The sequence below is a fragment of the Capra hircus genome, chromosome 20 (genome assembly GCF_001704415.2).
Source record: "Capra hircus breed San Clemente chromosome 20, ASM170441v1, whole genome shotgun sequence".
In the NCBI taxonomy this organism is placed as follows: Eukaryota; Metazoa; Chordata; class Mammalia; order Artiodactyla; family Bovidae; genus Capra; species Capra hircus.
Window position 1 is genome coordinate 31271962 of NC_030827.1, and position 59673 is coordinate 31331634.

The 59673-nt window shown below is 39.0% G+C and overlaps 2 protein-coding genes and 1 long non-coding RNA gene across 7 annotated transcripts; 2 read left to right on the forward strand and 1 right to left on the reverse strand.

The window, feature by feature from the left end:
* Positions 4315-4906, reverse strand: LOC106503313. Its single transcript, XR_001296967.2, has 3 exons — positions 4846-4906; positions 4458-4630; positions 4315-4360 (listed from the first exon to the last, which is right to left on the reverse strand). It is a non-coding gene; the product is annotated as an uncharacterized LOC106503313 (long non-coding RNA).
* Positions 5008-37436, forward strand: C20H5orf34 (chromosome 20 C5orf34 homolog). Of its 4 annotated transcripts, none has more exons than XM_018065515.1 (13): positions 5008-5464; positions 8868-9156; positions 9310-9399; positions 12546-13189; positions 16698-16799; positions 21030-21153; positions 26687-26778; positions 27655-27724; positions 28370-28540; positions 28978-29072; positions 30595-30693; positions 33725-33765; positions 37023-37436. In XM_018065515.1, exons 1-13 carry the CDS (start codon positions 5403-5405, stop codon positions 37214-37216), a joined length of 2073 nt encoding a protein of 690 aa, XP_017921004.1. In that variant the 5' UTR covers positions 5008-5402; the 3' UTR covers positions 37217-37436. The 4 variants fall into 4 exon arrangements, with proteins under 4 accessions (XP_017921004.1, XP_017921006.1, XP_017921005.1 ...); XM_018065517.1 differs by having other exon boundaries at positions 8923-9156; XM_018065516.1 differs by having other exon boundaries at positions 5008-5352.
* Positions 38976-59461, forward strand: TMEM267 (transmembrane protein 267). 2 transcript variants are annotated; one of them, XM_005694736.3, is made up of 4 exons: positions 38976-40208; positions 41738-41858; positions 53792-54179; positions 57558-59461. In XM_005694736.3, exons 3-4 carry the CDS (start codon positions 53868-53870, stop codon positions 57891-57893), a joined length of 648 nt encoding a protein of 215 aa, XP_005694793.1. In that variant the 5' UTR covers positions 38976-40208; positions 41738-41858; positions 53792-53867; the 3' UTR covers positions 57894-59461. The 2 variants fall into 2 exon arrangements, with proteins under 2 accessions (XP_005694793.1, XP_013828253.1); XM_013972799.2 differs by lacking the exons at positions 38976-40208; positions 41738-41858 and adding an exon at positions 47159-47184.

Here is a 59673-nt window from a genome sequence, read left to right on the forward strand (position 1 = left end):
TATCATGCTCATGTTTCTGTGGCTTAGGAATTTGGACAGGGTACAAGAGAGGGTACTATTCTTCTAGTCTGCAACATTTGGGAAAAGTAAGGACTGGGGTGGCTGGAACAGCTGGCTGCTGTCATCTTCTAGAGTTGTCTTCATGCACATGGCTGATGACTGGGCTGAGGTGACTTGAAGCCATCCTTGACCTGAAGCACCTACACCTGGCCTGTCCACGTGGCTTAGACTTCTCACAACATGGCAGCTGGTTAAGAGGGGGCATTGCAAAGACCCAGGTAGAAGCTGCATTCAGAAGCTGCAAGCAGCACTGCTTCTGCTACAGTCTCTTTGGGTTCTGAGTAGCTCGCTAAAAAGCCATATCAGATAGGAGGCCTGCAGGGAACGTGTGGACATGTTTTAAATACTGAAAGGAAGAGTTGGCCTTTAGGATTGCCATGTCTTCCACAGAAACACAGATCCGTTCATCTTTTGTAACAGGGATTATTAGTACAAATCTTTAATGAGCAAGGACACAAGGGTGCCAGTGAATGTTAGTCTTGTAACAAAGTGCAAATATTAGTCTTGGAAGTTGTGTCATTAACTCAGACCCTCTGTCTGTATTGTCAGTGCCCTGCAGCCAGAGACTACCAGGGCCACACCTGTACCTGAATATGTTGGTTTAGTACTTGTCGAGAGGCAGAGTATCCACCATCTAAGTCACTTCAGTCGTGTCGACTCTGTGACCCCATAGACAGCAGACCACCAAGCTCCCCGTCCCTGGGCTTCTCCAGGCAAGAACACTAGAGTGGGTTGCAATTATGTCAATAAGAGTGTTCACAAGAACCTATTATAGGATTGGGGCTTTGGATAATTTGGGAGAGGGCCTAAGAAACGAGATTTGCTCTAGCATGGATGCTGTCAGAAAGCAGGGGAATTCTTTTTTTTTTTTTTAGGGGAATTCTATGATTAGGTATTTTATTCAGTCTTATCTGTCATGAGGATAGTAGGGTATGGATTAAGTTGTCTTTTTTTTTTTTTAATTGTCACATTTATTAAGAGGATGCTTGGTGTAGAGTAAAAAACTGTTGGGCTGAAGGATTGAAAATCAGCTTAAACTGAAAAAGCAGCAGCCCTGCCTGTTAATCAAGCTGGGAGGTCAGACACAGATAAAGCCAGCTGCAGCTTAATAGACAACGTTTTTCCCAAGGTCATGACCCCCAGTGTGTGTGTGTGAGACCAGGGCTTTGTTATCACTGATGCTTTCAGACCTGCTTTGCAGTTCTCATCCATCTTTTAGGGGATACCCAGTTGCTAAACTGCCCTCACCTCAGGATAGCAGCCAGTCCCTTAGTTAAACCCTGTTTCTAATCCTGCTACAGAAAGAGCATTCAACCAGGAACTGGTCTCTCTCCCCTTAGAGCTTCCTCAGAATTCCTCAGCAGGAACCTAGACCTTACAACGAAGATGCGCTCCTTCCCCTGTGGAGAGCCTCATTTGAAGTGTACTTTCTTGCTTACACATCAAATATTTTGTCAGACTACAGGCTTGAGCCCAGTGGTCTTTAGCTGACTAGACCTTAGCAGATAGAAATCATTTAAGGGCATGTACACCACAGCTGGATTGGGTCAGCCTAGCAAAACGCCAGCCCGGGGTGAACTGGACACTGCTGCTGCATCCGGGCTGTGGGAGGTCACTTCTTTTAGGCTTGTACTACTGTCAATCCATAGTCACCTTCATTTAGGCTGCCAGTGATCTGTGTTTCTTCATTCTCTTGCTCAATTCAAACCCTGTGTACTCTGTCTGCCTCTTTATTCCCTGATGATTTCCTTCACAGAAAAAAAAAAAAATCACTGGAGAGATGTTCACAAATGCATCTGAATACACTTCATCTCTCCTCTTCCTCTATAGGAAGTATCCCTCCTATTATTAAAGAACAATTTTCAACATGTGCTTGGACTCCATGCCCTCTCACTCTCACAAACTCTGTTGTTACTTGGTCTGTTTTTTTTTTTTTTTTTTTTTAATATTTTTCCATTGGCCCTTTGCATGAGTTTGAATATGCCATTCCTCTCATCAAAAGAAATCTGGCCCTCACATTTCTCCCTAATAACAGTCCTGTCCCTGCTTCCTCATCAGACTTCCCAAGTATTCTCTCTTTTTTTTCCATTTTCTTACCTATTTGCTCTTCAAACCCACTGTATATTCTGCCACTAGCGTATACAACAGCCCTTATTACAGTCAATGATGACATCCATGCCATTTAATTGAATAAACACTTAATTGTTTAGCTTGTTCTCTAGGCAATATCTGACACTGTCAACACCAAAATTGAAAACATCCCAAGTGGCGTTAGTGGTAAAGAACCTGCCTGCCAATGCAGGAGACCCAGGAGATGGGAGTTCAATCCCTGGGTCGGGAAGATCCCCTGGAGGAAGGCACGGGTAACTCCAGTATTCTTCCCTGGAGAATTCCATGGATAGACAGCCTGATGGGCTCTGGTCTGTGTGGGTTGCAAAGACAACTTGAGCAACTAATACACACACACAGGCATCTAGAATACAACGGCTTGCTTCCTCCATAGCTTTGTGCTGTTTCTCAGGGTTTGGTACTGGTGTTCCTCAAAGCTCAATCCTAAGCATTCTTTTCTCATGTCAGCCCAAAGCTTCAATTAGCAGCTATCACTTTCAAATAAATATGGAGGGAGGTCAATATCACTGCTGACCTCCATATTTATTTCTAATATCCTGATTCTAGACCTTTATTGTTTCCACTGGGCGGTCTCACAAAATTTATGTTATACTGTACCCTGAACTTATTCTAAACACTCACCTCTCATTGAGGGCACTGACACCTATTCACTTTCTCCATCCAGAAACCCCTGGAATTGTTTGAACTCTCACTGTTAGGTCATCTCCAAGATTTAAGAGTTGATCTCCTAAATATTGGAACTGTGTTCTCCATTGTCACTGTCTAGTCTTGAGTCTGAACTGCTCTCGTCTCTGCTGTTGCTCTTTCAAAAGCCTTTTGAAAGAGCCACACGTTCTCATATCCTTCAATTCACTCTCCATTCAGCACTTGCAGGAATTTTTCTAAAGTATTGGATTGGCAAAAAAAAAATCCAATGCAAAAAGCACCACAAAACCCCTCTGTAGTAGACAAAATTTATATATAGGAGGTTCTTACACAGTGGAAGGGGAAAAGATGGGGGTTTGATAGGGCCTAAGTTAGCAGTGTGTAATAAAACTGAGGTTACAGATCATGGTTATCTGAGGTTATTTCACCTGACAAAAGACTGAAGTCAATTTGCATATCAGACTTTTTAAAATGGAGATGAATTTAAGGAGTTATATTTCTCAGTCCCTTAGTGCTGCCACCTTTGTTTAAAGCCCTTGTAGTAGTTTACCACTGCTTTTAAGATAAAGTCCATAATTCATAAACCTGCACTGCCTATTTCTATAATCCAGTTTCAAGCTTCTCTTCCCCAAGAAGAGCCTTTTTATCCTCTTTAAGCATACTTAGAACAAACTGGCTTTCTTTCAATACTTTTAAGAGAGAGGCCAGATTTTTCCTTTGGGCCTCAGGGCCTTAACATATGCCATAATCTCACCTTGAAACACTTTCCCCCTCTACTGTATTTAGCTGCTTCCCTGGTGGTGCAGAGGTTAAAGCGTCTGCCTGCAATGTGGGAGACCTGGGTTCGATCCCTGGGTGGAGAAGATCCCCTGGAGAAGGAAATGGCAACCCACTCCAGTATTCTTGCCTGGAGAATCCCATGGACGGAGGAGCTTAGTGGGCTACAGTCCACGGGTCGCAGAGTCGGACTTCACTTTTACTTTTTGGATTTCAGTGGAAATATTTCCTCAGCCTGGATTAAAGTGAAAGTTGCTCAGTGGTTTCCAGCCCTGCGACGTCACAGATTATATACATTCCCTGGAATTCTCCAGACCAGAATACCTGAGTGGGTAGCCATTCCCTTCTCCAGGGGATCTTCCCAACCCAGGAAGATTCTCGAATTGCAGGCAGATTCTTTACCAGCTGAGCCACCAGGGAACCGCGGTTTAGGTTGCCCACTATAAACTCTCACCAGGGAGAAGGAAATGGCAACCCACTCCAGTGTTCTTGCCTGGAGAATCCCAGGGACGGCAGAGCCTGGTGGGCTGCCGTCTATGGGGTCACACCGAGTCGGACACGACTGAAGTGACTTAGCAGCAGCAGCAGCAGCAGCAGGGCTTCCCTGGTGCCTCAGACGGTAAAGAATCCACCGGCAATGCAGAGACTCTGGCTCGATCCCTGGGTGGGGAAGATCCTCTGGTGAAGGCAATGGCAACCCACTTCAGTATTCTTGCCTGGAGAATTTCACTGACAGGAGCCTGGAGCCCTACAGTCCACGGGGTCACAAAGAGTGGGACACGACTGAGTGACTCGCACACATAAAACTCTCACAGACCTCTGTATTTTATTTTAGGAACACTTACCAAACTTGTGATTAAATTATTGTCTAGTTGTTTCTTTCCAGTTGATCTCCAGCCCCCATCCTCGACCCTGGATCTCATCCCCTGCTTTATCCACGGCGCACGCCTAGTACATAGTAGACTCTCCACAAATGTTTGTTTCAGTGGCAATAAAATATAGCAGACGCGTCCATTTGCTGTTGTAAACAGAAATTTTAAAGGTGCAAAGAAACAGTTGAGCGACATTTTCTGACATCAAACTAGGAAAGCAGACGTCTCTACGGTCAAGTTTTTTTTTTTTTTTAAACCGCTTTACTGACGTATAATTGTTTAGATCATTTAAAGAGTATCACTCCACTAAATTCCAAATCTGTAGCTATCTCGGCTAGAGCATCCAAATGCTCGTCCTCACCAGCTTTATCACAACCAGGTCTGGCCGATTCCTTGGGCGGGTGCCGGAAGTAAAAACTGGAGAGTAGACGACTAACTTCCGTACTGAGAGCCCCTGCCTCCCCTACTTCCGATCCCGCCCTGCTTTGCGAGAGGAGGGCTCAGTTAGGTCTGGACTTCCGGTCTTCCTTTGTAAAACTGGCGAGTTTCCTAGGGTGCGGGAAGGTTTGAATTTCGACCGTTTGCCTCCGGTTTGTCTTCGCGGTCGCAGCTGCCGCTGTCCCTGGCTACTCGGACTTGACGAGAGACCGCCAGACCTCTTCCCTGTAGCCTTAACTCCTCTCGGTTATGACTTTTCTTTCATCGAGAAACATCACTTGCTGGTAACTTGTCAAATTCAAGAAATACTCCACGAGAAGCGTCGTAGGCAGGAGCACAAGCTGCTACTCCGAGTATTTGGCAAACTAAAGCACAAGGGCCATTGACTGGTCTCGTTTCCACGACTTTAAAGCTCAGAACTGCTTGCTGTGTGAGTCGAAGACGTTGATTGTATGAGGTTTTTCTGTAGATAGGCGTTTGATGAAGTTCCTGTTAATGTCGAGAACAAAATTTTTGATCAAAGTAGACAAGACGCTGGAAATGTAGGTTGGAGCCAGATTATTATTATCATTAATGATGGCAAGAACTTAAGATATTCTCACTGTTTCTTGTGTCTGCTTGATTATTTAAATAATCTAAGTAACAATTATACCAGAATAAGCTGTTGGAAAAAATTCTTGGCTTAAGATAGAGGCCTTTTTCCAGTTGGTATGAGAAAAATATATTTTTCGACTGTGTATCTGCACCTGTTTTTTCTGAAATAGCAAGTGGACCTCGTATGTATATAGGATACATATAGCCGCAATTTAAATATGTTTAATGCTATGAGTATTTATTGCCAGTTAACAAGTATGTAAACAAGTGATGTAAAGTGGTTGGTATGGTCTGGGTTGTGGAAGATTACCAATGAGGGGAATACTGGAAATGGATTGGAGAGGCGGAAAACTGGGAAAAGGTCCCAGACAGTTTACAGGAGTGGAGGGAAAAGTTGACCAGAAGTAGAAAAGTAAGAGCCAGATTTATGGGAGAGACATACAAAATCAACAGGGCTTGTCACAAGGATGTGAAGGGAAACACTAAGAAGTCAAATTGAGATGCCATTGACTCAAATTGCAAATTCAGGAGAAGCAAGAATTTTAAAATTTACTTATATATTCTTATATATTGCTTATATATTTATGATTAAATAGTTATTGTGCCCTTATTATTATTGGCCAAATATTGTTTTAGATGCCAGGGATACGGTGAGTAAGAAAGATGAAGTCCCTGCTCTCCTTGAGTTTTTGTCCATGACCCTGGGATCGAACCCGGTTCTCCTTTATCATTCTTTATCATCTGAGCCACCAGGGAGGTCCCATGAAAAAAGACAAAAAGCAAGTACATAAATAGAACCCATTTTTTTAGTAATAGATGTTATGAAGAAAAATGATGAAATGGATAAAATGTCATGGTTGGGAACAACTTTTAACTGGTCAGGTTAGGCCTTTGAGGAAGTTAGATATTTGTGCTGAGATATTAATGGTGCCAAAGATGTGATGAGTTGGGGAAAGTGCATGGTAGGCAAAAAGAACAGTGCAAAGGTTCTGAGATGTGTTACAACTTCCTAAAAAAACATTTAAAAAGCCAGTGTAGCTAAAGTGTCCTGAAGAAGGAGAGAGTTAGGAGAAGACATTGAAGAAGTAGATAGGTGCAGATTGTATGGCTTTTATAGGCTGTGGTTAAGAATCTGGATTTTATTCTAAGTGCAAATGTTGGCTTTAAGTCAGAAGAGGTTAAATCTCATTTTTATGTTACAAGGTCCTTCTAGCTACTGTTTGTAGATTGGCCTTAAGAATGAAAGTGAATTCGAGGGTATTAACAGAAGTCTTCCTTGAGTGGAAGTGATGTTGAGTTTGATTTATCTGTGGAACCAGGACATGGAGAGAGCTCCTGGAGGCAGCTGGATGCTCTGAAGAGAGGTCAGGTAGATTTGGAAGTTCTCCAGAGAAAGAGAATGATTAAAGTTGTGTGAACTTCCTCAGGAGAGACCATGTGGTTTAATATTTATATATTGACATACTCTGCCAAAGATTGTAGGCTATATCATATGTAGCTAATTACATACAGTGAAATGGGTAAGATTTTTTTTAAAGGCATAAAAGTCTTTTAAGGGTGGGCATAAAAACAACATAAGTGTATCTAGTAAGAAGAGAGAAAATGGGACTAACTAAGGTCAGGTGTTAATGAATCCCTTGATTTAAGAGAATGGTGAAGAAGAGCAATGGTTAAACTATTAAGAAGAACAGATATAGAGGCGGGGATGGGGGCGAACCATGGCACCCCCACCCCTTTTACATAAAAGGCAGAAGAAGAGAGTTTGGTGCAAAGACAGACCGAAAACACCGTCACATATTGGCTAGTTAAGTAGGATGAAGACTGAAGTCATTGGGTGTAGGAAGATACTGGTGACCATTGTGAAACAATTTCGGTAGTGAGGTGACAGAGAAAGCTGGATTGCAATGCACTGAAGATTGTTGGGAGAGAAAGTGGACGCTGGGACTTGCCTGGCAGTCCAGTGATTAAGACACATGTTCCCAATGCAGGGGGCTTAGGTTGGATCTCTCGTCAGTGAACTGAGATCTTGCATGCCTCGAAGCTCGGCCAAAAAAAAAAAAAAAGACAAAGTTGACACTGAGTGAATACTACACCTGAGAAGTTTATTGGTAGGAAACAGAGGTAAGCTGGGGAAAGTGGTATCTATGGAAAGTTACTATTTTTTTTTTTTTTTTTTGGTCAGGTGAAACTTGATCACCTGGTTAACAGAAGGAGATAATGTCCTAGTAGGGGATGCAGTTAGTTTTAGAAAGAGTTATAAAATTTATTGAGCTCCTGCAAAGCAGCATTCACACTACTGGCACTGTTACATATGTTGTCTCATTTAATCCTCACAGCAATCCTGTTACTACCCCCATTTTACAAATAAGGAAACAACCAACCTGAGATTTATAGCTAGGAACTGATAGAGTGTGAATGGAACCCAACCCTTTCATTCCCCTTCCATCATACCTATGTGGAAAGCATAGGTGGAAATTCAGAGACAGTTTAGAGGTAAAGAAGAGGAAATTGAATTCAGTGAATAAGATGAATCTAATTCACTAGGTGATTAGTTAGCTTTCTGAGTTGTGACATGGAGCTACTTCCATAATGCCAGGCTAAAGTTAGTTAAGTCGCTTAGTTGTGTCCGACTCTGCGACCCGGTGGACTGTAGCCACCAGGCTTCTCTGTCCATGGGATTCTCCAGGCAAGAATACTGGAGTGGGTTACCATTTCCTCCTCTAGGGGATCTTCCCGACCCAGGGATCGAACCCAGGTCTCTCCGCATTAGAGGCAGACGCTTTAACCTCTGAGTCACCAGGGAAGCCCTAGTTAGTGGTAGGAATCCAGGTGTTATTTTCAAGTGGGCCAAATAGTTACTTTTGGCCTGCCATTTACATGTACTACAAATAATTTGCTACATTTTTCTTCTTTTTAAAAAATGTTTATTTATTTATTTGACTGCCCCAGGTCTTAATTGCAGCATGTGGGATCTAGTTTCCTGACCAGGGATCAAACCCGGGACCCCTGCATTGAGAGCATGAAGTCTTAGCCACTGGAGCACCAGGGAAGTCTCTGATTTACTGTATTCTTTTTGCAAAGATGGAATTTGCTTGTTATTTGAAGTGAGATCCTGAGCATCCAATTTTCAGAAGTTAAACTTCAGAAGTAAAGCTACTAAAATGATAAGGGCAGTTATAACTTGGTGGGCTGTCTTCTCCCTCTCGATTATCTTCCCACACTGCTGAGGTAAAGCCCTCAGGATTAATCAAGGCAGTCAGGTCAGGTCAGGGTAAGATCATCACTTTTCATCCAAAAAAGTAAGCTCAGTGGCAGTGTGTTGTGCTTATGTTCATCCATTTATTTTGATAGAACTTTTGTACGTGAAGAGAACTATTGGTGCTACCGTATTTGCTGTTTCCTTCAGCCTCTGCCTTGGAAGGACATTTTATCCACAGTCACAGTAATGGCAGCTGAAGTGCAAATGGTACTTTATGAAGATGATTCAGTGCAAGTGCAATATGTTGATGGCTCCAGACTGCAGCTTTCTCCCTGTGGCTCTGAATTTTTATTCGAAAAGGCACCTCCTGTTTCAGCACATCCTTTACAACAGCCAGAAAGAATTCGCCAAAGGACACACTTTGTGATTAGCGCTTACCGAGTAAGTAAAGATGACACAAAAACTACTCTTTTTCATACTAAAATATTGTTGAGGTGTCCAGAATATAGAAAGTGGCTAGTATTCTGGATTACTGTCATTCTAAATTGATTTTCAAGTCATTTTTTAAAATTACTTTGTGTTTTTGTTTTGTAGGAGCAGTTACAACGAGCCCTCGATTTTCGTAATTCTTTTGCTACCTGTCCTTTTTTATCTGAAAGCATCATACCTTCTGAAATGAAAACGGTAATATTTTTTAAACAAATATTTGAGGACAAGTGATTACAAACAGGTAGTTTAATATTTAGGTTTTTTTCTTCATGTCACTGAGCATAGACATGTTGCTATCCAATGCATAGGCCTGTACATTTCAACAGACTGATATTTTCAACTGATATTTTGTTCCTTGAGACGCAGAAGTTACATAGTGTACCTCTGTGCCTTTTTTCCCTTTTCTCTTTTTTGTATCAGAGGATTATACTCAGAACTTTATAGATTGGTGATTTTCTGATTCTCAAAGGTATCAAAATTAAATTATGTGGTCATTTTCAGTAGCTTATGTGTAGTTAATGTGTAGGAGAGATGTGTAATTACTTATCGGTATACGTGTTTTATTCTTTTATTCTATTTTCAACTTTTAGGAGTAATAGTAACCATCATTTTTTGAGGGGTTACTATGTGCCAAGTTCTGGGAATGATATAGAAAAATTTTAATAGCTTCAGTATGGCATGGGTATCTGCTAATCAAAATGGATGTTCAAACAATCAGAACAGGTATATTGACTACTACCAGCCCCTTTTTACAGATGAGAGAACTAAATATCAGACTGTTTACCTAATTTGTCCATGAAATTTTTCTAAATGGCAAAGTCAGGATCTGAACCCAGTCTGTCTGACTCTGAAGACTGTGGCTCTTAACCACTTTCTGCTGTAGACATGATGCTTGCTTGCCTGCTGAGTAATTTTCTATTACATTGTCTTATGGCAAAGGAGTCAAAAATTGTAAGCCAGTAACTTTGTTTACAGGGCCATTTTTCCACTATATCTTTTGAGTAATAATTCACTGAAACTACATAGCTTGCTGCTGATGCTGCATTAGATAGTCTAATTCTAGAAAAAACAGTCATCTTAACTGATCATCCTTATAAAGCAGCTTTGCCATCAATGAATACTGGCCTTGCTTTTTTTATATTTAATTGAAGTATAGTTGATTTACAATGTTGTGTTAGTCTCTGCTGTCTCCGCTGTACAGCAAAATAACTCAGTTTTACACGTATATACACTTTTAAAATGTTTTGTTCCATTATGGCTTATCTCAGCAGACTGGCTATGGTTCCCCGTGCTATGCTGTATCCATTGTTTATCCATTCTAATGTAATAGTTTGCATCCACCAACCTCAAATTCCCAGTCAGTCCATCTCTCCCCAACTCCCTCACCAAATCTGATCTCTGTGTCTGTGAGTCTGTTTCTGTTTTGTAAATAGGTTCATTTGTGCCACAATTTAGATTCCACATGTAAGTGCTATCATATGGTATTTGTCTTTCTGTGTCTGGCTTACTTAACTTAGTATGACAATCTCTAGTTGCATCCATGTTGCTGCAAATGACGTGATTACTACCCTTAATTTTAGCACACTAACATTTGTACACACAGACAGTGTTGTAAATTTACAAGGCTTTTGTAAGTTTTAAGGTTTTATATAAATGGAAGATGAAATGTGTGATTTGGCAAGCTTAACTGATTAAAAGACTGTTATATGACACTCACTGTTTTTATCTTATATGAAAAGATGCAGCAGGCTCTGTTACCTATTGCAAATCTGTTTGCTGTTGGTTTGGAGCAGTTTACCTTTGAGCAATTTGATTTTTTTTTTTATGTTACCTTTTAAGGCACCTGGAATTTACTTTAGTGTGTGATGTACCTCTGTAGGACAAGTACCTTAATACATGTTATCCTATTTAGTCCATGTGATAATTGTTTGAGATAGCATTTTCCAATGCTATTGAATAATTTCAGTACCATTTGTTAAATACTTAATTCTCCCTTTACCCCCTTGTTCTGAAAACCTTATGTTACCATATATAACATTTTATGATATGTTTGAGTCTGTTTCTTTATTCTCTAAATTGTTCTGTTGATGATTTTTGTGCTAGTTCCATACCATTTATGGTATGGTTGCTTTTTCATACAGTTGTGCTGGTCTTCTCTCATTTATATTCTTTTTTCAGAGTAGACTTTTTGGGAAGGGCTGCAAATCTATTTATCTCTCATGCATTGTACACTTTAAATCAGAATATGTTTGCCATTAAAAATAATCAAGATGATTTTTCTTTTTCTTTTCTGTCCTATTTGTCAGTGTGTGTGTGTGTTTTGTCTCTACTTTTCTGAGAGAGATAATAATATCAAATGTTCTCTGGAAAACCATATATAGACTGACATTTTTCATTCTTTCTAAATGGTAAAGGACAAAACTTTTTTTTTTTTTTTTTAATTTTAAAATCTTTAATTCTTACATGCGTTCCCAAACATGAACCCCCCTCCCACCTCCCTCCCCACAACATCTCTCTGGGTCATCCCCATGCACCAGCCCCAAGCATGCTGCACCCTACGTCAGACATGGACTGGCGATTCAATTCTTACATGACAGTATACATGTTAGAATTCCCATTCTACCAAATCATCCCACCCTCTCCCTCTCCCTCTCCCTCTGAGTCCAAAAGTCCGTTATACACATCTGTATCTTTTTTCCTGTCTTGCATACAGGGTCATCATTGCCATCTTCCTAAATTCCATATATATGTGTTAGTATACTGTATTGGTGTTTTTCTTTCTGGCTTACTTCACTCTGTATAATTGGCTCCAGTTTCATCCATCTCATCAGAACTGATTCAAATGAATTCTTTTTAACGGCTGAGTAATACTCCATTGTGTATATGTACCACAGCTTTCTTATCCATTCATCTGCTGATGGACATCTAGGTTGTTTCCATGTCCTGGCTATTATAAACAGTGCTGCGATGAACATTGGGGTACATGTGTCTCTTTCAATTCTGGTTTCCTCAGTATGTATGCCCAGCAGTGGGATTGCTGGGTCATAAGGTAGTTCTATTTGCAATTTTTTAAGGAATCTCCACACTGTTCTCCATAGTGGCTGTACTAGTTTGCATTCCCACCAACAGTGTAGGAGGGTTCCCTTTTCTCCACACCCTCTCCAGCATTTATTGCTTGCAGATTTTTGGATCACAGCCATTCTGACTGGTGTGAAGTGGTACCTCATTGTGGTTAGGACAAAACTTTTAAGAGCTTTCTTCCATAATATGTTGAGTATCAAATGATGGAAAACGTGTACTGTTAACAAAAAATACCATTCCTTTTTTTCCCCTCGTCTCAGCATATCTTGATTGATGTCTCAGAAGTGAGATGGCCCGGTCTTGACACTGATGATGGCATGACGTGTATGCAGAGTGGCACTGTGAGGATATCATCTTTAGATGGTCACGCATACCTTTGCCTGCCCAAATCTCAGCATGAGTTTACAGTACATTTTTTGTGTAAAGTAAGCCAGCAGCCAGACTCGTCTATAGAAATGTCTGAAAAAAATAATAAAGGCAAAAAGGACAAACAGGTTGAAAAAACTGGAAAAATCTGTACACATGGAAGTTTATCAGGACAGAGACTGAAGAATAAAGAAAATGAACTTTATCATCAGATCATGAAATCCAAAGAACATTCAGAGAAGAGTTGTGTGAATGGAGCCAAACGGAGGGAGGTGCTGTCTTCACCTCGTATGAAGGACACATGTGTATACACATGGGTAAAGCAGTGCTGGTCTGTGGCCTCCTGTCCGGAGGAATGGAAATACCCTTTGTCTTTAGCACTTCGTTTTCATAATAAAATCAGCAGTATGTCTGGAATTGATGCAGATATCACCCAGAAGAGAATGTTAACTTCTGATGTTTCTGAGGAACAAGGAAAAGAAGTTTCTGTTCTTCCTAGGGCCCTGTTACTGAGCTGTCCTGCCCCACACTTGCACAGGTAATGGAAGAATGACTTATTTGTCCTAATACTTTTGTCAAAACCAGACCTCACCTAAGGATCATTTATCTATCTAAATCATCTGATACCATGCATAAAGAAAATTCAGTTGATCTTAAACTTTGCTTATAACAGATAGGAAATAATGTCCCTAGCTAATGTGTTACTTATGTTTCTTCCTTTATATACTACACTAGGTACTTTGTTAAGCACAGAGACTGTAGAGATGACTAAGACAGAGTCTGTGCTCTCTAGGAGCTTAGAGTCTAGTAAGGATCCTTGTCACCAAAAATTTTGATAAAGTGCAGTAAGTGATGGCACACAGTTCTGTGGGAACCAGCTCTAAGACATGTCAGCTGCTGCTCAGTGGACCCTGTTACTTCTGTTGCTAGAGCATGGACCTGACAAGTTTGTGATCATGGGTTCCTTGTTCATATATAGCCTCAGAGAATACCCTTGTCTTTGGTTAACTCTGTGTAAATATGTCTGGGTTTCCCTGGCGGCACTAGTGGTAAAAACCCTGCCTACCAGTGAAGGTGACATAAGAGATGCAGGTTCAATACCTGGGTCGGGGAGATCCCCTGGAGGAGAAGGTGGCAGCCTACTCCAGTATTCTTGCCTGGAGAATCCCATGGACAGAGGAGCCTGGCAGGCTGTGGCCCATAGGGTTACGCAGAGTCAGACACACTGAAGTGGCTTAGCACGTGTGCAGCATACATGAATATGTCCATTTCAAAAGGGATAAACATGGAGAGACTTCTGGATGGCTAGGAACAGACATTTTACCATCACTAAGAGATGAATAACCTAATGGTTACAGATTTTTAACATGAACTCTGTGTAAGTAGTATGGTAATAATGATAATAGCCAGCACAAACCACTACTTTGTGTGATGTGCAGTTATACTTTAGCTATTTCATCCTCATAGTCAACCCTTGAGGTAAGTACTATTATCACCCCCCACACTGTAGAGAAACTTGAGACATGGAAATGTTAACCCAACCAAAGTCTCACAGCTGGTGCTTATAGAATTGGGATATGATCTCAGGTCCTTTTCTGAGTACTTATTTGTTACTGAAAAACAAAGTCCAGGACTTATTTTTAGGCTTGTCATGATTATCTAGTTAGAATTGGGAATTCCAGTATTGTTAGTATACATGAGAAGAGATTAACGCTTCTAAATGAATAATTTCTCAATAACTTGATTATCCTTAAACAAGACTTAACAGGCTTCCCATTATCTGGTCCATTCCTGGATCTGTAATCCTCACCACTCTTGCCCTTGCTCTCTCTATACTAAACTGGATTTTAATGTGTGTGTATGTTTGGCTGTGCTGGGTCTTAGTTGTGGCTTACTGAATCTTTTTAGTTGGCAGCATATGGGATCTAGTTCCCTTACCAGGGATTGAATCCAGGTCCCTGAATTGGCAGCATGATGTCCTAGCCACTGAACCACCAGGGAAATCCCTAAACTGAATTTCTCACCATCCCTCAAATGCTTGCCCAAGCTTTCTTTTACCACCTGCTCTTTCCTGTGCCTGGAACACTCCCTTTCTCTCTCTAAGCTCACTAGCTTATGCTCATTTCCAGGTCTTAGCATAAGCCTTATTTCTTAGATAGGACTAGACTATATACAGTACATGGTGGTGGTTTAGTCACTAGGTCGTGTCTGACTCTTGTGACCCCACGGACTGTAGCCCACCAGGCTCCTCTGTCCATGGGATTTCCCAGACAGGAATACTGGAGTGGGTTTCCATTTCCTTCTCCAGGGGATCTTCCTGACCCGGGGACTGAACCCGCATCTCCTGTATAGCAGGCAGATTCTTTACCACTGAACCACCAGAGAAGCCCAAAGTGTGTGTGTGTGCTCACTTGTGTCTGACTCTTGAGACCATTTGGTGTATAGCCCACCAGGCTCCTTTGTCCATGGGATTTCCCAGGCAAGAATACTGCAGTGGTTGCCATTTCCTCCTTCAGGGGATCTTCCCAACCCAGGGGTCAAACCCACATCTCCTGGGTCTCTTGCATTATAGGTAGATTCTTTGCTGCTGAGCCATCAGGGAAGCCCATACAACCCACAGCATCCAGCAGTTCTTTCTTGATGTTCAGTATCTACTGTTTAATATCTGAGCTAGATAAAATTCTCCACTGAGGGCAGGGACCATGTCTGCTTTCTTGAGTGTAATATCCACAGTGTGTGTAGCACAGTATCTGGCCCACCATAAGTATTTCAGTAAATATTTATTGTTTGAATTCTAAATTTTTAAGGTTAGTGAAACTTAACATGTATTTATGCTGAGATTCAATAGTGAGATTATTAAAAATACTAAGAAAATATCTGGAAAAATAAGATTACAGTTGACTCTTGGACAACACAGATTTGAACTATGTGAGTCCGCTTATATGCAGATTTTTTCAATAAATATAGTACCTGCATTTTTTTTTTACATCTTTAAATTACTAAATATGGGGGAGAGTTTGTGTTTGACTAGAGATCACAGTTTGTGGAATTAGCAGAACTAGGGTTTGAGTCCTGATTTTAGCCAAAGTGTTTCAGCTTCCTACCCATGGGTGAGTCATTTATCAGCTCCTTTGTCTTTGAAACAGAGATAATAGTACTTGGTTTCTTACTGCACTGGTGTATCGCTGATCCCATTCACAGCACCAGCTGTCTTGTTCTTCACACTGTTTGCTGAACCCAGGGTAGGCAAGGCGTGAGCTAAGAGACTGGAAGAAGACTTGAGGAGCTGTAGGAACAAACTGCAGACACGTTATTCTCTCCTGGCTGGCGTGACACAGCATCGCTCCTGGCTGTTGCGGCAGCCGGAGTAGCAGCCATAACATAACCATAGTAGCCATAACACAGGCATAACGTAACCTCATATGACATGACCGTGAATGCCACTCCAGCGTAACCCTGGTCCAGCAGCAGCCGGGGCTTTCATGGTGGAGCTCACACAGGCATGTGGCACAGAGTAACCCGTGACAAAGCAAGTACCGCCTGATGCACAGCATTATAAATGATCTCAGCTGTTACATAATCATTATTTACAAAATGGCACAAGAGCAAGAGGCCATGGGGTGAGAGAGCCTGACCGCGCCATCTTGGCTAATTTGCTCTTTCCCTACAACTAGGGTCAGTGCCCCCACTCCCATGTTATTCAAGGGTCAACTGTAGTTTTAAATTTCATTAAGGTACTTTTGTATTTTTACTTTTTTTTAAATCTAATATAAGCAAGAAATAAGTCTTACAGCAGCACTGTTTTGTTGACTTCTAAAGGTAAGGGGACGACAGAGGATGAGATGGCTGGATGGCATCCATCACCGATTCGATGGACGTGAGTTTGAGTGAACTCCGGGAGTTGGTGATGGACAGGGAGGCCTGGTGTGCTGTGATTCATGGGATCACAAAGAGTCAGATGTGACTGAGCGACTGAATTGAACTGAACTGAAAGGTAATTCTATCAAGCAGCCAGAGTTAATAGTTTGGATTTTTGTCCTTAACAGGTGGAACTTTTCTGATTCACTTTCACAGAAACAGTTCGGTGAAGAAGAATATTCCTACCATGAACTAGTCAAAGTGGTTTGGTACAAGGGTGTTACCTATAGGTAAGACTCTTGTGTTAATTTGGAACTATTTAGCAATATCACAGAGGGTATAGAACTAGCCTCCGAGATGGACTCCCCCAAGAGGATACAGTGTTGCCAGGACCACTGTTTTCCTGTGTTGGCCCAATCTTTTTCAGGTCTCATAGTGCACCTAGGGGCTTTGTGACTGACTCACATTAACCACGATCACAAGATTTTTGTGACAGCACCAAAGCCAGTGAGGGATTCGTTTTGCTTGAGAATGAAATGTTTTGCCAGTTATTTAGGATACCCCTTTTAAGAAAAGGGGACCTTGTCATCTTAGACATATCAGAGGGTTGCCTGTTGAGCATGGAATTAGGGAAGAAGTTCACTAGCCCAGGAGAGATTTTAGACATCATTCGTGCAGCAAATATTCACTGACCATCTCCTCTGTATCTAAACTATTCTATAGAATTATCCCTATTCTACAACAAAGTATACCTCTAGTGACTGGAGTACTTAGTGTTGGCTAGATTCAGAGTTTCACTTCTGTAAATAATGCTAGAAGAAATTTGTGAAATTTTTTTCTTTGGGTTGTTTTCCTGCATGAAAACCCACCCCCTTCTCTCTTAAAAAAAATTTATTAAAATAATTCTATTGAAGTGCTGTTGGTTTACAATGTTACATTAGTTTCAGATGTACTGTAAAGTGATTCAGTATACATATGTATATATTCTTTTTCTTTTTCACATTCTTTTCCCTTATAGTTTATTGCAAAATACTAGGTGTAGTTCCCTGTGCTATACAATAGGTCCCTGTTGGTTATCCATTTTATTATAGTAGTTTGTATCTATTAGTCCTAAACTCCTAATTTATCCACCCCCTTGATTCTTTCCCCTTTGGTAACCATAAATTTGTTTTCTATGTCTGTGGGTCTATTTCTGTTTCATAAATAAGTCCCTTTGTATCTTTTTATCTTTTTTTTTTTTCAGATTTCACATACAAGTGAAAAAAATATGGTATTTGTCTTTCTCTGACTTATGTCACTTAGTATGATAATCTCTAGGTCCGTCCATGTTGCTGCAAATGGCAATATTTCATTCTTTTTCATTGTATATACATAGACAGATAGGTAGATCACATCTTTATCCATTCATCTGTAGATGGACTTTTAGGTTGCTTCCATGTTTTGGCTATTGTAATAGTGTTGCATTGAACATTGGGGTGTGTTTATCTTTACTCCTGGGACATGTGCCCAGGAGTGGGATTGTTGTATCATATGGTAACTCTACTTTTAGTTTTTGAAGGAACCACTATACTGTTCTGCATAATGGCTATACCAATTTACATTTCCACCAACATTGTATAAGGGTTCCTTTTCTCCACATCCTTGCCAACATTTGTTATTTGTGGTCATTTTTTAAATAATGGTCATTCTGACTGCTATGAGGTAATATCTCATTATAGTTTTGCATTTCTTTAATAATTTGCAATCTTGAGCATTTTTTCATGTGCTTCTTGGCCATCTGTATGTCTTCTCTGGAGAAATGTCTACTTAGATCTTCTGCCCATTTTTGACTGGGTTATTATTTTTTTATATATTGAGCTGCATAAACTGTTAGTATATTTTGGAAATTAATCCCTTGTCAGTAGCATCATTTTCAAATATTTTCTCCCAGTCCATAGGTTATCTTTTCACTTTGTTTATGATTTCCTTTGCTCTGCAAACCTTTTATGTTTAATTAGGATTAGAGAAATTTCATTTAGAGAAGTTAAGGAAACAATCCCATTTACCATCACATCAAAAAGAATAAACCTAGGAATAAACCTACCTAAGTCCCATCACTTCATGGGAAATAGATGGGGAAACAGTGGAAACAGTGTCAGACTTTATTTTGGGGGGCTCCAAAATCACTGAAGATGGTGACTGCAGCCATGAAATTAAAAGACGCTTACCAACCTAGATAGCATATTGAAAAGCAGAGACATTACTTATCCAACAAAGGTCCGTCTAGTCAAGGCTATGGTTTTTCCTGTGGTCATGTATGGATGTGACAGTTGGACTGTGAAGAAAGCTGAGCGCCAAAGAATTGTTGCTTTTGAACTGTGGTGTTGGAGAAGACTCTTGAGAGTCCCTTGGGCTACAAGGAGATCCAACCAGTCCATTCTAAAGATCATCAGTCCTGGGATTTCTTTGGAAGGAATGATGCTAAAGCTGAAACTCCAGTACTTTGACCACCTCATACAAAGAGTTGACTCATTGGAAAAGACTGATGCTGGGAGGGATTGGGGGCAGGAGAAGAAGGGGACGACAGAGGATGAGATGGCTGGATGGCATCACCGACTCGATGGATGTGAGTTTGAGTGAACTCTGGGAGTTGGTGATGGACAGGGAGGCCTGGCGTGCTGTGATTCATGGTGTCGCAAAGAGTCAGACACGACTGAGCAACTGAACTGAACTGAAGGATACAAAAGACCTGTACTCTGAAAACTATTAAGACACTGAATGTGTCTTTGAAGAATTTGAAGATGACACAAACATGTTCTTAGATTTAAAAAATCAACATTATTAAAATGTCTATACTACCCAAGACAATCTACAGATTCAGTGTCAGTTCAGTTCAGTTCAGTGGCTCAGTCATGTCCGACTCTTTGCGACCCCATGAATCGCAGCATGCCATGCCTCCCTGTCCATCACCAACTCCCGGAGTTCACTCAGACTCACATCCATCGAGTCGGTGATGCCAGCCAGCCATCTCATCCTCTGTCATCCCCTTCTTCTCCTGCCCCCAACCCCTCCCAGCATCAGAGTCTTTTCAAGTGAGTCAACTCTTCACATGAGGTGGCCAAAGTACTGGAGTTTCAGCTTTAGCATCATTCTTTCCAAAGAAATCCCAGGGCTGATCTCCTTCAGAATGGACTGGTTGGATCTCCTTGCAGTCCAATGGACTCTCAAGAGTCTTCTCCAACACCACAGAATTCTTCAGCACTCAGCTTTCTTTACAGTCCAACTCTCACATCCATACATGACCACAGGAAAAACCATAGCCTTGACTAGATGGACCTTTGTTGGCAAAGTAATGTCTCTGCTTTTCAATATGCTATCTAGGTTGGTCATAACTTTCCTTCCAAGGAGTAAGCGTCTTTTAATTTCATGGCTGCAGTCAGCATCTGCAGTGATTTTGTAGCCCAAAAAAATAAAGTCTGACACTGTTTCCACTGTTTCCCATCTATTTCCCATGAAGTGATGGGACCAGATACCATGATCTTCGTTTTCTGAATGTAGAGCTTTAAGCGAACTGTTTCACTCTCCTCTTTGACTTTCAATCCCTATCAAATTAACAATGGCATTTTTCACAGAACTAGAACAAATAATTTTTAAATTTGTATGGAAATACAAAAGACACCAAATCGCCAAAACAATCTTGAGAAAGAAAAACAGAACTGGAGGAATCAGGCTTCCTTACTTCAGACTATACCACAAAGCTACAATAATCAAAGCAGTATGATACTGACAAAAACAGACACATAGATCACTAGAACACATAGAAAACCCAGAAATGAACTTAAGCATCTATGGTGAATTAATCTACGACAAAAAAGGCAAGACTATGCAATGGAAGAGACAGCCTCTTCAAGAAATGGTGCTAAAAAACATGTAAAAGAATGAAATTAGAACATTCTCTAACACTGTATACAAAATAACTCAAAATGAATTGAAAGACCTAAATGTAAGACCATATACTATAAAACTCCTAGAGGAAAATATAGGCAGAAAACTCTTGATGTAAATCACAGCAATATCTTTTTGGATCCACCTTCTAGAGTAATGGAAATAAAAATAAACAAATGGGACCTAAACCCACCCACTTATGATAATATATTCTTTATACATGCTTCAGTAAATTGACTTGGCTCGAGTTTTTATGCATTATATACCCAATACCTTTATTGTACCCAGCTGCTCCAGGTACAGTCAGTCACCTTCTTTTAGGGTGGCTCCATTTACACATAGCTAATCTGATTAATCAGGTATTGATTCTACTAGTTTCGTTATTACAGAATATTATTTTTAGGTTCTGGAGTTGTCATATTTAACTCCTATGCAGTAGGCATTGCTTTGGTGACTTTACTGTGCCAGCCACTATGACTGTCAGTGGGACACCAGGATGATAAGACAAGAGGCCTGACTTCTATAAATTGCCTTCATGTATGTTTTAATCTCAATAAGAAAAAAAAATTTTTTTAATGATTATTTCTTTTCCCTAGACTAACCCATAAACATATGAACTCAATAGAGATTTATCCTGGAGATGGATCTGTTTTCAAATCAGAAGGAGCTTATTTGGGGAACTATTTTACATATTATTCCATTCGAAAAGAATCAGAAGAGGTATGTTGACAATAAGATCAATAAGAATTTTTTTTCTCTTTTTGGCCACAGTGTGTGCATGGGAAACTTCCCCAAACAGGAACCCATGCCCCCTGCAGTGGAAACAAGGGGTCTTAATCACTGGACCTCCAGGGAGGTCCAAGAAGATTTTTGATAGATAGCTGTTTCCAAATAATTCTGAATATATACATGGGAACTTTGATCTTCTACAGCATTTCTTGCTACTACTTCTTAGTCTAGAGAATTAATATAATTTTACTACCAGTAATTCTTTTGTCATGCTGCTGCTTGCTGCTTAGTCACTGAAACACTGAAACTAGTGGTATTTGAATCAGTATACTTCTTTGAGGGCTCCCCAGATGGTACTAGTGGTAAAGAACCCATCTGCCAGTGCAGGAGACACAAGAGAGGCAGGTTCGATCCCTGGGTCAGGAAGATCCCCTGGAGAAGGAAATGGTAACCCATTCCATTATTCTTGCCTGGAGAATCCCATGGATAGAAGAGCTTGGTGGGCTGCAGTCCATGGGGTTGCAAATAGTTGGACACAGCTTAGGACAGATGGACAGATACTTCTTGGAATTAATATTTGGACATTAAGAAGCACATTCTTTTTTTCCCCCACCAGAAGTACTTAAAACACTTCTTAACTCTTAAATCTTCATATACCATTAGAAAGTTGAACAGAATTGTTCTGACATTGAAAACACTAAAACACAGCATCATATATTTAATATATCAGGCCAAAATATAATCATGTGGAAATTTTGTTAATAATCTAAATTTACTTGTTCCCATTCTGACACTTGAAATCCACCCTTTTATAAGGGTCACCATAGTATCACACAGCTTTGCTTTGCAGGATGGAATACAATATGTTTTCTGTACTTACAGAGTGGAGTATTTGAGTGGTTAGATTGCTAGGGAGAAGACTTAAAACTTGAGCAGATTTTTTTTTTTTTTTAACTAGGGAAAATTTCAAATATATACAAAAGTAGAAAGAGAAGTATAACTGACCTTCATGACCCATTACCCAGCATGTTCCATCTGTACTTCCTGCTGCCCCTTCTACTCCCTGTTTATTTTTAAGTAAATACCTCAAATCATTTCATTCATAAATATTTTACTCTATATTAGAGCAGATTCCCTCCTGAAGTCTATTTATAGGAAAGTATTTATTTATTCAGTAAATACTAATTGAATTTTCAAAGGCAGGATACTTCTAAGTACTGGGTAGAGACAAAGAGCTCCTGTCCTCAAGAGCCCACAGTCTAGTAGTCAGTCAGTAGGCAGACGGGCAGATGAGTTGAAAGCATGACCAGTAGTGTATGTGTGTGTGTGCGTATGTACACATGTAGTGCATAAGATAATTAACAGGCAAATAGAGTGGTACGCATAAATATCTACCCTGCTGACTTCCATCTATCAGAGTTCAAAAAACTACAAGATAAATGCAGAATATCTTCCTGGAGCTTCAGTTTTACTCAGAGGTATCATGGGGGGGTGCTGATAATTTTTATAATGAAGCAAATGTATCATGGAATAGCAGCATGTGTTTTGGGGATAAAAGAGAACTTCTAGACAAGTTGTGCCTTTGTGATGGACTGCTTTGGGTTCACATCTGAGACCCCTGTATACAACACATTCACTCTTCTCTGTCTACTTGAGTGAAAAGATCTAGAAACAGCTGGCTTTCCTTTTGGAGTAAAATTGTTTGTTCCTTACTTGAACACACACTCCAAAATAAATTCCAGATGGATTAAAAGGCTTAGTATAAGACCAAAAAAAAAACCTAATAGAAAATGAGTAAAGAATAAGAACGGTTGTGCTTTGTAACTCATAGTATTTGAAAACATGTTCAGCTTTACTACTTGCATCAAAGTAATGCAAACTAAGATAATGATATAACATTTTTCACTCATCAAATTGTCAAAAGGTTGATAATATCTACTGCCAGCAAGGGTGTGTGGAAAGGGGTGCTCTCATCAGTCAATTTACAGCCTTCATGAGGGCCAACTTGACAGTATTAAGTGAAATTGGCTGGAAATTCTTCTTAGACATCTATCCTAGAAAAATATTAGCACACATATACAGAGAAGCATGGCCAAAGATGTGAATTGTGGTCTTGTTTGTAGTAGCAGAACACTGGAAGCTATCTAAATGTTTGTCAGTAGGAAAATAGTGAACTAAGCTATGGTTGGCAGATGGTGGGAATGCCACAAGACAGTTTAAAGGAATGAGGAAGATGTAGATGCATAGAGAGACAGAATCGAAAGATCTCCAAGACGCTGTTGAGTGAAAAAAAAAAAAAGTTACATAAGAATATGTACAGGGAATTCCCTGGTGGTCCAGTGGTTAAGATTGTGCTTTCACTGCTGTGGACCAGGGTTTAATCCCTGGTGATCAGGGAACTAAGATCCCACAAGCCATGTGGAGTGGCCAAAAAGAAAAAATATATATATATACTATGATATCTCTTGCCTAAAGAACAAAAACCAAACTCCAAACCCAGTTATATTACTGTATATAACACCTGTGTAAGTGCACAGGGAAAGGTCTGGGCAGATTAAAAAAAAAAACTGAAGTGGTTACTTTTAGTGAGGAGTCTGGGATTTTGTGAGGGAGAAGGCAGGAGGGACTTAAATTTTATATTTTTTAACTCTTTCCCTCTCCCCCTCCCAAAAAATAGTAATGTATCATTGCTTATATAATTAAAAAATTAAAGAGGAAAGATTGACAGGGACTCACAGTGTAAGTGCTTCCATAGAGATAAAACCTTGGTGCTTTGTGACCACATAAGGAGGGGTACCTGACCAGTTTCCAAGGTTCCAGAAAAGCATTCTGGAGGAAGTCTCTGCTAAGCCAGGGTTTATCATTCTAAAGGAGAAGTTATGCAAAAGAGGGCAGAGTTTGAGGAGCATATAGCTAAGGGAACACTGTCTTTGCTTAGTTCCGGCTGGCTGGCTTCTTGTCATTAGAATTTCTATTTAAGTGGCACCTTAAGGAGGCTTTTCTTGACTGTCCAAATTAAAGAAGCTACTCCTAACACTCCCTATCAGAGCTATGCCTAAAATTCCCTATCAGGGTACCTTCCTCTTTTTTCTTCTTGGGGCATTTAGTACTTTGTGACATTTTCATATTGATTGATGTTTGTTTACTAACTTACCCACCTAGAGGTAACCCTTGTCTTGTTCAACACACTATTTTGCTAGTGCATAGAATGGTAGATAAATGTCATTTAAGTGGAGGCAAGAGTCTGGGGGCGAGTATTGTGTATTGAAAGAAATGAAATGCTGTGGTAGGTTGTAGTAGACTAAAACAGAGGTAGGATAGTAGGGGAAATGTCCAGAGAAGGGATTAGACCCTAAGGTGAGCCAGTTCATAAATGGGGCATTGCTTTTAGAGAGCCTCTGAAGGATTTAAGTAGGGAAGTGACATACTGTTTTTGTTAGTTGTTTTCAGAGGAAGATGAGGTGAGGAAGAAGTGCACTTCAAGATACAGAACCAGCTGGAAGACATTTGTAGTAGTATAGACAAGACAGTGCGAGGGCCAGACAGTGGTCATGAGAATGGAAAGATAAGAATGGACCCAAGAAATATTAAGGACTGATGGGATATTGGGGATGAGGAGGGAGTTGAAAATAATGCCAAGTTATTGAATTAATCAATGAGTATGGGTACCAGGAACTAGATTAAATCAAAAACTTGTTAAACCTAAAGTGTATTGATGATGGCACTTTTTGGTCTTACCAAGAGATGTCCATAAGAGATTTAAATTCTGTTATATCTCGTTCCCATCTTCATGATAGCAGTTGTAAGAAACTCATAAGATGTGTCTTTATTTCCGAGAGGTTAAATTGTGAAAAGTAAGCATTTTAGAATTAATGAAATAGAGCAGTAGGAAAGATAAGCACCTTCAAGGGACTCAATATCCAACAGAAAAAAACATAAACAATTGAAGGGCGATATTTTGAGTGCCTACCGTGTGACTTAGCACACTGTGCTAATAGATGCTGAGGTTGGGAAGATCCCATGAAGGAGGGCATGGAAACCCACTCCAGTATTCTTGCCTGGAGACTCCCCATGGTCAGAGGAGCCTGGTGGGCTGCAATCCAAGGGGTCACAAAGAGTCAGACATGGCTGAGCGACTAAGCACAGCACACACTGAAGTCAGCCAACAGATAAAGCCCCTGCCTTCATGGAGCTCCATTCTAGCCAGGCAGACCACCATTAAGTATAAAACTATTGAGATTATAATGAAAACCAAGAAGCAGGGGAAAAAATGCAGGTTTTGAAGTGAAGGTAATTTCATTTTTGATATGTTGAAGCTGAAAATTATTTGTGATATCCAGTAGAGACTTAGATACTCGAGTCTATAGGCCAGGATAAACGAGGAGAGACTGTTTTTTGACTACCTACTGTAGACTAAATTCTGTCCCAGGTGCCTTGTAAACGCATTATTTCATTAATCCTTGGGACAATCTGGATTGTAGGTAGTATTCCTGTTTCATAGGTTGTGGGCACTGAGGCTTACAAAAGTTTGTCTAACCTGCCCATCACTGTAGTTTAGTGAGTGGCACACCTGTGAAATGAATCCAGCTCTGTCTGACTTCAAAGCCCATCTTCTCTCACTGATAGTAAAGTATGAGCTACATTCTCTTGTAGTTTAGTTCAGATCTCTACTGCTACTTCACCCTCCAGCATTAGGTTCATATCTCATGATTTTTTTGAGGAGTAAATGAGATGATCCTTTGCAAACTACATAGCATAGCACCCAGCGCATAGTATCTGTTTAATAAATATTACTTGTTGCTGTTGTGATATTTATTTATTCAGAGGAATAACAAAAAACATTTTTTTTCTAATTCAAGAAGTTGAGCCTGTAAATAATAATATTATCTTATTATCTAACACAAACTGGCAGTTGTTCTTCCATTAATAAAATACAACAAAATGGGAACTTCTCTGGTGGTCCAGAAGCTAAGACTCCTGTGCTCCCAGTGCAGTTGGATCCCTGGTCAGGGAACTAGATCACACATGCTGCAGCTAAAGGTCCTGCCTGCAGTGAGAAAGACCTGGTTCAACTGAATAAATTAAAAAAAAATTTTAATGACTTAAAATGATATATTCATTCAATTAAAATAGTTCTGTAAGCTTATACAGTAGCCTTTTGGGTATATCTAAAGAGAAAAGCGTACTTATATAGGTTTCCTATTAATGCACAGGGAAATTAGTTTGTTAATTTGAGTATAGCCAAGATTTAAATTGAGCAGTAAGTTATAGGCTGTTAGACTATAATTTTTATATAGGATGACTTTTGATAGGAATTTTAGACTTTAAAAAAATTGGGAAAGTATAAAAGCATCATAAAATACCTTTAAAATTTACCTTTTATGGGCTTTTGATTAAGTTAAAATAACTGCTTGCCTTGTCACTATCTAGATAAATATTTCAAGAAAAAAGTAGCTAAGTAATAATGGCCAAATTTTATTATTGAGGTTTTTGGTTTTTTTTTTTTTTTTAACCTAATTTTCAGAGAGAAGAGAAAACTTACTCAGTAAATAACCTTCCTCCGGATAGGCCAGGAAGTCCATTTTCTGTGTGTTCTCTAATTAAACAGGCAATCAGGTAAGTGCTTCCTGTTCAACTGAATTCGGTGTTGTACGTGTGAGAAACATGATGCATTTTCTAGTGCTTAGGAAAAGGTTAAGAATTGATAGGTATAGCAGAAATGTCTTTAGTAAAATCCGTCAGCTTTTCTGGTCTCATCATTTATAAAATAAAGTGTTCATGATGTCATTGTAAGAGTACTTCTGGCTTTGAAGTTAAACATGAGAAACATCCATATGTGGTAAGCAACTGCTAGTAGAAAACGTGCCTTTTCTCTGGGCGCTTGGGGCATCATTATTGCCCCTGGGTGTCAGGCTGAAGGTGTGATGGTACTTCTAAATTCTCATACTTCTTTACTGTCCTAGAAGTGATCTTGATTTCTGAGAGTGAACAGAAGACGAACTGTAGTTTGGTTCTCTGGCTCATGTGTTTTTTAATTAATTAATCAGACTGTGGTGCCTAGAGGGATTAATGTGGATCGTTCAACTAAATTGCTTTTACAGACTTATGTCTAAGCAACTTCCAAAGTAGATTTGAAGGAGCAAAATTGGTCATTTGATTTTCCAGGGACAGTTGATTCACATCCCCACCACCCTTAGTCTACTACCAAACCTTTCATGTGCTGTGCGTCTGTCGCTTCTTCAAAAGAGCAAATTCTGAAAATTCTCTCCATTTGGATTTTTTTCATTGCCCAATATTAGAGGAATAACCTTAACTGTGTAAGATTAGCACAAAGAGAAGCAATAATAAGTAGTTCCAGAGGAAGAAAAGAGGTCCAAACATATTTTTGTGGAAATGAGTTACTTGCCTAAAGTTGTATAGCAGTGAGAATGGGTTGCTAGAATTTGAAAACGACAATATTTGGAAATGTCTAAGTATTTTTCTTGTTCACAGAATTCTTCAGCATTGTGCCAAGATGAGGCTCTCTTTAAGCCATAACTATCGTATATGCTGCTGGAAAATGGTATCTTATTTTAAAAGCAAGATATTTTTAATCATTTTGTTATTTGTGTACATATTTATAAGTTCAGATTACTTTCATCCAAGTCATGTGAGAAATTCTTTGTCACATTAATAATGGTTTATTAAAAAATCCGCTTAATAAACACTACAAAATTGGTCTGTTGTATTATGCTATTACTGTATATAGTTTTTTTTTGTTTCTTCTTTCTTAGTAGAGGGGGAAGGGCAGGGGATTTGACTGGATTTGAAGTATGTAAAAACAGTTCTTTTAAAACATATCACACTACTCTATGTTCATAACTGTAAAAGTAAGTTTTTTTAATGTTGACTTGGAGGAAGTGATTCTCAGACCTTGATTTCTGTATTTATACTACTTTGATTATAAATCTCTATGTTGTTATAGTTCCTATTCTTTGTCTATTTTCTATGTAAAGTTTAACAGAATGGTGATTTTCGAAAGATACTAGAACTTAATCTGTTTATAATGGACTCTTGGATAGCCACTTCTGGAAAAGTCAGAACATGCCTAAGAATTCTGCAATATTGACCTTCTGAATGAGAATCTGAAGTTGGCTCAGAGTTCATTTATCATTTCAGTCTTGTTAGTGCATAACTGTTTCCTGCTGTTTTTGTTTTCTGGTTTTAGGGGCCTGGGATAAATGACAGCAGTGCACTGCCTTTGCTTTTGAGAGAATCGTCCGTGCCCGGCGTGGGAAGATTTCTTGCATACTCAGATGACAAAGTACATGCTATCTTTTTAGATGGCATTACTTTAACCCTGAATTGGAATTTTGGCTCTTTTATTGAAAAGAGACAGGTAATTATACTTCAGGCTGAAATCTCTCTTTTATCATTTTTTTAAAATCTGTGGAAATAGTACAAAGAAAACATGATGTACTCTACACTATCTCAGTTTATTTTTTGAAGTATAAAATCTGTCAAGAGGCTTTACTAAGCTCATTGGATTTCCTATCAAAAATCAAAAAGGTATGACAAATCCTCGTTTTTATTAAGGTAACTTCATTATAGAGAAAAGGATTAGTATTTTTGTTCTTTTGATAATCACCTATATAAGAGTGGTGGTTAAATAATATCCATATCCCTTATAAAATATAACTTTTAAGTTAGTCAAAATAAAGTTTTAATGATTCATCTACTTTTCTTATTTTAATTGAAAATTAAGTAAGAAGGAGGTTTTGTTTTGTTTTTCAGTTCTTGAATAATAAAACTTACCTTTCCTCCTTGTTTCTTCAGGCAAATCAAGGTCTCACCTTAGGTTGGTGTAAGTTAACTTTTCCTGATGGACAAAATCAGTTAATTCAAATTCAACATCCCAGACCATATGAAAGGTACTAAAAAACAATTTAAAAAAATAACTTCATGTTAGTAAATATCTTCCTTTTAGATGGAAGAAGCATTTATATTATTTAACTTAGTTTTAGACCAAGAGGAAGCATATAAACATTTAAATATTATATATATACTTTTAGTTTTTCCATGTGGCTTGAAGTCATTTCAGCAGATTTCAGAATTTACAATTATATTGTCCTCTAGCATAACTAAATAGATCAGGTCAGCTTTAATCATTTCCATTTGTATTCTAGTGATTTTTCAAAATAAATATGTTATAACTGGCTTGTTACAGAGGTTGGACTGTGGTCAGCTGTGTTAACGAATTAACTAATTACTCCCCTAGTGTGTGCATGCTCAGTTGTGTCCGACCCTTTGCAACCCCATGGACTGTCACCCTCCAGACTCCTCTGTCCATGGAATTTTCCAGACAAGAATACTGAAGTGGGTTGCTATATCCTACTCCTGAGGATCTTCCTGACCCAGGGATCTAACCCATGTCTCCTGTATCCCCTGCATTGGCAGGTGGATTCTTAACTGCTGCGCCACCTGGGAAGCCCATTAATCCGCTAACCGATTTGAAATAAGGTTTAGAGCCACAAATAGCTAAACTTATGTATATTTCTATAAAGAGAAATAAACTAGCTGATGATTATTCTTAAAATAGAAAAGATTAGGGGTTCCATGGTGGGCCAGTGGCTAAGGCTCTGTGCTTCCAACGCAGGGAACCTGGGTTTGATACCTGCTCAGGGAACTAGAACCCGCATGCTGCAAACTAAGAGCAGATAAATAAATAATTTTTTTTAATGGAGATTATTGAAATCAGCATTTTCATGAGTGTGCTTTTTCTTTTTTAGCTTATGGAATTTGTTATAATAATCATTTTTCTTGTGATGTTCTTGACATGTTAGCAGTTTTACTTGAGGATCTTCAAAAAAACAACTGCTGTTTTACCTCTTAATTTATTTTCCTGTTGGGATTTATTGCATTTTAATTTAAATGCTCCAACATTTATTGGTAGTTTGAATAATTTGCCTCAAAAGATAAGCAAATTTGTATTTAGAAAGCATACTGTTTATTTCAGCCAGTCATTCCAGATCATTCATTTTATTGAACTTGATATTTACTTTGTATATCCAGTGAGTTATATATAATCATGAATGTGTGTGTGTGTTAATAGGTGTGTTCTGGTTTAAATTTTAGAAAGCAAATACTCACTTAGTCATATATGTAGAGATATTTTCGTGATAAAATTTAATGAAACTCATTTTACTTTAGAAATTAAAAGGGGAATTTAGGCATTTGAACTTTGAATTAAATCTAAGTGTTACCTTTGTTCTGATTCTTAAATCTCATTTTTATTAATCATGAATGAGAAAAACTGGCCTTTAACGAATGAAAAAAAATTTTCAAATAACCCTACTTTAGAATTTTTTCCCCAAATTAATAATTTTTTGAAGATTTTTATAAATATTCTACATTTTCATTTTTCAAACATCTCTCTTAATGTGTTCAATCTAGATATGTGACAACAGTAATATCATGGTGCAGAAGGCTGACCCAGATTAGTCAGCAAGAAATACCCATACATCCTTCATCTTCTGTTCCTGAAGAAAGCTGGTATTTATATTTATTTTAAACTTAATCTGTATAGAAGAGCCAACTAATCCTCAGTTATTAGAATGTTAAATGGTAAACTGACTCTTCTTCCCAAGAAAACTTTCTCTTAGTTAAATATATTTAACCAGTATGATTTTTTTTGTTAGCTTAGATCTTGACAATAATTTATCTTTAATTGGATATCTCATTTATTATATTTTATCATAGTATGTTTCATCTAAAGATCAGAAAACTGCATTGAAAACTTCATATTAAAATGGGTGACTCTTAGTGTAAAAAATTCATCTTGGATACTTTATAGAAAACTTTAGAGGAGATTTTTTTTATATTTTAGTAATATTAAAGGAAATAAAATGTTGACTAACAAGCTTTCAGGAAAAACTGGTTTTTAAATAATTTCTATTATATTGTCTCCCTCAAATTAATTGACAAATCAACTAATAAAGCAAGATTTCAGTCCCTCCTGTGTGCCTTTCTGTGTGCAGAGGACTGGAACTGGGCTTTGAAGGAGTTAAGACTTTTAGAGAGGAAGCAAGTGTAGAAATGAAAAAGGATATTTTGGCTTGTGGAGACAGTAAGAAGTTTTTGTGGAGCAGACACTTGTCTTTTGGGTGTGGCGTGACCTTGATGGATAGGAATAGATCTTATAAGGGGAATTCAGACTTCACAGAATTGTAAGTTCCTATATCTGAACTGAACTGAACTGATATGGGGAAAAAAATGACAAGAAGAAAGATCCTTAGGAAAGTTAGTGTCACTGTGGGTATATTACAAAAGAAGGATACCAGGAAAAATTTAGGAAGCTTTAAATTTAAGTAAGTTGTGGACTTGCCTGGCCATCCAGTAATGGAAGGCACCATGCTTCCCACTGCAGGGTGTGTGGGTTCAATGCCTGGTTGAAGAGGATCCCACATGCCATGTGGTGTGGCCAAAAAATAAACAAGTTGTAAGGTAGTTAGCATAGTATGGTGAAAAATATAAACATTAAGGTGATAACGTTTTCCTGAGTTACTTAGAGAAAGAGGTACAATCAAACCAGTGGATGTTATTTGAATATCCAGGTATCTTAAGGATTCAGCTTTGGTCCATCTCTTCAGCTATGTAGGAAACTGCTATAAAATTGGTTACTTCATTATTGCTTAGCTGTTAAAATTTGTAAAACGTTAGCCTTTTTGTATGAAAGCTTAGAAGAGGGTAGCTGTCAAGACAAACTGAGAATAGAGCGGTTGAGAGAAGTACAGATTGGTGAAAGCAGCTATGGGTGGAAGCAATGCAGAGCAGAGGGGAGACAAGAAATTGAGGAGTGGGGAAGGGAAATAGAGTGCGTGCAACAGCTCCATTCCCCTCGCAAAGCCTAAGACGTCTGCACTGTGATTCTTGTTTTCTTATAAAAGTGAAAGGGTTGAAGGAAGAGAAGAGGTCACATAATAAACAACTACCTAAACTGTATTTCAGTATTTTTTTTCCAACTCAACTTCTATTATTAGCTTACTGGTTCAACTTTTTAATAAGGATGCTTGTCAAAAAATAGGAGATATTTCATAAGAGATTGGCTTATCGTATGAGCAACAGCATTAAAGGTAGTTTGTGTTGTTGCTTACACCCAGAAAATGTTTCTCATGTGTGAAAGGGGGGAGGGAGTGTGTGTTTTGCAATGATGAAGAGTCAGCAGGATTTAGAGTAAGTCACATCCAAGTCTTTACTACAGATGCTTAAAATGATGATATATTTCTCTTATTCTCCATCCATAGGCTGGAGTACAAGGGAAGAGTGCAGGCTGACAAGGTGCATGTGGTCCGTTGTATATAATAAAGTCAGTAAAGCAGACAAGTCTTACACCCTTTTGTGAACTGTGAAAAGACTTTTCTAGTGACTTGGATAGAGAGATGTTTTAGACGTGAATGTCCTCATTAATTTTGCAGAGAGCTAGTACAGTTACACTGTTTTCTAGTTGTATGCCAGTGCTCATGTTTCATCTAGTGATGAGGGAACAGGCAACATACACATGAAAGGTTCTCCTGGATTTGTATACATTCAGCCCTCTACCCAATACTGGTTGCCAGTGTCTGTTTCTATGGAACATGGTAACAGTCAGTGTTAACCCTTCAAGCCAAAGAGAAAAGAATGTTTAGTATACTTGTTTAAGAAAACAACGAAATGATTAGTCTATTCCAGAAGAAATTTAATAGAAAATAGTTACGTTTGGACACCTAATTCAATTGTATAAAAAGTTAGCTCTAGACACCATCCATTCCCTAAAAGTTCCATATAAATGAGGTTTTACTGTATGTGTAAGATCCCTTCTCCTCCAAAGAAACTATCTAGGTATGAAGATTAAAAAGTTAAATTGTTCAAGAAAAGGCATTACAAAGAAGTTTATAATTAATTAACATAATGGTATAGGCATTCAAGGAGAGAGCATTTCTTTCATAGAAGTGATGAGATTTTAGTAGATTTTTTAAAGTTTGAGTAAACCTTGTGGAGGAAAGTAGAAGGTATGCCAGATCAGTACTGAGTTATACCAGGAAGGCTCATTACCTTCCAACCTCTGTACTGAACTCAGAAGTCCTTGGGATGGAGGATTTCTATTCACTTGCCTTACTCATGCTTGGGTGCATCCTCAATCGCTCGGTTGTGTCCGACTCATTGCAACCCCATGGACTGTAGCCTGCCAGGCTCCTCTGTCCATGGAATTTTCCAGGCAAGAATACTGGAGTGGGTTGCCATTTCCTCCTCCAGGGGATCTTCATGACCCAGGGATTGAATCCACAGCTTCTGCATTGGCAACCAGATTCTTTACCACTGCACTATCTGGGAAGCCCCCTAACTGTGAAAGACTATCAGCTGAGTCAAGGTGATCTGTGGCTAAATAAAGTCAATATAAAGAGAATTCTTAATTTCTAGGTTCTTCGCTGTTAAAAATTCTAATCTTTATGAAAAAAATTAACTATGCTTATTTGAACTATTGTGGATATAAGAGAATTGGCCAACTGGCATTAACCCCCCCCTTTTTTTTTTTTTTTTGGCATAGGTCTGTGGCTTCTGAACTTGAAAAGATACAGAAGTTTAATTGTATCCTTTAAATATAATGTAATGTCCTGCACAATTTCTCTCTTTCCCTTGTAGGCTTAAGCTAGCCTATGGAGACTTTCACACTTATATAATTATGTTCTAACATTATAACTGAGAACTGCCTCTGACTTCTTTCTTTTGTAAAATCTGTATGATTTTTATTTACTATTATTTTTTTTTTAATTTCAGCTTCATTGAGGTATAATTGAAAAAACTGTAAGGTATTTAAATAGTACCTCACAATGACCTGACCCACATACGCATTGTGAAAGGATTACCCTATCTTGTTAATTAACCCTAGCATCACTTTACATATCTTCCACCTGTCTTTTTCTTGGGGACAACAGGGATGAGAACATCTGATTTCCACCCTCTCAGCAAACTTCAGTCATACAGCACAATATTATCAACTACAGTCATCATGTTATACATTAGATCCTCAGACTTTATTCGTCTTATAGCTGAAAGTTTATATGCTTTTAATAACTTCTCCCTCTTTCCCTACCACCCAGCCCCTGGCAACTACTACTCTGCATTCTGTGTCGATGAGTTTGACTTTTTAATAAAATTCTATATATGATCGACACCATATAGTATTGATATTTGTCTTTCTCTATTTATTTCACTTAGCAAAATGCCTTCTAGGTCCATCCATGTTGTTGCAAATGGCAGGATTTCCTTCTTTCTCATGGCCGAATAGTATTCTATTGTGTGTATATATGTGGGAATCATCTTTATCCATTCATCCAACAATGGACAACAATAGGTTATTTCCATGTTTAACTACTATGATTAATGCTAAAGTGAACATAGGAGTACAGATCTCTCTTCAGTAGACTGTTTTCATTTCTTTTGGATATATATATAAAACCAGAAGTGGGATTGCTGGATCATATGGTAGTTCTGTCTATAATTTTTTGAGGAAACTTCCTTACTGTTTTCCATAGTGGCTGTACTAATTTATATTTCTCCCAAAGTATACAGTGGTTCTCTTTTCTCCACATCCTTATCAACACTCGTTATGTCTTTTATATATATATATAAACTTCATTTTCTTTTTTAAAAATGTCTGTGTATTTGGCTGCCTCTGGTGTTAGTTGCAGCATGAGGATTTTTTGTTGTGGTATACTTTTCACTGTTGACTATATTAGCTGTGGGCTAATCATATATGATCGTTATTATATTGAAGTATGTTGCTTCTATTTCCAGTTTGTTGAATGTTTTTCTGCATCTATTGAAATTATATGACTTCTATCCTTCATTTTTCATGTGATGTATCATATTTTCATATGTTGAACCATCCCTGTATCCCTGGAATAAATCCTGCTTGATCATGTGTATGATCATTTTAATATATTATTGTATTCAATTTGCTAATGTTTTGTTGAGGACTTTTGCATCTGTGTTCCTCAAGGATATTGGCCTGTAATTTTCTTTTCTTGTAGTGTCTTTATCTGGTTCTGGTTATCAGGGTAATCCCGGCCTCGTAAAATCGGTTTTGAAGTATTTTCTCTTCTATTTTTTGGAAATGATTGGTTTAAATATTTAGTAGAATTCACCAATGAAACCATCTGTGTTGGGAGGTGTTTGATTACTGATTCAATTTCCTTACTAGCATTTGGTCTGGATTCATTCTTGATGGGTTGTATGTTTCTAGGAATCCATCCATTTAAATTGTCCAATATGTTGGTCTATAATTGTTCATAGTATATTATGATCCTTTGTGTTATATGGTATTGGTTGTAATTTCCCCTCTTTCACTAATCTGAGCTCTCTTTTTTTCTTGATAAGTCTAGCTAAAGTTTTGTTCATTTTATCTTTGCAAAAAAAAAGCCAGCTTTTTTACATTGATTTTTTCTATTGTGTATAAGCTCCTTCCAGGGAGACAGAAACAACCTAGAGCAGGCCAGAGAAGGAATATGGAGATATCACCTGCCAGCCTTCCTCTGGGGGGCATCATACTCTGCCCCTAGGTGTGTGCTAAATTAGAAACTTTTTAAAAAAAATTTGTTTGTCTGCACTCTTAGTTGCAGCCTGCAGGATCTTTTATCTTTTTTGCAGTATGTAGGATATTTAGTTGCGGCATGTGGGATCTAGTTCCCTGACAAGGGATGGAGTCTTGGCCACCGGACCACCAGGGAAGTCCTAGAAGCTTTTAAAGTAGCAGATAGGCCGCTTTTAGGGAAAGATTGGGAGATGAGTGTTTGTCTGCTCAGAGCTAGGAGTTTTAGGGGCCTGTCCCACACTTGGAAGTCTTAAAAAATTGAAGCATTAGATCTTGGGTCCAAACCCTTTGCTCCTCGGGGTGAAGCTGGGAACTGTGAATTCCCCCCTATTGTGCTGAGGGTGGGGTTTATAGTGAAAGCCTGTCTCATTCTTACCCATTTCTTTCATTGTGGATGTTTTCTTATTCATTCAGTGTATAGCAGTCACTTGGGTAGTTCCCGCATTTCTGACAGTGAGAATTGCTCTGTGTGTAGCATAGATTCATTGTGTTTGTGGGAGGAGGTGAGTTCAGGAACTTCCTCTGTTACCAGCTTAAACTGGACTCCTTCATTTTCTTGTTAGACCTTTTGTTCTGTGCATTCCTACCCCACTCATCTAAATTTCTTTTATCCTCCTATTTTTCCATAATCCTATTCAAATAAAGTAGCTCTGAAATAGCGGATACACTTATTTTCATTCTAGATGTTTTAAGTTATTTAAAAATACCCTGTACAGATTGTTCATATTCCTCTCACCCCTACTTTATTCCCTTTCATTCCCAAATCACTTCATCACTTAAAGAAATGTTTTTGTTGTTTAGTCACTAAGTCATGTTCAACTCTTTTGCGACCCCATGGACTGTAGCCCCCTAGGCTCCTCTGTCCATGGGATTTCCCAAGCAAGAATACTGGAGTGGGTTGCCATTTCCTTCAGGGGATCTGCCCTACCCAGCGATTGAACCTCGGTCTCCTGCATTGCAGGCAGATTCTTAGCTACCCGGAAGCCCTTCAAGAAATGTTACTAAGATTTTAATTCTTTTATTTCCTCCCTGTCACCAAACTTCCATCCAAATACAGACATACATACTGTCTTTTCCTTTCCCCTTCTTATATTCTAGTTTCTTCATTTATATAAGGGATAGACTTGATAAATTCTGACGTCCCAACTCTATTATGAATCCAAGAGATCTTCCTCCCAATAGAAAAATAATATTTTAATATGAAGGCTAGGTTTTCTGTATAGGGGGAAAGCTCCTTAACTAAGCAACTTAGTGTTATTGGAGAATAGTGGTGTCCTAAACCAGATTTCTAACAAGAAAAACAAACAGTCTTTGGATTGTTGTAAACCAAAATCTTCAGAAACCTTGCTAAAAGAAGTTAATGAAAAGAGTGTATCGGTGGCATTGAAGAAAACCTCTGAAATCCTTCAGGATATTGACAATCTTCTATCAAACTCTAAATGGTGAAAAATGGAATTAGTATATTATTAAACCCTGAAGATATTATTTAAGTGATTGGTAGAATATTATTAGAAAGCCAAGAAATTATATATATACATGACTTGTGTACAATGATTATATGAGAAATGATATCTAACTTTGGAGGTGTTTTATCTAACTTGTAAATTTTAAAATATATATTTGTATATTATTAATAAAGAACCATTTAAGAAATTTGAACAATTTATCTCAGATTTGAGAAGAAAATTTTATAAAACTTTAGAGTTGTTGCTGTTTTGTCTTGTGGAGCATTCACTATTAATCAAGATTTTTTTTTCATTTTAATATGCAGAATTGTGTGCATTGGTCATTTGCTATTTAGTCTCTCTACTCCAAGTATTTTTCAGATCTATGAGAAGAGACAGCTCTTTAAAAAAAAAAAACACACACACACCTTAATGTGGGCAGTATTGCTGCAAGCTAAGAATGGAGCACTTCAGCTAAGACTAAATTTTATCTGAATTTGTCTCATGTTACCAAATATTTTCATTTGTTTTGAACACCTCAAAAGATTTATGCTACAAAATACATGAAACCAAAAGAGAAATAAGCTCACCAAAAGTAGTTCATTGCACCTGTCTATTGGGAAAGAACAAAACCATACTTCTAAAAAGATTTCGGGATTATACCAAATATAACAAGAAATGTTCAAATTAACTTACGATTTCTTGAGAAGACCAGCCTCTTCACATAAAAGGGAAGAAGCAGCAGAGGAAACAAGAAAAACAGTGTGAAAAAAGCAGAGTGTAACAGGTTAGGAGATACAATGTAAGGAATTTGAGCACAATGCTTTCTTCAGTTCCTCCCACTGGGCTCCCTGCCACCTTCAAGTATCAGCACAAATATCCCTCAGAGGGGCTTCCCCCAGTTACTATTACATCACCATATTTATTTTTTGTGGTCTATATCTTCCACTAGAATTTGAGCCCCATAATGTTATTTTATAGTCTTATTAACAAGCATAGTGTCTGGCATGTTGGGAACACTCTGTGTGTGTAAATGAATAGCCCCTTTGGGCAGTAGACTGACCACAGAAATAACAGTTCCATTTTGGTCGCAGGAAACCATCTATGTTGTCCCTAAATAACTCCAGAAAGCCTCGACTATAGTAAGACATGTACCCATGCTGCCATAAGGGTAATGCCAAATTGTTATTGCATTCAGACAGAAAACTCCGTAACATGACTAAAAGCACTGTGGTTAATGTATTCAGTGATAAATATGTTTAATAAGCTTTTAAGCTGTGCAGGTTAAATATGTATAATTTCCTCCCTCAGCTGAGTCATTCCCATTAGCTCAAAACCAAGAGTATCACTTTGCCAACAAAGGTCCGTCTAGTCAAGGCTATGGTTTTTCCAGTAGTCATGTATGGACGTGAGAGTTGGACTGTGAAGAAAGCTGAGCGCGGAAGAACTGATGCTTTTTGAGCTGTGGTGTTGGAGAAGACTCTTGAGAGTCCCTTGGACTGCAAGGAGATCCAACCAGTCCATCTTAAAGGAGATCAGTCCTAGGTGTTCTTTGGAAGCAATGATGCTAAAGCTGAAACTCCAGTACTTTGGCCACCTCATGCGAAGAGTTGACTCATTGGAAAAAACTCTGATGCTGGGAGGGATTGGGGGCAGAAGGAAAAGGGGACGACAGAGGATGAGACGGCTGGATGGCATCACCTATTCCATGGACGTGAGTTTGAGTGAACTCCGGGAGTTGGTGATGGACAGGAAGGCCTGGAGTGCTGCAATTCATGGGGTCGCAAAGAGTGGGACACGACTGAGCGACTGAACTGAACTGAAGCGTGTGTCAAGCAATGTAAACTTCTATAGCAAAAACTGAGCCACACCTTAAGGATCTGTGAGAGACCTAGAAGTTTGCTTGAGATGGAAGATTCCAATTTTCTACCGTCTCCTTCAACTATATATTGGTATTGATACAATCCCACTGCTACCCTTGCACTACATCCAACACTTGTTTTGAGAAAGTAGGTAAGAAGGAGAAAGAAATTTTCCTCTGAGTCCCCTCTTTTGGGCCAGTACTTCCTAGGGTCAAATGTCAAGCTAGATGTCTCCTTGGTGCTTGGAGAGCACCCACCACTCTCAAGGCAGGGAGTCGGGATGGGAACTGGTCAGACCTACTAAACACCTGCACCTTGTCAGCCCAGTTAATCAAGGTCAAGCTACCCTTTATGTTGTCTCTTTCAACCCGGGGGAATTAACAGTCACGATTAAGCCTTCTAGCCTTGTCACTGTCGACCACAAGGAGCGGCCCCCAAAGTCCACTGTACAAACGCAGAGTAACTATCAAGAACTCCCCAAGGGGGCGGTGGAGCGCCGCAAAAGAGCTTCAGGCCTGCAAAGTCGCGCGGTCTCGCGGAGTGATAAACTACTACGCCAGCCGTAAAGGATCCCTTGCAAGAAATCGGAAACATCTCAATACATCCGGGACAGCCGGTGTCTCCGAGCTCAAGCGTCTAAGGCCACGCTTCCCACATTTGGTGAGGTTAATTATGTGTCCCCGCTTCCCGCCGCAGCTTGGGTGGGCTGTGGACATCTCCGGCTAAGCCGAAAACGAATCCTCATGTTGAAGACGGAAACCAATAAGGCACTTTTCACTTCCCACCCCATTGCCCCAAGTGTCTCCTTTTGGGAAGCACGACTTTCGAGGTTAACAACGAGATACCCACCCTCGCGGCTAACGAACACTCAAGTAGCGTTCCAGTCGGAGGGGATGGAACCAGTATCCCGGCGTCCTCTCGGCTTCCGTAACAGTGTAGCCGGGCGGTGATGTAACCGCTCTGGCCTGCGGCCGGCATCTCTATGGTACCGACAGGAGGGTGGAGGGGGTATACGGGGGCGGGGCCGCCGTTCGCGTCGCAGGCTTGCTTCAGCAGGCGGAGCAGATGGTGGTTGCTTTTGGTCCTCAGCGACGAACAGACTGTATGGACGCCGCGAAACTGCGTCCTGAGGTGGGAGGCCGGAAGCGGGGACCACTTGAATCTGAAAGTCTAGAAGATCCAGGTTCCCGGTGGGGAAGGCGTGCCGGGGCGGCAGGCGCATGGGACCCGGGAGTAGGTGGAATGTGCTCGACCGGCAGTGGCCCGGAGCCCTTCGGCTTTGTCGCGCCTTCTAGGTCCCATAGGCGTCCAGCCCTCACCTAAGCTCCGCGCCCCTTGCGTTTCCTTGGGTCTGGGCGGGGTGCCGGCGCTCTTGCCTGCGTTGCCGCTTGCCATCCTTACCGGGCTTGAGGGCCCTTAATGCGCCCCCGGCTCAAGTGCTTAGTCGCTTAGTCGTGTCCGGCTCTGTGCGACCCCTTGGACTGTAGCCTGCCAGGCTCCTCTGTCCACGGGATTCTCCAGGCAGGAATGCTGGAGTGGGTTGCCGTGTCTTAAGAGGATCTTTCTGACCCAGAGACTGAACCTGTATCTCGTGTGTCTCCTGGTTTAGCAAGCGAGTTCTTTACCACTAGCGCCACCTGGGAAGCCCTGAAGGCCCCATTGTTGATGGCATTATACTGTAATGGAGATGGTGTGTGGTAGAGTTTGGCTGTTGCAGAAAGTGTCTCCTGCAAGTCATGGAAATTGATGATCTGGGTAACTGGCTGTTATGGCAGGTATCATTACAAATAATATCTTTAGTTCACAGGCTGAGGATTGCTAACTTGCTTCCCCCTTGTATTAGTATAATGACCTATTAAACACCTTGAGCACATTAGCTTCATGCATGACAAGTTTAAAAGAAAATTACAATTCTTGTAATGAACTTGCCCAACAAAAGTGAATATGTAAAATAAACGTTAAGCTATTTTACAGTTTAAGAGGTTCTAGAGCCCATTCTATTTATGGGGGAGGAGCAGGAAGTGGGGAAACTGGAAGGGAAATGAAAAATGGGACACTTGGGTGTTCTCAGTTCAGTCGCTTAATCATGTCAGACTCTGCGACCCCATGGACCGCATCACTCTTTGCGACCCCATGGACTGAGTGTTCTAATCAGAGATAGTAAGAGGAAGTACACCTATTAAATTTCTCATACCCAGAATCTTCTATACATCTGCACCAGTAGTTGCAGTGGAATAGATGTTCAAGTTGTGTGTTTCTGGGGCCATAATTATACCTTACTTGAAAAGAGAAACTACTATTTTAGCTATCCATGCTGCAAAACAAATTACCCCAAAGCTTAGAGACTTAAAAGAGTAAACAGTTGCTACCTCACTGTATATTTGGGCCAGGACTTTTGGAAGAGACTTAGCTGGTGGTTCTGCTCAGGGTCTCAAAGTTGCAGTTCTAGATGTTGGCAGGGCTGCAGGCATCTGAAGGCTTGACTGCGGCTGAAGGATCTGTTTCGGAGTTTACTCAAGTGTGCTTTTTATTCCTCTCTCATCAAGCAAGCTGCTTATACCTTCCATTTAAAATGCGATTTGTGCTACCCTGTTATGTGTATCCGTTCCCATTCATAAACTACTATATAGTTATTTTGTAAACAATTTTTTCTTTTTCAGATCACTTTAAATTTGGATCATCATCTAAATACTTTAAGTGATCTTTTCTTGTTTCATTTTGGTCATGACACTTCATTAGCTACCTGATCATTTTTGTATCTGAACTCAAGTAAAGTATATGGTGAGTAACATTTAAATATATTTATTGATGGTGTGAAAATTGTTTAGTGAGTGAAAAAAAGATGAATGTCATGAAATGACTTTACAGAGACATCATGCAATTTGCAGTTAGGTGGATGATGACCTTTTATTTCTGTGTGCTTTCTGGGATGAGATTTGACAGTGAATCTGTAATTAAATGCATATGGAAGCAAAGTCTGAGTGGCAGAAGAGCTGTTCCGTTAGGACTCTGCATACTGTGCCCAGCCTACGTTCTCCTCGCACTCATCCACCTGACTGGCCGCCTTTCTCCTTAGGGCTAATTTACAGGCCACAGCTTACTGAAGGAGGGGGATATTGTTTGATGCTGTGGCACATCTCTGGCTTGGTCATTAATTCAAGCTTTGTGTGTCCCAGTTTCCATCCAGCTAAGTGGATAATGACATTATCTTTGGTTCAAGGAATATTTTATAAACTTTCTATATACTGAGCCTTTAAACACATTGACTTCTTTATCCATTCAGATGTCAAATGCTTACTTTGCAAAGTAGATACAAATGATTCATGACTTATGGAGCTATAAATCTTAAGGTATATAGGAAGGATTATGACCTTGGAGGTCTCTTTTGCATTTTGGTTGTATCTCTTGGTTGAAAATACCTTGAAATCATTATTTCCTAATCCTGGAAGAATCTGTAGACTATAACTCAATATTTGTGCTTTAGGGAACAATTTTCATTTTTGAAAATGACTAAGAATTTGAGGGGGGTTCCCTGATGACTCAGTGGTAAAGAATCTGCTTGCCAATGCAGGAGACAAGAGTTCAATCCCTGAATTGGGAAGATCCTCTGAGGAAGGACATGGCAGCCTACTTCAGTATTGTTGCCTGGGAAATCCCATGGACAGAGGAGCCTGGTGGGCTGTAGTCCATGAGGGGGTCACAAAAGAGTCAGACCTGACTAAGGGACTAAACAACAAAAGAATCTGAGGATTGTATTAGGGTCCAATATCATTAACAAAATAGCTGTTCTCTACAAAGCAAGTATTCTTCACACTATTAATTAAATTATTTAAATTAAATAATAATTTAAATTAATTAAAAATACTAATGGAATCTTCATAAATTTATTTCATTTAGAGATATAGAAATCTTTCATACAGACTTCGTGTGCCAACCAATACATAAATGTAAATACATTATTTTTATATTACACTATAAATTGGACTTACGAGATTTACATACAACTTTACACCTTCACAGTTGGCACTAGTGATAAAGAACCTGCCTGCCATTGCAGGAGATGTAAGAGACACAGGTTCAGTCCGTGGGTTGGGAAGATCCCCTAAAGGAGATCATAGAAGTCCACTCCAGTATTCTTACCTGGAGAATCCCGTGGACAGAGGAGCCTGGCAGGCTACAGACCATAGGGTCACACAGAGTTGGACACAACTGAAGTGACAGCATGCATGCACGCATACAACTTTATTCATGTTTATTATTGTTTTTTAATGTTGTATAGCCTAATATTTTTATTAACATGTATAATGCTATATATATATTTCTGCATTTTAAAAAATTACACTTTTATGAAGCTGCGTTTAAAATTGTGGTCTGAGTTTAATTAATTCTAACTAACTTTTCAAAGGAGTTTTATTGGTTTTGTGTTCATGATAGATATTGAAAATTTGGGGGAAATCAAAGAAAGGAAAAAAATAATCACATGTAAGCCCACCAGTCGAATAAACAGTCTCCCTGATTTTTTACATGATGTACATATTTTTAACAAAAATGTAATATTTTATGTATTATTTTATAGGATACCTTTAAAATTTTAATATCTAGTATGTCAGTAAATTGTGAATAAGTATTTTTTAATGACTGCATAATAATATGGAATTTATTTCAGTAGTCCTGTATTTTGGACATATAGTTTCTAACTTTTCCTTATAAACAATGCCATGCTGAACATCCACATGTAACTCTATATATATCTAATTAGTTTCTTAGGATAATTTTGTAGAAATGGAAATGCTGAGTCAAAAGTGTTTGCTCATTTAATTAATCATTTTTGGTACATATTGTCAAATTGTTTGAGAAAAGTTATGCCGATTTATACAACTGCTGATACTCTATTATAATAAAGTGATCATTTCCCCATCACTAACAGATCATTAGTGATCTTTTGTCAATCTTAGATTGAAATCTCATTGTTTTAAATTAAATTCAATTGATTACCAATAAAGTTGAAATATTTTAATACTTCTCTTGATCTTTGTATTTCCTTCTTCTCCAAATTGCCTTTTCTTAGACATAGGCATGTTATCATTGAGATACTTATTTTTTCTTTTTGTTAATCTTCTTTTCTTCTTTATTTGGCTACATCAGGTCTTAGTTGCAGCGCTCAGGGTCTTCATTGTGTCATGTGGGGTCTTGCGTTGTGGCTCACAGACTCTAGCTGTGTGTGGTGTGCGGGCTCCAAAGCGCACGGACTCAGCAGTTGTGGCGCGTGAGCGTGGTTTCCCTGTGGCATGTGGGACCTCAGTTCCCCCTGACCAGGGACTGCACCTGCATCCCGTGGACTGCAAGGCGAATTCTTAACCACTGGGCCGTCCCATCTTCCCGTTAATCTTAAAAACTCTTTGTAAAGTAAGGCTTCATATCTTTCTCCATCATAAATTTTCTAAATTTCCTGCATGTATTAGTCTTTAACTTTGCCATACAGTTTACATTTTTATACAATAGTGTCTATCAGTATTTTTAAAATACTTTTGAGCTCCTCTCTAAAAGTCTAGCCAAAATAAAAAAAATAAAAAAATAAAATAGCCAAAAAATTAAAAAAAAAAAAGTCTAGCCAGCTGGACTATGTAGAAGTCTGTTTACAAGTTCATGTAAATATCCCAAATTTGGTACCAAACTGATTACAAAAGCTCACTTGACCATGGAAAATTTCCAGGCAGCTAGTCAGTCAAACTGATTCCCTCTCTTAATTTAACCAGAGAAATGATCTGTATTATTAATATAACACTCTAATCCGTGTGAATGTGACATTTTGAAATCTAAAGTGGTTTAAACAACTCTGCCATTTAAAAATGAGCATTGTGCAGATGATCCAGTCACAGGTTTCACCTGATGATTGCCTTTTCAGGACCACTTAGCAATTAAAACCTTTTGTAACAGAACCCATTACCATGGCAGACTGGTCATTATCCTGCTCAGTATAGTATATATTTGAGATTCCTCTTCTAACGCATGTAGAAGGAGAAAAGAACCACTTTCTACTAGTTATGCGGAAAAGGCCAAATACTATCTTTTCCAACCTCCCTTGCAGCTCGGGAATGGGCATGTGATCTAGGCCCAGGCAGTGCCCAACTCTGGCTTTTGTATTGAGAGCAAAGAAACAGAACTCCAAGAATTTTTTTATAACAGCAGCAGATGAGGCAGAACTAGCAGCAATGCCAGTGATAATATCTGGTGATGGGTTAAGCAATGTAAGCTGGGTTCAGGGGCAGGGAGGTCTTCACTGCAAGTGTCTGGTGTCATGTGCACTGAGGTGCTTGAGTTATAGTTTGAAACTTGTTTCTTGAAACCTGGCAAGTCTGTGATTTCCCAATATCCTTTTAATAAATGCTTTTTACTTTTATTGCCAGACTGCTTTCTGTTCCATGTACTTAAGAAACCTAACTGACATAGGATCTGAGTAAAATAATAATTGTTCCTTACCAATTTGGAATGGTACATACATTTCCCCCTTCTGCAAACACACACTTGATCTGTCTCAGATTTTGTGTTCACCTTTCAGTGTTCACATCACTCTTCTTTTGCAAGTTTGCTTGCTAAGTCTATTCAGTCATGTCCTTGCAATCCAATGGACTGTAGCCCGCCAGGCTCCTCTGTCCATGGAATTCTCCAGGCAAGAATACTGGAGTGGGTTGCCATTTCCTTCTCCATGGGTACTTCCCAACCTAGGGATCAAACCTGCTTCTCTCATGTCTCCTGCATTGGCAGGTAGGTTCTTTACCACTAGCACCACCTGATGTTGAATGCCAGTCTGAAAACAGTCTGTGAAGCTGCTAAAAGAAAACCCCTGTTATGATTTTGATTAGAGGTAGATTAAATTTATAGATTAATATGAGGACAGTAATACCATCCATGTTGTCTTCTTACTCAGTAAAGTGGTCTGGCTCTTGTTATCAGTGAAGTTCCATCAAAGAAGCAAAACCACTTTGCATGCCAATGAATAAGAAAGACCTGTAACTGTAGGGACTGGGAGAGCAGGCAGTTGCCTCTGAGTCTGTTTTTGGGCCTGAAGCATGTCAGCTAGACAGCTGGGACGGGAAGGTGGATGTGGTGAGAACAAGGACATTGCAATCTGCATTGGCCTCTCACCGGCTTTAGTTTCGATGCTGTGGGTGACCTGCAGAAGAGGCCCAGGACTTGGAGAGGGTGAAGGAAGATATGGTGGGAGTTGAAGGAACTGCAGGCCTACCTAGCCTGCTCACGCAAGCAAGGTGAGCTGACAGATCAGCAACAACACATGAAACCTCCACAGTGTGTCTAGCACCAACCTTCAGAGTTTAAAAATATGGCTGCTGCTTCACTTCTGCTTTCCAAGTTCCATGTACAGGGTCTCCTACAGACGGCACTACACATCCGAGGAAGGGGGTTCTGGGAAGTGTACTTCCAGCTTAGCTGGAACATAGCACAAAGCCACAGAGCTCTACAAAGCTAATTAACATAATATAGTTCTGTCATTTTCTTCACGTGTGGTGCATTATCTGTTTATCCTTGATATTTGAGTTTTTATTGCTGTTATGAATGTTCATTTTCCTGCACTTTCCCCTTACGATTATTGCTGGTATAATTTATCTTGAATTAGCCACCTTTTGCAACTTAAATTCTAGGATAGGCTACTTTGCTTCAGTTGTGTCCTACTCTGTGCAACCCTATAGACTGTAGCTTGCCAGGCTCCTCTCTTCATGGGTTTCTCCAGGCAAGAATACTAGAGTGTGTTGCCATGCCCTCCTCCAAGGGATCCTCCCGACCCAGGGATCGAACCCATCTCTTTTGTCTCCTACATTGACTGGCAGGTTCTTTACCACTAGCGAGATCTAAGAAGCTCTAAATTCTCACAGTTTTCAATGTATTATCTTGAATAGGCAGTCATTTCACTTACAAATTAATGTAATTGTCTTTTTCTTCCTGAGGAGGGTAATGATACATTTTCACTCTCCCTCCCTCTATCTCTTCTGAGAAAAGGAGTAAAAGTGTTTGTCTCTCAGTTGTGTCGACTCTTTGTGACCCCATGGACTGTAGCCCACCAGGCTCCTCTGTCCCTGGAATTCTCCAGGTAAGCATACCGGAGTGGGTTGCCATTTCCTACTCCAGGGGGTCTTCCTGAGCCAGGGATCGAACCCTGGTCTCCTGCATTGCAGGCAGATGGAAGCCCCAAGAAATGGAGTATTTTCTGCCAGTAAACAAGGATTTCACAGTCATCATCCGTTCCATTCTCCACTGTGAATTCCTGAGCCCTAAAGGAACTCAGGAAAGAGAAGAATACCTGCAACCTCATACCCATCAGATTGCAGCCACTCCCTAGAGTCAGCTCAAGAGACCTCAAGATGTGAAAAACACAGGATACTGGCCCAGGATTGCTGCGATGCAAATGAATGATTTCAGTGAGCCCAGACTCTTGCATGTTCTCAAACATAGAAAAGCACTAAATTCCTTAAGTTGGAATATCTGGTTTAACTAACAGTAATCTTTTGATGTTCAGACTACCTGCCGTTTGTTGTAAAACTTCTATATAACCTGGCTCCGCCCCTCTCTTCCTCAAGCCTAGCTGTTCTCACAGGATTACTTGAGATGCCCATCTCCTGGGCTTGAAGTCCTAAAAATCCCCACCAAATAAAGCGTAACTCTCAACTTTTACCCTGTGACTGTTTTTTAAGTCAACACTTGCTTGCTTCATCGCATTGATTAGAAATGCCAGAACAGTATTATAATAGCTGTACTGTGTCTGACTTTAAAGGTAATGTTTCTTGGTTTTCATTCATTTTGGTTTCTTATAACCTACCAATTCTTAATGTTTAGTGAACATAAGAATTACCTGGTATTCACACTTGCTAAAAATGGAGATTTCCAGGAAAAAATGCTGCATTTTCCTAAATGCCATTTAAGCATTTACTAGGCAATACCTAGTGGATAATAGATACAGTGTATGATGAATTTTCATTAATTCATTCAACAAATACTTAGCATCCACAACCAGAGCATACTTCTCAAAGGTAATGGTTCTGCTGGGATTCAGAAAGCTATAGTGGATAAGATTGGCAGCAGACCACCAAACAGTGACCATGACCGTTTTTTTGGTGCAACTTTGGCTTTTGAAAGTGCTTTGGAGCTTCTTTTCTGTCTAGCTGCTTAGCTTGTTGCCACCGGTTTTCATTAAAAAATCCACTTTTCCTTGCAGGTCACAATCTGATTGAGAAATGGTTTGTTGTTGTTGCATAGAATAAAAGAAGACAACACTTCAAAATGATGGTGTTGGTTTTTTTTTTTTTTTTTTTTTGGCCAGCTCTTGAGGCCACCCACTTTATTGGGATTTTTTACCTTTTCAATTTGCTTCAAATGCCAAACAGCTGTCGAATGGTTGATGTTGAGTTCTCCAGCAACTTCTCACGTAATTGTAAGAGAATCAGCTTTGATGGTAGCTCTCAGTTGGTCACTGTCAACTTCTGATGACCGGTCACTATGCTCCTTGGCTTCAGGGCCCTAGTCTTATTTGCAAAACTTCTTGAACTACACTGTACGTTCGTTAGCAGTTCCTAGGCCAAATGTGTTGATGTTACTTGTTGTCTCTGCTGCTTTATGACCCATTTGGAACTCGATTTTAAAAATCACTCAAATTTGCTTTTTGTCTAACATCATTTCCATAGTCTAAAATAAATGTAAAATAAACAGCAAGTAATAAGTCATTGGTGAAAAACAAAGCGAGAAATGTACATTAAAATGGTATATAACATAACCACATTTAAGAGTGTATTCCAACATCAAATGGCAAAGTTTAACAATGTAAAACTACAGTTACTTTTGCCCCAGCCTAATACCACTGCTGCTTAATTTTGTTTGTGTTTTCTAGATATTTTCTCAGCTCTTTATTTTCAGTATTGCTGAGACTTTTTGTTTGAGATGTTTTCTTATGAACAGTAACTTAATAGATGTTTCTTTCTTTTCCAAGCTGTCTCTTTATAGAGAAATTTAATACATTCACATCTATTATAGTATTTGTGTTTGACGTGTTTGTTTCCTTTTTTTTTTTTTTTTTTTTTTTGGTATGTGAGGCTGGGAGTAAAATTGTCTTGATAGTTTACTTTTCTACTTTGCTATATTGAGCAAGTTTTCTGTGTTTTTCTCTTCTTCCCATAAAAATTTTAAAAACCTGCTCCTTGATTATTTTTTCCCAAAAAATTGTATATAAGTATTATAATTTCTAAGGCAAAAATCTTAAAATTCACAGTTGTCACATAGATGCTATGATTTAGTTACGTTTAGAGTCCCTGTTATAGTCCTGTTCTCTCAGAGCTCTGTAATTGTCCCACAGTGTTCAGTGTTGGGGTAAATTACACTCTGTTTCTTTTGCGGGTAACTGTTGTTGCTGTTTTGGGTCTTAAGGATTTTATCTTTATTTTTTAATGTTTATTATTTTTATATTTTTGGCTGCTCAGGATCTTAGTTGCAGCATGTGGGATCTAGTTCCCTGCTGCTGCTGCTGCTGCTAAGTTGCTTCAGTCGTGTCCAACTCTGTGTGACCCCATAGACGGCAGCCCATGAGGCTCCTCCGTCCCTGGGATTCTCCAGGCAAGAACACTGGAGTGGGTTGCCATTTCCTTCTTCAATGCATGAAAGTGAAAAGTGAAAGTGAAGTTGCTTAGTCGTGTCCGACTATTCACGACCCCAGGGACTAAGGCCTACCAGGCTCCTCCGTCCATGGGATTTTCCAGGCAAGAGTACTGGAGTGGGGTGCCGTTTCCTTTTCCACTAGTTCCCTGACCAGGGATTAAACCTGGGCCCCCTACATTGGGAGCATGGGGTATTAGCCACTGGACCACGAGGGCAATGTCCAACTCTTTGTCCTTTTTTTTTTTTTCTCCCTCAAGCTTTTAGAAAATTCTTTGAATGTATTTTTATTAATTGTGTTTTTTGAAGCATTCATTTTACTATGAGTTGCTTGTTTTGACTTTTTATTTGGGCAGTCAGGTTTTTTATTTCCATAATCTCTTCCTTGTTTTCAGATTGCTCCTTACATGAAAGGTTGCTATTGTTACTGACAATAAAGTATATTTTCCTAACTTTTTAACATCTTTATTGGAGTATAATTGACATATGATAAACTGCATATATTTAAAATGTGCGGTTTGATACATTTTGGTGTGGCTATGAAACTCTGAACCATGAAACTGTTACCACAGTCAAGGTAATGAAGTAATGAATCTGTCTTACCAGTTTTCTTATGTTCCTTTTTAATCCTTCCTGCCCCTCCTTTCTTGCATTTTCTAGAATTTTATATAAGTGGGATCATACTAGGTACTTTTTAAAAAAACAGTTCTAGATAAGAAATTCAAACTTAAAAGTAGAGTATAATGAACTAAAGTATATTCATTACCTAAATTTAACAATTATAACATTTTCCCATACTTTATTTGGTTCTTAAAAATACTTTGTTTTATAACAGTTTTAGGTTTACAGAAAAATTGAGCAGCGTAGAAAGTATTCCCATATATCCATTCTTCCTCTACACATTTCTCCCTATTATTAACTTTTTCCAAGAGTGTGGCATGTTTGTTTGGCTTCCCCTGTGGCTCAGCGGTAAAGCATCTGCCTGCAATGCAGGAGACGCAGATCTTCCTGGGTCAGTCCAGGAAGGTTACCGTCCACTGGGTTGCAAAGAATTGGACAAAACTGATCATGCACATACATTACATTTCACACACACATTTGATACAATTAATAAATATCGATATGTTATTATTGACTAACGTCCACAGTTTACATTAGGGTTCATTCTTTGTACAGTTCTATAAGTTTTTGTGCTAAGTCGCTTCAGTCGTGTCCAACTCTTTGTGACCCCATGGACTATAGTACGCCAGTCTCCTCAGTCCAAGGGATTCTCTAGGCAAGAATACTGGAGTGGGTTGCCATGCCCTCCTCCAAGGGATCTTCCTGACCCAAGGATGGAACCTGCATCTCTTTAGGGCTCCTGCATTGGCAGGTGAGTTCTTTACCACTAGTGCCACCTAGGAAGCACCCTATGGGCTTTTACTGTAGGCTTTTTTCCCCCCATATTTTGTTTCTCCAGTTGGGTTTTCCCAGTTTGAAGCTAAAGGTTAAAAAAAAAAAGCTGCTATGTGCATTGATGTGCAAGTCTTTGTGTGGATGTTTGCTCTCATTTCTCTTAGGTAAATACCTAGGAATGGAATGACTGAGTCATATGGTAGGAGTATGTTTAACTTTCTCAGAAACTGGAAAGTGGTTGTATCATTTTACATTTCCATCAATAATGTGTGAGAGTTCTGATCGCTCCACATTTTGCCAACATTTGGAAATGGTCAGCCTTAAATCTTATCCATTCTGATAGTTACATTTGGAATCTCATTGTGGTTTTACTTTCCATTTTCCTAATAATTAATGATGTTGAGCATATTTCATGTGCTTATTGACCATTTGTATATCATCTTTGTAAAGTACCTTTTCAAATCTTTGATACATCTTTGTATCAGCCTGTTTTTCTGTTATCATGTTTTGAGAATTCTTTATTCTGTATACAAATCCTTTATCAAATACGAGATATGCAAATATTTTCTCCCGATCTATGTCTTGTGTTTCAATTCTCTTAACATTGTCTTTCAAAGAGCAGAAGTTCTTAAGTTTAATGAAGCTCAATTTATTAACTTTTTTAAACAATGGAGTTTTGATACTGCTACCAAGAACTCTTTGTATAACCCAAGGACAAAGATATCCTCCTGTGTTTTCTTCCAAAAGTTTTATAGATTTGTTTTACTTTTACTGTGATCCATTTTGAGTTAATTTTTATATAGGGAGGAAGGTATGGATTGAGGTTCATTATTTTTGCATATGGATATCCAGTTGTTATAGCACCATTTGTTGAAAGGAGTGTCTTTTCTCCATTGACTTTCCTTTGCATATTTGTCAAAAATCAGTTGACCATGTGTGTGGATCTGTTTGAACCCACTCTCTATTCTGTTGCACTGATATATTTGTCCATCTTCATAATGGCACCACATTCTCGGTTATGTAACTTTATAGTAAGACTTGAAGTCAGATGATGCAAGTCCTTCAACTTAGACATTTTTAAAGGTGTTTTCCTATTCTAGGTGTTTTGCATTTCTCTATAAACTGTTAGAATATATAGATACAGAATATATACAGTGATCTATGTATAGTTTTTATTACAGAATGGAAGTTGAATCATTCTCAATAAATCATTTAGTCTTTAATGCTCAGAACTAGACACAACAATACAAATCAAAAACTTCAGGTATCACACAATATTAATAACTTGATAAGTGACCTCAATATTGTATGCCAGGTGAGCACTCAGAATTATGATTGCCTTTTTATGCCAGTTAAGGTCCTTTGGTTAGAGATAATAGTAAGGAAATGGGGACTCATTGAGAAAATCCTGAAGTAGCTCATAGAAGTGAAAGGTGAGTTGCAGAAACCAGGGCTGCTCTGAGAACCTTAGAGATTGGTCCTGAGGACTTGATGTCCTTATGATTCTTTTTTCCTAGGCTCTTCCATGTAGTGGAGTCCATGCTCTATAAGAAGTAAAGGAATTTTCTCCATCAGCTCCACTTGGAAAAATTCTGATAAGGAGTCCAGTTGGCCTAGCTGGGATCACTTTCATCAGCAGATTAATCACTGCTATTCACTACTATAAAATTATTACTAATTAGTCATTGCTATTTAACCACTACTACTAGTAAGGGAGGCAGGGAGTTCTAATTGGTCAGCTCCAGACTCTGGGTATTGTGATGAGCACTTTTCCCAAAGGAAGGTGATGCGGTTATCAGAAAAAGTATGAAAAGCAGTTGCTGGAGTGGATGCCCACTACTCTGTAGTACACGTTGCTGAGAGAAAGATTTGATGACTTCAAAGTAATACTAATCTGTCAGCAGGTTTTCTTAAATTTCCCTTGATACATGCTACCATCTAAACAGTTGTTCCTACAAGGCTAATCTGTTCTCTTTGGGCCACGTGGCTTATTATATATAAACTTAAGAAATACTATTTATTTCAATACTTGAAAGTTTCTAAGACAGTATATCATAAAATGTTCTTACTGTATACACTCAAAGGTAACCATGTGAAGTAATGGATATGCTAACTGTATTGTGATCATTTCACGACATATATGTATATGAAATCATCACATTCTGCAGCTTAAACTTACACAGTGCTGTGTATCAGTTATATCTCAATAAAGCTGGGGGGAAAAAATGAAATTACAGATAACAGTTAGAGAAAAAAGGACTTTCCTGGTGGTACAGTGGATAAGAATCCACCTGCCGATGCAGGGGACTCGTTTGATCCCTGGTCCGGGAAGATTCTACATGCTGCAGAGCAACTAAGCCCAGGTGCCTGGAGCCTGAGTTTCACAACGAGAGTAGCCACCGCGATGAGAAACCCCTGCACCACAGCTAGAGAGTAGCCCCCGCGCACCACAGCTAGAGAGTAGCCCCCACTCACCGCAGCCAGAGAAAAGCCTGGGCAGCAGTGAGGGCCCAGCACAGCCAAAACTAAGCAAGCAGTTGAAGAGATGCCAATGTTTACAACTTGATTTTATACTTCTAGAATTATTGCTGGAATTTTTTTATTTACATATCATATGGCATCCCATAGTCTTCATTAATATTTTTCTCTCCTTTCAATTTTAGGATGACTGGGAATGTAAACAAGAACAAGCTGTTTGTTTTGTGATGGCTTTTAGCATGTACTGACATACTGTTTGCAATGGCATCAGAGACTGAGAAGACTCATGCTCTACTCCAGTCGTGCAGCACTGAATCTCTTCTTTCCAGCCTTGGTCTGGGCTTATTCTGCACAGTAGCTGACAGACTTCTTCAGTTTCCCATAATTCAACAAAATGCCTGGCTTCGTGCACTTTCAGATAATTCAGTACACTGCGTGATTGGCATGTGGTCATGGGCAATAGTCATTGGAATCAGGAAGAAGACTGACTTTGGAGAAATCATTTTAGCTGGATTTTTAGCCTCTTTTATTGATATAGACCACTTTTTGCTATCTGGATCCATGTCTTTAAAGGTAAGAAGCATATATGTTTAATTTTTCTGGTCTTTGATTACTTTGACGCCATGATATTGATATTTATAGCATCAGTTTAGTTAGAGCTAGAGAAGATTAGCCTTATTTTAAAACAAGAAAGCCCATTCATCCAATTTTTTTGAGCAAACACTTTCCTGAGGGTTCAGGAATGCTACTGACCACATTATATCACATCACAAAGTGCTGTGGATGTGCCCAGAGCAAAGTTCAATGATTGTAACTGAGGGGTTCCATTCCGGCTTTATAGGAGATGTTTTAACCAAGTCTTTTTTTTTTTTTTAATTCAAGTACAATTGATTTAGAATGTTGTGTTAATTTCTGCTGTACAACAAAGTGGTTCAGTTAAACATATATATACATTCTTTTTTAAATATTCTTTTCCATTATGGTTTATTGCAGAATACTGAATAGAGTTCCTTGTGCTGTACACTAGGACATTGTTGGTTATCCATTAGCCAAGTCTTGAAGGAAAGATTAAGTTCTATACTGTGCTGTGCTCAGTTGCTTCAGTCTGTCCAACTCTCTGCAACCTATGGACTGTAGCCCGCCAGGCTCCTCTGTCCATGGGATTCTCCAGTCAGGAATACTGAAGTGGGTTGCCGTGCCCTCCTCTAGGGGATAGTCCCAACCCAGGAAGCAAACCCATATCTCCAGCATCTTCTGTATTGCAAGCAATTTCTTTACCTGCTGAGCCACCTGGAAAGCCCATTAGCACACTAAGACCCCCTAAATCTTGTTCCCATTAGCTCATGGTATCAGAATGTGGAGAAGCACCCATAGATTTGTCTCCTGACTACTTTCATAAGGCATGTGTCTGGTGTTATCAACTGCACACAGCCTCCTGAATGCATGCTTTCTCCAGCCCTGCAGAGCCTCTCAAACTGCTTCTGTAAGTGACATATGCAGTAAGCAAGGGCACAAGTATAAGACAAATGCTAATTGAATAATATCGGAGCAGCATTTCACATACTTCTGACTAGCACAGGATATGAAGTAAGTGAAGAACAGAACCAGGAAAAATCATGTCCTAGAGCAGGACTGGTAGGAATTTACCTATTTTTGCGGGCAAGCTGTCACTTCAGTCATATCTGACTGTGTGACCCTATGGACTGTAGCCCACCAGGCTCCTCTGTCCATGGGGTTCTCCAGACAAAAATACTGGAGTGGGTTGCCATGCCCTTCTCCAGGGAATCTTCCCCACCCAGGGATGGAACCTGGATTTCTTAAGTCTCCTGTATTACAGGTGGGTTCTTTACCACTGGTGCAACCTTGGAAGACCGATCTATTTTTACTTCTATGATTTTATGATATATCCTTCTTTTATTATTTATCTATGAATAAAGGTTCTACATGAACATTTTAGAAATCAGGCAAGCAGCAGAAATATCTTGTTTCCTCTTTGTGTATGTGTGTTAGTCGCTCGGTTGTGTCCAACTATTTGCTACCCCGTGGACTCCTCTGTCCATGAGATTTTCCAGGCAAGAATATTGGAGTGGGCTGCCATTTCCTTCTCCAGGGGATTGTCCCGACCCAGGGATTGAACCTGGGTCTCCTGCCTTGCAGGCAGACTCTTTACTGTCTGAACCACCAGGGAAGTTTCTTCCTTAGAAACTATTAATATAAATAGTCAATATCTGTCCACACATCCAGAGCATAACTACTATTCATCTCAACAGGAGGCCGTTGCTCTCCTCCAAGCAGTGACTACCATAGGCGCCCCCATCCCACCCTATTACTGGGGAGCATGTTATGCTGTGAGTATAGAATTTAAAACCCTGGTTTGATTCCTGGGTCAGGAAGATCCCCTGGAGAAGGGGTAGGCTACTCACTCCAGTAGCTCCCTGATAGCTCAGATGGTAAAGAATCCACCTGCAATGCAGGAGACCTGGGTTCCATCCCTGGGTTGGGAAGATTCCCCTGGAGGAGGGCATGGCAACCCACTCCTTGCCATATTCTTGCCTGGAGAATTCCCATGGACAGAGGAGCCTGGCAGGCTGCAGTCCATGGTGTCACAGAGTTGGACATGACTAAGCTGCTAAGCACAGCACAGCATGGAACTTAAAAACAGAGGTGGAGACTAAAACGGCATAATGCAGAAATGTTTTATGTTTTGACAAAATATAAATAGGCAACTAAAAATATGGAGGAGGGAGAGGGATAAGAATGTAGAATAAATAAACTCTTTGATTGATGTTTAGCAAGTTGTTGTTCAGTCGCTAAGTCATGTCTGACTCTGCGACACCATGGACTGCAGCACGCTAGGCTTCCCTGTCCTTCATCATCTCCAAGAGTTTCCCATGGATCATTCATGAATTAAGCCTGAAAAACTTGCATTTGTTTAGATATTGATTACATTTTTACAATAGTTTAGAGATTCTATTGGTTTATTTAATGCTACTTTCAAATCATGTTTAAAATAATACACTCTTTGTAATGCTTTTGTAAATAAATTTGAAAGTATTCAAGGCCAATATGAAATAGTTACAACAAAAATACTCCCCTTTATGTATTTATTAATTGAAGAATGGAGTAGGGGAGAGGCAGAATAGGAGAAAGAGATTAAGAGGTACAAACTATGAAGTATAAAATAATTAAAATACAAAGATGCAACATACAGAGCAGGAAATATAACCAATATTTTATAACAATGTTAAATGGAATATAACCAATAAAAATATTGTATAGCTATGTTGTATACCTGAAATTAATATATCATTGTAAATCAACTATACCTCACAGTTTTTTATGTTTAATTGAAGCGTATTTTATTCAATTGTGAGACTTTTTCATTGCTTTTAGAGGCCCCAACCCACTCCAATACTCTTGCCTGGGAAATCCCATGGACGGAGGAGCCTGGTAGGCTGCAGTCCATGCGGTTAAAAAGAGTCGGACACAGCTGAGTAACTTCACTTTCACTTTTCACTTTCATGCACTGGAGAAGGAAATGGCAACCCACTCCAGTATTCTTGCCTGGAGAATCCCAAGGACGGGAGCCTGGTGGGCTGCCATCTATGGGGTCACACAGAGTCGGACACAACTGACGTGACTTAGCAGCAGCAGCAGCAGCAGGGCCCCAAACAATTCTTTAAAACTCCAAATTTACTCTAACCATACATTTAGGATATAAATTGTATTGTGACTTTTCTAAGCACATAGTAGGAAACTTTAAAAAGTTACGTGTTCTTGAGATCTTGATTTCATTTTTAGTGCAAAGTGTATTTGGAGGTGACATAGATAATGTTCCCTTTGCATTTCCAGTAGCCTGCAGGAAAACACATACTTATGATGTTAGGCAGCGTCTATAAAGTGTTGTTTGCCAAGAAGGAGATGATACTAGCTACCGCTTTCTCCCTGCAGGCTGCTCTGAGTCTTCCACGACGCCCTTTCCTTCACTGTTCTACCGTGATACCCACTGTGGTTCTGACCCTAAAGTTTACAATGCACTTCTTCAAGCTCAAAGACTCATGGTGCTTTCTTCCCTGGATGTTATTTATATCCTGGACCTCACACCACATCCGAGATGGAATTCGCCATGGCTTGTGGATATGCCCATTTGGAAAAACTTCTCCTTTGCCATTTTGGCTTTATGTGATAATCACATCATCTCTACCTCACATCTGTTCATTCGTTATGTATTTCACAGGGACCAGACAAATGATGTCTTCAAAACATGGAATTCATATTGATGTGTGAGATAACCACGTGGCAGTCTTTGAGAACCACTGGTTGAGACAATGACAACCAACATTAAAGTGAATTTAAAACACATGTTAGGTATTTATAGTAATTATAATAATTCCTAAATCCTCTTGCTCAGGAGGCATGTACATTTCTTAAAAAATTATCTGTATTTGTTGTATCCCTTTCTTCTATAACACTGTAGTGCAGTATCAGAGTTTCACTCACTCTGTGGTATATTTTATCATTTCTTTTCTTTATCTGGCTTTACTAATATTATTAGATTAACATCCAACTAAGTTTTCTGGAAATATGCCTTTAAGGTAATTCATTTCCTGATGAAAAACAGCTCAAATTTTAGGATGATTAATTTGTGAAATGTTAGCATTTTATTTGGCTCCAAGTTTTTCTGAGATATTGAAACAAGAAAATGGGCAAAGTAAGTGAGATTATGAATAAGATGTATAATGAATGCTAACGTTTCCTCATTTTATATATTTTGATCCTGACTCATTTGCCAAGTGCTTTAGTGAGTTGTGACTACTGCCAGAAACTGCTTTAGTGCACTTATAATATTCTTAAAAGACAATAGCGTTAGACCTAGATTATTGTTTCAGAAATAACTTTGGGGAATTATTATAATTTGTTGGCTGTAGTAAGATTCTACCGAAGTATTATTTTTTAGTATCTTTGCTGTCAAATCTCATGTGTTGGAGTTTTAACTGTTTTGGAAAACATAACTAAATTTAACAAAATATTTGTTTAAAGTTAACATTACAAAATATTGATACTTGACCCATCACCATCGAATTCACAAAAAAGGACCTAACCAATAATGTCATTTCAAATGTAAGCTCCTGAATGTGCCATTAAAATTGCTTTAGTTGCTATCAATTTGTTTATATGCTATTCTAAAATACTATACCAGCTAAGTCATTTCTTAAAAATTTGCCTAATACTGACAGACAATTTTTTTTTTTTTTCCAAAAAAGGTAGTATTAAGAGATTGGCTTTTTCCTCTGTTCTTTAAGTTGATCTTCTGTTAAAAATAATTAACCTTCATTGGAGAAGGAAAATTGAGTTGCTGTAAGCTTTACATTTGCAGTTTAATGTTACTTTGATATAACAGGTACCCCCAAAGCACCTGTTTTTGTTTTTGTAGCATTTGTACCAGCTGCTGTCTTCAGATTTTCTTACACGTTTGTTTGTAATGCTGGTGATTTTGTGCCTTAATCTCTAAGAAGTGATGAAGTGATGAAGTGATTAAGCAATGCCTTATCCAAAGCAGATTTTTCTTATTAAGTTAAACAGAGTTCTATAAATTGTTATAAAGGGTCAGGCTCTTTAGTTTTTCTTCTTCTTGTTAACTAATTGGTTGCAATCTGTTATATTTTATAAAATAATTCACCCTTACAATCCATTCTTGTCTTTCCAGAGCAATTACTGTGTCAATTTGGTTGGTTTAATAGTATACATTATATAGTGGGGGTAAATTGATTAAGGTAGAGATTTTCTTAAAGCATTTGATTTCAGAAATCCATGGAAATAAAGTTATCTTGTGTAATTTTTCTGACTGAATTACACAACTCTCCCTTTTTTTGCTTCTCTGTATTAAACAAATTAATATCATAAAAATATAGGGCCTTAAATAAGAATGTCACCTGGGCATTTTGGAGGTTGTCCTAACTTCATTAGAGTGGGAACTCACTTTGACCATGTCTCCTTGCTTAAACAGTAACTTCAGATTTTAAGTGTGGCTTTATCTTTGTTCCTACCTCCACCATCAGAAACATTT

Coding starts and splice junctions, on each gene's coding strand:
- C20H5orf34 (XM_018065515.1), top strand. CDS start 5,403: ATGAAGTTCCTGTTAATGTCGAGAACAAAATTTTTGATCAAAGTAGAC. Junction 9,157..9,309: donor TTGTGATTAGCGCTTACCGA/GTAAGTAAAGAT, acceptor TTTGTTTTGTAG/GAGCAGTTACAACGAGCCCT. Junction 16,800..21,029: donor TACAAGGGTGTTACCTATAG/GTAAGACTCTTG, acceptor TCTTTTCCCTAG/ACTAACCCATAAACATATGA.
- TMEM267 (XM_005694736.3), top strand. CDS start 53,868: ATGGCATCAGAGACTGAGAAGACTCATGCTCTACTCCAGTCGTGCAGC. Junction 54,180..57,557: donor CTGGATCCATGTCTTTAAAG/GTAAGAAGCATA, acceptor TTCTCCCTGCAG/GCTGCTCTGAGTCTTCCACG.